This window comes from Callospermophilus lateralis, chromosome 3, assembly GCF_048772815.1.
Source record: "Callospermophilus lateralis isolate mCalLat2 chromosome 3, mCalLat2.hap1, whole genome shotgun sequence".
NCBI classification, from domain to species: Eukaryota; Metazoa; Chordata; class Mammalia; order Rodentia; family Sciuridae; genus Callospermophilus; species Callospermophilus lateralis.
The window spans coordinates 79861289-79933377 of NC_135307.1; the positions used below are offsets into that span (position 1 = coordinate 79861289).

Sequence of the window (72089 nt, forward strand, 5' to 3'; positions counted from 1 at the left end):
GAAGGGGAAAGAGATTGAGACTGAAGGGGCAAGACAGAGTAAGAGGGTGGGTGTGATCAAATTACATTATATGCCTATATGGAAATTTCACAAGGAAATCCATTATTTTGTATAATTGTTATATTCTAATTGTTATTATAAAAAAGAAAATATTTTAAAGAGCACATTTAATAGTAGTTACTTGGGGCAGGTATCTGAGATAAGGGTTATAAATTTTACTTGTATTTTGTATGTATTAAAATTATTTTATCATGAATAACTTCACCTTTGAACAGAACAAAACAAAGAAGAGCAAAGTTGGAGAAACCACATGTCACCATTTCCAAACTTACTATACATCTACAACAATATAAGCATTGTGGCACTGGCATAAAGTATATACATATACAACCCAGTTTGTAACTCCAAAAATAAACCCATTCATGGATGGTAGTTGATTCTTGACAAGAGTGTGGAGACTGTTCAAGGGAGAAAGGATAGCCTCTTCAGCTAACACTGCTTGGACTATTATATACCCATAAGCAAAATTAAAAAAATGAATCTCATACAAAAATATGTAAATATTAACTTAAGGAATCAAATATCTAAATGTAAGAGCTAAAACTACAAAGATATTAAATAAAATGGAGATAAATCTTTGTGAACATTTAGGAATGAATTACATTTGACTTCTAAAAGCACAACAAAAATAAAATATAAATTGGATTTCATCAAAATAAAAATTTTATCAAAGGATTCTATAAAGAAAGGTAAATGCCTACAGAATAGGAGAAAATACTGCAATCAAACATCTGATAAGGGTCTTGGAATCAGAAAATTTAAAGAATTCTTACAACTTAAGGTAAAACTACAAAAAATCAATTAAAAGTGGATAAAATACTTGAATAGAGATTTTTCAAAGATACATAAATGGTCAATAATCATATGAAAATATGCTCAACATTAGTCATTAGGAAAATGAAATAAAAATAATGAAATATAACTTCAAATCCATTAATAAGTCTGCTTTAAGAAAACAAAGAAACAAAATAAATTCTGACAAGGATGAGAAGAAAGTAGAACAGTTTTACATTGCTCTTGGGAATATAAAATAGTATAGCCATTGTAGAAATCTGATTGCAATTCCTATGTATGTTAAACAGGTATTCAAACCAAATTTTGTATGTATGTTCATAGTAGTAATAGTCATAATAGTCAAAGGTAGAAAGAATCCAGATGATCACCACTTAATGAATGGATAAATGAATATGGTACATCCATTCAATTGAATATTATTTAGTCACACAAAAAGAATGATGAGTTGATATGTGCTTAAATATACATGAACATTGTAAACATTATGCTGAATGACAGAAGCCAGACACTAAATAGCAATACTGTTTCGATTTTATTCATATAAAATGTTTAGGACAAAGAAATCCTTAGAGGCAGAAAACAGATTATTAGTTTGCATGTGTCTAGGGAAAGTGGACACTTAAGAGTGATTGCTCAATGGATATGAGATTTCTGTTTAAGATGACAAAAACATTTTTGAATTTTGTGGAGGTGATGATCATAAAAATAGTGAATGTGCTAAATACAACTTAATTTTGTTCTTAACGTAATTAATTTCATGTTATGTGAATTTTAGCTCAACAAAGAGAAATAAAATTAAAAGCTAAAAAAGGATAAACAAAGAAATACAATTTTAAATTCTGAGATAATATTTTTTTCAATTTGATTTAGCACAGTTCTTTCAAAATCATACTTAGGTTCAACTTTCCTTTTGCTTGATATTAAGTAAAAATACATTTGTGGTTTAAAATAATCTGTTATTATTAACACACTCAACCTCTCATTATAAAACCTCCAGATTAGGTATTGCATAAACCATAAACTAAAATATAGTAAAATGGTGATAAATAACAGTAATTTAATTAACAAAAATCAAGTTTGTTAAAACAATGTGTTGAAATGGAGTTCTGATCATCAACAATATCAAATGCTATGACTAAGGGCGTGTGGCATTTGGTGTTGTACCTGTGCATATCATTTTCTGGATCCGCATTTCAGGCATTCTTTCAGTAGGCCTGGCAACAGCCTGAGTAAAAACACCACATTACTGAATTCACAAATGGGAGCAAGAATTCTAGCTCCCTTTCTGCCTTGAACAGCAGAGATACAACCTCATTTGTTAAAGAGAAATATTGCCTTTTCATCTCACAGTCTTGTTAGAAAGAATAAATAAAAATATGTGTAAAAAAGGCTAAGAAAAGGAAAAGATAAATAGGTCTGTGAATTTCTACTTGTATGTAATAACAACAATTTTAAAAAGGAAACAATATGTTCTACTGGTTATAACCATTGACTTTGAAATCAGAAAGCAATTGGGTTTGTATATCAGATGACACCAGTGTGGTGATCTTTGCCAATATATTTAATCATCATTTTAGTTAATATTGGTATATATAAATAGGGATGTTACTTGCATAAATGGGATAAAAAGCTGATATACTTGTTTCAGAGAATACTGCATGAATATGCTTCCAAGAGAATTTTAAATGATGCTTATTTAATGAGTTTGTTAATAGCTATTCTTTTTTTACTATTATTGTCCTAAATGACATTTAATGTGTTAATAGACAATAAAATGTCAAATTTTAATTTTTCTTTTTTTTAGAGAGAGAGGTAGAGAGAGAGAGAGAATTTTTTTAATATTTATTTTTCAGTTATCGGTGGGCACAACATCTTTGTTTGTATGTGGTGCTGAGGATCTAACCCGCATACCAGGCGAGCGCGCTACCGCTTGAGCCACATCCCCAGCCCTTAATTTTTCTTTAAAGATATTTTGCTCTCATATTTTATTAGATAGAGTTTCCTTTGTTTTCTATCTGCATTCCTAATGGAATGGCTAATAATATTTTTTTTTCCTTTAAGGCCATAAACATTCAAAAGTAGAATTCCCATGATAAATGACTTGGGGACTCAGATCACCAGTCATCAGGTGGTCAACAAATGCTGTTGTTAGGTGGTTGTGACAGCTGGAGCACTTGTGAGAGGCACTAAACACACAGCACCAAACAGAGAAATATTTCTTGAAAGATCCAGTAATAGTGCAAACATTATTTTCCAGAATCATTTTTTTCTTTGTTTTGAGCAAGGTAAGTTGAAACAATACCATGAAAGTTAATAACCTATAAAAATTGTCAGTTATTTTCTTTGTATAGTTTGTACTTAGTGTGCCTATGCCAAAACATTGAAACTCTTTCTCATCTCCATTTCTGTTTTTCAATTTAAAAGCACCTATTGAACATCTACTTACACTGTCCTTCCAAAGAGAAATTAGAATTTTTATTGCTTCATGTGCCAGGATTATGTCTTGATTTGTGGGGAAATTTCTGAATCTAGATTGTATTTCCATAGGGACTATCGAAGACCTTAGAAATTTGTTTTACAGTGAATTCTCTCAGACCAGCTATATATGCATGATAAAAATCATTTTTAATAATTCCACTGTCATCACTTTTTATAAGAATCAAGATGCAGGGTGAACATTCTTTACCTAGAAAATATGATCAATTTACCCTAACATTTGTATACATATGTCTGCTTGTACCCACCTAACCATGCATCTCTCAAACTAACAGCGCTGTGGGACAGGATTTATGAATAAGATACAGTTCCTGCTCTCAGGAAGCTCATGGACCTAGTATGGGAGACAAGGAGACCACTCATGGCCAATTATACTGTGAAACAAATAATGTAGGAGGTTTGCCAATACAATGTGAAAACAAAGAGGAGGAATGTCTAATCCAGGCTGGGTAGAAAGGGATGAATTGACACATGGGATGGAGATCTGATCAGCTAAATAAAGAATGCTTTAAAAAATATGTGTGAACTTGAGAAATCATGAAAGAACAAAGACTGATCATGTCATGCATCAGGTTTGTGAGGGGGACAGGCTGGATGAGAAGCAGGGTAGATGGGCAGTAGACAGATTCCAGAACCTTTATCACCACACTAGGATGTTCCCAAGGCAGAGGTCAGTAGGGAATTTAAGCAGGGAGCAGGCAGGAAGGTGCAGAAAATGCTGCCTTGGCAAGCTGGTTCAACTGCCTCCCTTTCACCTTTGTGCTGTTCCTTCTTGCCTCTGTTCTCTGTTTCTTCTCTTTCCTTGTCCAGGTCCCTCTCTACTCTCTTCTCCCTTTGCCTTTCATCTCCTGCCTGGAATGACAGACACATTTACAAGATGCCAGCAATAGGAAGGTGAGGTTTAATGTTGGTGATGCATCCCTTGCTGAGAACAGGCTCTGTGAACAATTTGTAATTTTTTTAATTAAAAAAAACCAGTTGTTCTTATATTTGTTTTTAAAAAACTTTGTCATAATTTATATGTGCTTATTTGAATGATTCTAACACCCCTACATTAAATTTGCAGGGTTCTTTGCCTTTAACCTCTTAGTTTGTACTTAAACTATTAAAGCAAAAGCAACAACAGGTTGTTGTAAATAAACGTAGACATAGGAAGTAAAAGTCTCATGCACCTCTTTTTTTCAAGATTCATCATTGGAAATGTTTGGTTGTTTCTAGAGAAACTTGTTATTCAAAGTATCTAATTATTTTTCTTTTGGGCATTCTCTTGGTTTTTGGTTAAATGGAAATCTGTCTAGATTTATATAAGTGAAACTATTTGGGTGATTTTAATAGCATCGCATTACTCCATTGTAGAGATATTCTACAATGTGATTAATACCTTCACTGTGGATTCATGTTTCATTCACATTCTATTATGTATGTGTACATATATGTATTCACATATATATGACATTTGATTTTGTGTTGGTATGTCTGGAAATTGATGTGTATATTTTAAATTCTAACAAATAGTGTCAGTTTATAATACCTTAACTAATAAGACTGGCTTTTATATTGAAGCCTTGAAAATATTGTGAATTCTTTTTCTTTCTCTCAACTCTCTCTTCCCTCTATCTCTCTATTTCTTCTTTTCTTCTTTCCTATTGATTAGTAATACAAAACCAATGAAGCCCTTACTGTCTTCTGAGGCTGAGCACCAAGAAATATGTTTATTGGCTAATCATATTTGTTGCTCCTTTTGTGAGTTTCCTGTGCCTGCTTCCCTATTTCTCCAAATTAAACCTTCCCTTTACAGATTTCATATATTGACTTTTATAAATCATAATATTTTGATTAATCAATGACAACATTTTCCCTTCCTATGAAGATAGTTTTATTAATAAGGAATTTTAAACATTTGGAAAATAAAAAATAGAAAAAAGAAACAAATAAATCTGCCATCTTTTTTACCACTCAGAAAAAAAATCTATTAGTACTGCATTTTTTGAAACTGAATTTTTTATATTTCTTAAAATAATTTTACTCATCTTGCAGAATTGGAAATATACTGATTGTGTGTATATATATATATATATAGATATATATAGATAGATAGATATAGATATAGATAGAGATAGAGATATAGATAGATAGAATGTGTATATATACACACATATTTTCTATTTTAGAACATGCTATATATGTATATGTATGCATATATATGTATTCCAGAATATGCATATTTTAAATACATACATTGCATTGTTAAAAACTGTAGACACAGATTTGACTTCAGGTTGTGAGTCACACCTATTGCCATCACCTCAGTGATTGTCCCATTCCTATTGTTCAGTCCTGCCATATTTTATCCCAGCCATTTTCTACAAAATTTTCTACCTACCTCCCTTGGGGCAGAGCCTCCTGACATCACTCTTTTGTGATGCCAGCCAAAGTACCTGATTTGTGTCCATAAGCCTTAGGGTGTACATTCCTGTGTGGCCTGCCTGTGCTCAAGTCGTTCTTGACTCTAATGTGTACATGGACTCCCACCAGCTCATGATGCTAATTTAACACTAATTTAATTCTTATGCCTAAGTTGTAAGTCATAAGTTAAGGAAATTTTAATTCATACTTTGCGCCTTCTAGAGAAAATGTATCAGTGTGCAGTCTCATTATCACTGTAGGATAGTGTCTGTATCTTCATAGCTTCATGCATAAGACATCAATGTTTAAAAACTGATAATTTATTATGTATAACATACCACCTCATGATATACTATTTATCCTTCAAGTATGAATTGAACTTTTAATGATTGTTGGCTATCTGGATTTCACTTTTTAACAATAGTCTTTATGTCTACTTACATTAAAATGATTTATTTTATTCCTTTTCTTTATCAATATGGAAGAAATAATTTTATACTAAATACGTTAGTAATTGGTCTGATATTTTGTAACTGTTTTCTATAATTTGTTTTTACTTAAACCATGCACCTTTTTTTTTTATAAGTCTGGACTATCCTACTTAACTTACCCCCGTAGTAATGATCCTGTTCAGCAGAGTCATATCGAGCACCACTATGACGAATAATATTGTTCTCATAGTACTATTGTTTTCTTTATAATATATTTTCTGAATATATTACAGTGTGACTATTTGTTTAGCTTCACCTGAAATCAGGATCTATGTCCTACCTTGGAACTTGACATAGTTCCTGAGATATAGTAGATGATGAGAAGTATTAGTCCAGTGGATGAAAGATGGCACAAGTTTTCAAAACACACTGTAGATATGTGAAACGAATTTTTTTTAATTAAGACTTTTGAAGCAATTAAATCTGCTGTTTTCAATATTTATGAAAAATTGTTTTTAATAATTATTTTGTTTTGTGTCTTTTAGGTAATACCAGACAAATTCAATGTATGAAACAAATTATACTGCCGTATGTGAATTTGTGTTTCTAGGACTTTCTACATATGGACCGATTCAGCATTTCTTCCTCGCCTTCTCTACAGTGTTGTACCTCATCATTGTGCTGGGAAACATCCTCGTTGTGATTACAGTGACCTTAGATGCTCATTTACATTCCCCCATGTACCTCCTTTTAGGAAACCTCTCATTTATTGATTTATGTCTTTCTACCTTAACGGTTCCCAAGATGATTTCTGACCTCTACTCTGGACACAATACCATATCATTCCAGGGGTGTGTCATCCAGATTTTTGTCCTTCATGTCCTTGGTGGATCTGAGATGGTGCTCCTGGTAGCTATGGCCTTGGACAGATATGTGGCCATCTGCAAGCCCCTCCACTACCTGACCATCATGAGCCCACGGATGTGCCATTTGCTTCTGTCTGGTGCTTGGATTATTGGTATCATTCATTCATTGTCCCAGTTAGCCTTTGTTGTCCATTTGCCTTTCTGTGGTCCTAATGAGATAGATAGCTTTTACTGTGATTTTCCTCAATTTATCAAACTGGCCTGCTCAGACACCTACAGCATGGAGTTCATGGTGACTGCCAACAGTGGGTTCATTTCCATAGGCACCTTCTTCTTGCTGATTATCTCCTATATCCTCATCCTGTTCACTGTATGGAAACGCCCTTCAGGTGGTTTGTCCAAGGCTCTCTCCACCCTTTCAGCTCACATCTCTGTGGTGGTTTTGTTTTTTGGACCATGCATCTTTGTTTATATGTGGCCATTTCCCACAGTGTCAGTGGATAAATTTCTTGCCATTCTGGACTTTCTGATCACCCCCATCCTGAATCCTGCCATTTACACAATGAGGAACAAAGACATGAAGCTGGCAATGAGGAAACTGATTAGTCCGCTCCTGGGTCTGCCGAAAATCTCCAAATAACTTATAAGTGCTCAAGCGGAAACTTCTATAGGCTCTACTGTAAACATAAGTGTTCAAAGGCTGCTATCTTGAGACAATTTATTTTCCTTTACTCAGCAGTTAAAGTACTTTGAATAGTTTATTTCAAGTGAATAAGCAATAATAATATCATATTTAATGGTTGTCTATGAGCAATTTTACATAGCTTAAGAATTTAAAATACATTTTGGTGTGGATGATATTTTTATTATTCCATAGAAAATCAATTTTTTACATAAATTATAATTCACAGTTTATATTTGCAAAGCTACTAGTTTAAGTTAACATTTTCCTCTCTCATTTGGTTGAATAATAGTCTCATCTAAAAATAGTAGCTATTTCTCATCATATTATTTTTTAGCAAACAAGTTAGGTTCACATTCTATATTGACCATTTTATTATTCCTTATTTTCCTTCCCTTATTCTTTTACTTATACTAACAAATGCACTGTTACTTAAATAATTTTTGAAATTAATTTAAATTCCTTAATAAAACAGATATTGTTTAATATTTACATATGCAAAAAGAAAAAAACAATAAAGTCAGTAAAGTTGACAAAGAAACAGTCAGTAGGGCCTTGAGTGTCATTTTAGTGTCTGATCACTAAGAAGACAACGTTAATTGTCTTCTCCCATCCATGCCCTTTAAACGTGTGCTGGCATAAAAAGCTATGAATTTAGAAGTAACACTCAACCAATGAGCAAATGCTATTTGGGGATTGAAAAACCACTACAGTCAGGGGTCCCTGATATAATCTTGTTTAACAAGGATCCAGTACAGGAATGAATACCACTTCAGATGTTGTTACCATGAAGTCTGTGCTTTTAGACTCCTAGGCCTGGAAACTGACCAGTACACAGAATAACACAGTCCCTTTTGTTAAGCTTTTGTTGTTGACATTGTATTCTTATATTGAGATAGAATTTGCTCCCCTATAACTTCATATTATATACCTCATTTTATAATCTGAAATTGTACATGATAAAATATCTTCCATAGTGCCTCCTCTTTTCATATTTGAAAATGATCCTGCTAAGGTTAAATATTCATCTGAATCTTTTAGGCAAAATGCCCAATTTTGAAATGTTCTTCATAAGACTTTTTTATTATGAGACAACATGGAATAACAGCTTAATATCAAACATCCAATAAATTCTTCAGAAACTATTTCATAATATTATTATTTTTTTTCAGAAGTTACAAGAAGAGTACCTATAAATTAGAGCATTTTCTCACTCATGTATCCTTGAAATCAGACAGCCTACATTTAAATTGATTAAGTGGAAGCTTATAAGCAGGACAGTTTGAAAACATGCTAGACTATACTATAATTTGTTGAGATTATTCAATATATTCTCCAAGAGTGTCCCAGGAATTTCATCAGGATAGTTATAAATATCTTCAAGAAGCACTCCAGCTGGCATAGTGGCACATGCCTATAATCCCAGCGGCTCAAGAGGCTGAGACCAGAGGATTGTGAGTTCAAAGCCAGCCTCAGCAACTGCAAGGTGCTAAGCAATTCAGTGAGACCCTGTCTCTAAATAAAATACAAAACAGGGAAAGGGAGGTGGCTCAGTTGTTAAGTGACTCTGAGTTCAATATCCATTACCAAAAAAAAAAAAAAAAAAAGAAAGAAAGAGAGGAAAAAACAAGCAGCACACTAATGGCTGTCACAATCATCAGAAATTTAGCTATGGCACTTGGTTTTTTCTAGTGTTAAAGGATTAATAAAAATTCTGGAATAGCAAACAGATAAAAACACTTTACCATCAAATTCAAGGTGGTAATATTTGCTTTAATATTTAGTGTTATGGGTTAATTTTGTCCCTCAGAAATTCATATGTTGTAGACCCAACTCCAGTATCTCTGAAGGGAACTCCTCTGGGAGATAAGATCTTTTAATGGGTGGTTAAGTTAAAATGGCCTGAAAGAACATTACTGGTGTTCTTAAAAGAAGAGAAAGAAGTATCAGAGATGCTCATGCATGGAGAAAAGACCAGGTGAGGAAACAGCAGGAAGGCAGCCATCTGCAAGTCAGGGAGAGAGACCTCAGGAGAAAGGAACCTGCCAATGTCTTGATCTTGAAGTTCCAACCTCTAGAACAGCGATAAGGTAAGCATCTGTTGTTCTGTCACCACTCTATAGTACTGTGTCATATCAGACTTAGTAAATTAGCACTTGTAGCAACGTGGTCCATTTTGTGCTGATACAAAGACTGAGGGACTGTAATTTATCTCCCACAGTCTAGGGGCTGGGAAGTACAGGATCAGGGAGCCAGCTTCTTAAGTCGGGTAAGAGTGTGTGCACAGGGCTAGTCAAATATTGAAAGGAATAACTTTGATGAATGCCCTAATCACCTCTTAAAGGTGCTACTGATGGGAACGGAAAATGGTGCCAGCCACTGTGGAAAAGAGATTGACAGGAAGAACATGGTTGTATTTTTGTTGTTATTGTTTTAGACTTTTTTTTTTTTTTTTTTTTAGTGCCAGGGATTGAACCCAGCAGGGCTTAACCATAGAGCCACATCCTCATCCCATTTTATATTTTATTTAGAGACAGGGTTTTCCTAAATTGCTTTTAGGGTCTCACTAAGTTGCTGAGACTGGCTTTGAACTCGAGATTCACCTGCTTCAGCCTCACAATCTGCTGTGATTACAGGTTTACCTCAGTGTGCCTGGCTGTTTTATACTCTCTAGTGGAGAGATTTTCTACCTCATTGGTTAAATCTATTCCTAAATATCTTATTTTATTATTTGTATCTGGTATACATGGGCTAATTGTCTTGATTTCTTTTTCAAATAGTTGCTGATCATATATAGACATGCTACTGATTTTTCTATCTTGATTTGATATCCTGCAATTTTACTGAATTTGTTTATTAGTTCTAATCCTTTTGGTTGGAGTCTGTAGGGGTTTCTGCATATTCAACTGGCTCACCTACAGAAAAACAGAGTATTTTTACTTCTTTCTTTTCAACTTTGGTGTTTTTATTTCTTTCTCTTGTCTAATTTCACTGGTTAAGACTTCCAGTACTATGTAGAATACAAGTAGTGAAAGTGGGCAACCCTGTCTTATTCCAGTCTCACAAGAAAACTTTGCAGTTTCTCTGTTCAGTATGTTAGCTGTGTTTGCTTTTGTGGTATCCAATAGGTTTTGGATTATTATGTTTCCATTTTTATCCATCTTGAGAAAAAATTTTCATTGCTTTTTAAATTTTATCCTTGATGCACTCATTATTTAGGAGCATATTTTTAAATTTCCACTTTTTTTCTGTTGTAATCCTATTATAGATTTCTAGTTTCATGCCATTGTTATCAGGAAAATGCTTGATAAAATACTAGTCTTAAATTTGTTGAGAATTGTTTTGGAGCCCAATATATAGTCAGTTCTAGAATTCTGCCTGTGTTTGGGAAGAATTGTGTGTTCTGTTGCTCTTGGATGGAATGTTCTATGTCTGTTGGATACATACAATTTGTCTAAAGTATTAATTTTCTGTATGGATATACTATAGTAAGTGGAATATTAAAGCTATTTATTTCTTTTTTTCAATTCTGTTAGTATTTGCATTATACATTTAGGTGTTCCAATGTTGGGTACCTAAATATTTTATAGAATTGGCCACACTCATATTATATGATGACCTTTTTTTCTCCTGTAACCATTTATTGCCTGAAGTCTATTTGGTCTCCTACATCTTTTTACATCTCTATTTTTAGCTTACAGGTGTCCTTAATGATAAAGCTGATCACTTTCAAGTGTAAAATTATTGGATATTGTATTTTTATCCATTCATTCTCAGCATATTTTCTGATTAGAAAATTTAACCTACATGTTTACATTTATTTCTGATGATGAAGAACTTATTATTGCCATTTTTAAAATTGTTTTATAATTGATTTTGTGTGTGTGTGTTTCCTGGTTTAGTTTACATCTTATTGATTGTTTTTGTGGTAATACACTTTGATTCATTTATCTTAATCTTTTCTGTATTCAACTATATTTTAGTGTGATTAGCATCAGACTTCTCTCTCTTTGCTTGCAAGATTTCTGCAGAGAATCCTTTTACAGTATTTTTAAAGCCGCCTTGTATATGTTGCTTTTATCCTGCTACTTTCAAAATTCTTTATCTTTTCACAATGTAATTTTAACATTTCTTTTGGACATTTTTGGATTTTGCTTATTTGAATTCCTATATGCATGTGATCTGAATGTCCATATTTCTCCAAATTGGGGGAATTTTCAATCGTTATTTGTTTAAATAGACAATCCATCCTTTTATCTCTTTCCACCTGGATTTTCAATTATGTGCATGTCCTGTATGGTTATGGTATCTCCTAAGTTCAATAGTTTTTTTTTCACTCTTTTTATCCTTTTTTTTCCTCCAACTATATCTTCAAATTCACCTATCCTTTTTTTCAAATTCACCTATCCTTTCTTTGGCTTTATTGACTTTGCCATTAAAACTTGCTATTAAATTTTCAGTGAAGCTATTATTTCCTTCAACCGTAGAAATTCTAGTGTCTTTTTTTAATGGTTTCTTACTTTTTTGAATTTCATTTTGTGCAATTTTTTCCCAAATATTTAGTTATCAATATATGTCATCTTTTCATTCAATTAAACTCTGTTTTTGTTTTTGTTTTTTGATATCAGGGATTGAACCTTGAGGCACTTAACATGTAGCCACATCCCCAGCCCCACCCCAACTTTTTAATTTTTCTTTTATTTTTGAGAGAAGCTCTCGCTAAGTTGCTTAAGGCCTCGCCAAGTTGCTGAGGCTGGTGTTGAAATTGAGATCCTCCTGCCTCAGCCTCCCAAGTTGCTGGGATTATAAGCATGTGCCACTGAGCCCAACTTCGATTAAATTCTTAAGAGAATCATTCTAAGTTTTTAGTCAGACAGTTCACAAATTTCCTCTTCTTTGGAGTCTGTTATTAGAACTTTATTATTTTTCTTTGAAAGAGTGATGTTTTTCTGAGTCTTTGGGATCCTGTATCCTTGTGTTGATAAAGCACATACCTTCACTTTAGTATGTGAACAGTGTCACCAGTTGTTCCAGCCCAAGGGTTCTAGACAGGGCACTGCTAGTGTCCTTGAAGAATAAGGAGTTTGCTGTTTGGGGACTAGCCTACTGCGTGTGCTCTGAGCTTGGGTGGGACCACTGCTGGCATTACATTCAGGTGTAGCTGCTGGTTGGTTCTGTTGCCCTCTTGGGGTAGGTTTTTGGCTTGGCATCAAGGTCAGGGCAGGTCATGGGGTTGGTCTTTTGTTTTCTCTTGTCCTGGTGGTGCCCCAGGCAGCAGTAGTAGTGGGTACTACTACTAGCTAGAATCCATGTTCAGGCAGGGCCTGATTTTGTAGGCAAGATTTTGTAGGCATTAAACAACATGAGTAACTATTTTCAACTGACCTATGTTTAAAACAAAACTATACTTGGGCATTATCTCCAGAATGTATGTAGATTTGCAAGAATACCCAAAACATTTACCAAAATAGACACTATTGTAACCTTAGTGAAGGAGTGAACCCATACGGTGTACATTCCTAGAGCATATTGAATTACTTTGAAAGCCATAGCATAGTTATGCTAAATACATAGATTTGGGGATATATACTCCATCTAGAAAATAAAAACTCCAATGGTTAAGGAAGAAATCATAAAATAAATAATAAAATATTGCCCACTTGGAGTAAAAATTATGAAAAAAATCCTGGAACATAAGATATATAACAAGGGTTGCAGGAAACAAGGTTCATTTATGCAAAAGTCTATTGTTTAGATATCCAGATACATCTAATGTCTTATTGTATTCTCATTAAATTATACTAATTTTATACTATTTCTTTAATATCAAAACACATTAGAAAATATACTTCCATTATCTCTCCATCACTTAGAGAAATGCCAAAATGTGGTTTTCTGAACTCTACCAAAAGAAGAACTGAAAACAATGAGACTCAAATGCTCCTCTGGTCATAGAAGGTGAGCAAGTGGGCACCTGAGTCCTTTGCACAATGACAACATGATAATGCTGAGCTGACCACATTGCCACCTACATAACTTCAGCCAGGACTGTACCTCCCACCTTGGTTCAATTGCATGACACGATAGATACAGAACAAATGGAAGAGCTTTATATCCTCCTCTAAACAAACAAAAAATAAATAAATAAAAACATACTTTGAGCATCATGTTGTTATTTTTAATAACATCTTTTATTGTCATTTATTAGACTGACTTGAATATAGCTTTACTAAAGGTATCACTTAAGAATATCATTTCATCTGAAGATCATTCAGAGAAAGTAGGTGGCTGAGGGATCCCCCAGAGAATGAGAGGGAGAGACTTTCCAATCTTGGCTCTCATTAAAACACATACAGCTCTAGGTTTTCCACCTAGAGCCCCTTCACACAGAGTGCCACAAAGAGAAGGACACATTCTTACTGAAATTCTCAGGGCAGAAAACAAACTGGGCTTCATTTCAGACATAAGGAAGAATCTAAAGTAACATCATCAGTCAAGAAGGGCCTGTTTCCAGAGGTGATTTCTGTAGGTAAGTACATCACAAATTATCTGATTTGGGACCTTCTTCTTTTCATCCCATCCATTAATTTAAGAATATTTTTCTGTAGCATCCTTGTGTAACTACTAGAATTCTTAATGGTATATCTAGTTGGTGTTTTACCAAAAATAATATAGGTTTTCTCTTCTAATGAATCACTGAGACTTCTGGACTCCACAGAGCAGTTTTACACACTAACAAAAAGTAATGCCCTAGCCAGACATGGTGACGTGCGTCTGCAATCCCAGCAGCTCCTAAGACTGAGACAGGAGGAACAAGAATTCAAAGCCAGCCTCAGCAAAAGCAAGGCGCTAAGCAACTCAGTGAGACTCTGTCTCTAAATAAAATACGATATAGAGCTGGGTATGTGGCTTAGTGGTCAAGAGCCCCTGAGTTCAATTCCAAATATCAGGAAAAAAATGCAACATCCTATAAAGTTGCAAATTCACAGACCCTGCTTTGGAGAAAAATGGTTCTCATAGGTTATTTGACTTACCCTGACATTTTACAATTTTTTAAAGATTTTTCCTGATCTACCATCTGATCAAAATAACAAATACAGAAAAACTCAGTTATTGATATTAATAGAGTGAAGTGCACTCCAATCCAATGACAAAAAGGACATTGAAATCACTAATAATAGACTGAACTTCTATCCAAGCATTTTTGGTCATTTACATTTTTTTGTCTGGATTCTCTATGTAGGATAAAGTGTCTTGTTCTAGAAACCTTGTCTTTTTGTCTTTTTTTTCCTCAACAAAATTTCTTCCAGAAGCCATCTCTAGAATGGAGTTATACTGAAGAATTTGGAGTTGGACAGACCTCATTTTTTATTATAGGTCTTGCACTTTCTATTTGTATGACTAGGAAAATCAATTATTCACAGCTGCCAAATGAAAATAAGCATTGTGATTATTAAAATATGTCTGCAAAGTGTCTCCCTCAAACATAATATGTGCTAGCTAGTGAAACCATGTTGTAGTTTATTAACTAAAAAAAAAGTAAGGAAAAAATAGGGGCATGGGATAAAAAAAATACAATGGAAGAAAGAAAAGAAGAAATTGTAAAAAAAAAAAAAAGAAGGAGGGAAAGGAGAGAATGAGGAAAGGGATAAACAAAAAATTAAAGAATGAATAATTTGTAAACAGCCTGTACAGGTAAGTAAAATTCCCACACTTTTTCAAGATCTGCTTCCAAAATTATCCTTCCCCCTTATTTTTGCTCCCCAGAGCATATTTTCCCTCTGTCTCATTTTTTACTTTGTGACTGTTTTTCATGAGTTCTAGTCATGCCAACATCATCAAAGTTTTATTCTCATAGCTGAAATTACAGTATGATATGAACATAAAATTTTCTTCCTAATGATATTCTCTTTGTTAGAATACCATGTGAAGGACCTTGAATCTTCCAACCCCTTACTTTCTGAAGATGAGGATCATGAAGTCAAAGCTAATGTCCATGTCTTGATCCCACTATGCCTGATGACACATGAGAACATGCTATCTATACTGATGCTGGAGGACTTCATCAATGTTTATAGTCTGAAAAATTCTAGCTGTCTTTCCACATGATCATCAAAGCTATCATATTAGACAGGACTTCTTTACTAATTAGCAGAGGCCAGATCATTTTCTGCTGTTTGTCTTGTGTCAACTCCTTTTATACTTGAAACATATGAAGTAGTGACCCTTTAGTATCTGCCTTTGTAGAACAAACTGTGGCACCAGGCATTTCAGTAACTCACCCTAGAACACACAGCTAATAGAGGATCCAGGGAGGCAAGCAATTTGGCCTGTATAGTGCATATGTGAGCCATTTAATCAGTCTCCTGTTCTTGAATGGGGAGTATATTTCCAATTAGTTCATATTTGCAGAAAGACAAAGTACAGCAAAAGAATGCTACAAATACATTTTGTCTGTTGACTACTACTTTTCAAAAGAACTGAAAGAGAGCACTGGTGTTACAGCAGAAAGAACTTTCCTGTCTGACTCTCATCACCTCTGGAGTGAGTGCACACTTCGCATTCCCCTCAACTGGGACTCAGAACTCTGTCCCCAGTTCTTAGCAACCACAGGTGTGGTCATTCTGCTCAGGCAATAATTAAAAACTGAAATTAAGCTTCTCAATTTGGAGTGAATCTAGAAAAAACTTTTTAACTGTGAGTTTAAAAAATTAATTCTTATGTATTTTATTAAATTTTTATCATTCACCTTTACTTTTAAGACAAGTAATCAACCAGAACTACTTTGATATAGATGTATGGTAAGAGACAATTTTATGATTCCAATGTAGATCTACATGTTTAGCAATTTAATGCTATGATTTTTTAATTAATTTTTTAGTTTCCCCAGTAATTAGAATCTCTTCTTTATCATATTTGAAATTCCCTAATATATTTCTAATTCTTACTGTGTTTGTTTGATTTTTCTCATCAGTTTTAATCAAATTAATCATTCTTAAATTATTTTAAGTTAATTATATTTTTCAATACATTTAACAGAAAAAAAAATGGTTTCAACTCCCCTAATTCCCATTGGGTTTCCTTTTCAAAACTTTCCTGTGTTCTGAAAGAGACATTTGCATCTTCTGGTAGCAACTCAGCCATTGGACAGTTAATGAGCACTGCAGTTGTTGCATACACTATAAGGGAGAATTTTTATTTCATAAATTTGATTTTTTTTACCTATTAGCATGGCTGAATCACATAATCACATTTTATTTAAATTTTTGAATGCACCAGAAAAGTTTATATTTTTTCAGAAGAATATATATTGCACGTTTATTTCATTTATAAATGACATCTCCAACCATATTTTTAAATAATATTTGGAATATTGATTTAAATCTTTGTATTAGATTTAATATTTTGTATTTAATTGATTTTAGTTTTTGAGGCAGGTAATTTTGTGAGTTGTGAATGATTATTATTTGGCTATCTTCTCAGAGGGTATTGTTTTATTCAATCTTGTTTTCTAGTCATAACACACTATTGAGCCACAGTGCTGTAGGCTTCCTTGCTTCACTTAATGTCACATGTACAAGTAGATGCTGATACTGGTTTAAAACTTGTATAACAAGAATACTGTTACAATATTTCCTAATCTTGTCTAGTTTTTAAATTATATGTCAATAATCATTACTTAAATTTATTCAGGAACTATTTGATAAATTTTTGTGTTAAAATGTCTATGGGAGGGTTGGTATGTGTGCTAGCCTACCATGCCCAAGACCTTGAGTTTGATCCCCATCACAAAAAAAAAAAATTATTTAAGGATATATCCTTTGGGGCAGAGGTACACATTTTGTTTAAAGATATATCCTCTGAAATTAAATTGTGCCAATATCCTTTCAGTCTTCTGTGATGTGCTCTGGGAATATTCTTGTGATAGGCACACCAAGCTCTTAGTAAGAAAGCCCTGTGGTGGTATTTGAAGTTAGATAAAAAGATCTAAAAACAGTGTAGAATGGGCAGAACTTGTGGATGAATGAAAGGAGTGGCCTTTTCAATTTCAAGATGGGAAAATATGTAGACTGACATATTGACAATCTGAATGAAGAAAAGACAACTGTATTTAGAAATTTTTGAAAGCAAAACTTGTTCACCCAAAGAAGGAACATGAAGGACAGACAAGAGCACTGTAAGTGTCTATATTGGGTATCTTGGAGAATGATGAAAATGTTCATTACAGCATTGGGTTAGATTATAAGATTGTGTGTTCAAATTTGACAGGTTAACTTGAAGGCCAAGGTGGGGCTTGTCTATGTGTATACCATATAAAATTTTGGACATTTTACTCTGGATTTCAAGGATAAAGCTACACATATAGAATTTGATATGTAGGTATTATTTTAAATGAGATAACCTGATATCTAATAAAACAAATAGAAAATATCTGAGTCACATTCAAAATTAAGGGAGAGGAGAGGAAAAACATTACTATGTGTTAGTGAAAAGTATAGTGAATTCAGAAATGAAGTAGAAAATTTGAGGGGAGCTGTCATAGAAATAGATTATATTCAGCTACAATTAACAGAAAATCTGAATTACAGTGGATCAAGCTATAAACTAGTTTTTTCACATTACTAGAAGCAATCTAAAACAGGTTATTGCTCTTTGGTTAAGCAGTTCAACATGCCCTTTGAGTGCTAAGTTCTTTCGAAGTTTTCACTGTTGTTTATAGCATATGAACATCATAGTTGCTGCAACTTTAGAAATAACAATAACTTTAAATGAATGAAGTGATGGACCAAACTGATCTCTTCACCACATGAAAGCTTTTTCCTTCATTCAAGAAAGTCCTCCAGGAAAGGTCTTGGTTTATATCACATTGAGCATTTCTAATCTCCTGCACAGCTGAGGAAATGCAACCACAATCAAGACAGCATACAAAATCATATGTCCTGACCTACCTCTGCTCTCTTCAAAAATTGAGAACAAATGGAATTTAAGTTAATAAGAGGAGAGAGGGAAATATCTTCAGAAAACCAAGAAGTTAAAGGCTAAAGGAGCTAGAGAAACAAGGCATGCAGGACAGCATTGAATCCTGAAGGGAGATAAAGGAAATGGTGACTGAAAATTAATTATTGTATAAAATATCCAGAGTCACAGTTTCAGTTTACACACAATGAATCTGTGGAAACTGGGTGGTTTGACTAATTTAATACACAAAATTTAAGATTGCTTAAAAAAAAGGCTTTATAGAGCAAGAGGTAATTAGAAGGGACACATGATTAAGAGATTTTATTATTGAAAATGAAAGTTTTCCATGTTGCTAGTTAAAAGGACACAAAAAGTTGAAATTTAACTGGAAGATTTTGGGGAAAGTTGCAAAATGTATCCTTAATAGCACAGCATCCATGGCCAGGAGCATTAGTGTGGTGTCCTACACCTCTGGGCACTATTCTTGGCCCTGATGCATTGTACCTCCAAGACTCAGTTTCTATATTGATATTGTGAGTCCCATTCAACAGTGTCTATATGTGTAATTTTGTATGCTTTAAAGCAGATGGTGTGCTTAGTACTAAGCTCTGCATGGAGGGGACACATAATAAATATTATACATTAACATTATTATTATTTAAATAAAAGAGTTTTTTCCTACTTATTTACAGGTATTCAGTTTCCCAGGCATAAGTTACTGAATGCTGATGTCAAGGCATGGATTATGATGATAATGTGTCATGAAATAAATGCGAAAATCTCAGCTGAAACACCTGGGCTTCATAGTAAATTGCACCATCAAAAACAGAACATGCACACATGTAAGACACAAAGTACGAAACTAGCAGAAAAAAAACACAGAGGAAACTCTCAGGACATTGGAATAAGCAGTGAGTTTTGTGGGTATGACATCCAAAGCACAGGAATCAAAAGCAAATATAGACAAAAAGAATTACAACAAAGTAAAATATACCTGTACAGCAAAGGGGAAAAAAATGAAGAAACAACCTACTGAGTAGGAGAAAATATTTGCCAATTGTTCATTTGACAAAGAATAAATATTTATACTTTTAAGGAACTCAAAAACTTACCACTAACCCCCCCCCAAGTATTCCAATTTTAAAATAGGCAAATGATATGAATAGACATTTTCAAAGGAAGAAATACAAATGCCCAACAAACAATGAAGAAATGTTAAATGTCATTAGCCATCAGAAAAACACAAATCAAAACTACAATGAGACATTTCACTCCAATTAGAATAGTTATTACCACAAATATAAATAAAATAACAAATTCAGGACATGGAGGAGAGGCCAGTAGGTGAAGAAAAAGGAATCTCATAGGTTGTTGGTGGGGTGGGAATGTAAATTCACATAGCAATTCTGGAAAATGGTATGAAATTTCCTCAAAAAAACTAAAAATAGAACTACCATATGATCCAGCTATATTCTGGGTATATATCTAAAGGCAATGAAATAAACAAACCAACAAAATACTTTCATGTCCATGTTTATTGCTATACTATTTACAATAACTCAGAAATGTAATTAACCAACGTGCCCTTTGAGAGATGAAGGATAAAGAATATGTTGTGGATATACATAATGGAATATTATTTGGACATAAAAAAATAAAATCTTGTCATTTCCATCAAAATGGATAAAATTAGAGAACATTATATTAAATGAAATAAGCCAGAAACAGAAAGAAAAGTACATATTCTTCCTCATAAGTGGAAAAAATGTTTTAAGTTGATCTAAATGTTACTACTAGAGGTTAGGAAAGAGTTAAGAGTGAAGGTAGATAAAAGGAGAGTGGTTTACACAAATTACTCATATATTGAAATATCACAATGTGCACTAATAATTTGTACAATTAATATAGGTATATCAAAATTAATATGTTAAGTTATAAAGAAGCAGAACATGAGTGAAATGTGTTAAGCACATTTAGACTAAGAATCTCTGTTTCACTAGTGAAATGTGAAATTCAGCATAGGAAAATTTGCAAGTTAGTACAAAAGCATTAAAGTGTGAATATATTTTGTCACCTTACACTATTTAGGCTAGGACAACACCTAGAAAATAGTTCAAAGAAAATATCTAGATTTCATTGAGAGGCTTTTAAAAAAAAGTCTGCTCCGAGCATAAAATACAAAGAATCATTTTCATTAATCAATTAATAATTTTGTCTCATTTGAGTAATTACTCTGGTCATCACTTAATTGCTTCTATTTATTTATTTGGGGGGGCAATTATATGTTTTCTTACTCTAGGTTTTGCAACTCACGAAAAAAAAAAATAGCAGCATAAATGGGGAATACCTGTTAGAACCACTGATTCTGGCTCTTTATGTTCTATCCACAGGTGGTTTAAAATCAGCTCTTATGATCAAAGCAATGGATGGACTGAATGGCTCTGTGGTTTCTGAGTTTGTGCTGCTGGGACTCTCAGGTTCTTGGGAAACTAGAGTTATTCTTACATTGACATTCTCCTTGCTCTACTTAGGGATCATCCTGGGAAATTTCTTTATTGTCTTCTTGGTGGTTGCTGATTCTCACTTGCATTCTCCTATGTACTTCCTGCTGGCCAACCTGTCCTTCAATGATGTGTGGGTTTCCTCCACTACAGTTCCTAAGATGATCTTCGATCTTTTAAGTGAACACAAAATAATTTCCTTCCAAGGTTGTATGATACAGATCTGTTTCATTCACATGATGGGAGGAGTGGAGATGGTGCTGCTCATAGCCATGGCATTTGACAGGTATGCAGCCATCTGTAAGCCTCTCCACTACTTGAACATTATGAGCCCTAAAAGATGTATTTTACTTGTAGTCATTGGCTGGGTAACAGGAGTGGTCCATGCTATGTCTCAGTTTTCTTTTGTTATGAACTTGCCTTTTTGTGGTCCTAATACAATAGACAGCTTTTACTGTGACTTCCCCAGGGTCATACAGCTCGCGTGCTCCGATGCAGACAAGTTTGAGTTTGTCGTTGCTGCCAACAGTGGATTCATGAGCATGGGCACCTTCTTCCTGCTCCTCCTTTCCTATGTCTTCATTTTGGTCACTGTCTGGAAACGTTCCTCTGGGGACTTGTCCAAGGCTCTTGTCACATTATCAGCTCACATCACTGTGGTGGTTCTGTTTTTCACTCCATGTATGTTTCTCTATGTGTGGCCTTTCCCCACGTCATCAATTGACAAGTACCTGTTCATTGCTGACTTTGCTATCACGCCTGCCTTGAATCCTGTCATCTACACACTAAGAAACAAAGATATAAAGATATCAATTCAAAGACTAAACAAACAAGGTCATTACAACAGATTTTGCTGACCACGTCTATTTTTAGAGCTCTAAAACTGTGCATCCATATGCCTGTTGGATACTCCCACCTGAACATCTGACATTTAATTTGGCCAATTGAACATGGCATCTACCTCGCTGAATATATGTCTACTCCTCCACAGAAATTTTACTCATTGCTTTTACTACCATGGGAAATGTGAATCCACTGTGATATGGTGTTCTTTGGGACAGATGCAATGTATACAAGCCAGGTTGTATGGTTTATCTTGTGATTATTTGACCACAAGAAAGGATAAAATGATGTTCCTTTTATCTCCCTGAAAGTTCACAAGTAAAATTGCTATGTTGAATAAGGACTCATCAATCAAATGTTTATGTATTTAGAATTAGTAGCTTTACTTAATTATTTAGGTTAGATTCCCTCAGAAAAATACCAAAGATGAACTGGAACTAGTTTTTGTAAAAATCAGGGGGGAAATGATTCCAAGAAAGGGGCAACAATTATGCTCATAAACGTAACTGGAATGCAAGTTCCTTAGCCCTCTAGGGAACTATGCAAACTCTGTGATTTAAAATTGTCTCAATTAAAGGACACAGCATCTGAAATATTGTTTCACTATTAAAGGATGCCTTAATTTTTTCACATTTCCAATCTGTGTTACAGATAATATTCTGTGCATTTTAAGAAGCCAGTACAAGCTGTCAGGTAGACTTTCTGGTGCTTACATTAAAGAACCATCAACAATTTTAAAAAAACTTCATATTATTGATTTGTTACTTAAAGAAGTACCAGTTAAAGTTTTTCATTTTAACTTGGTAATACTAACTAATATGTAGCATAAAAAATTATGTCTCCTAAAAAAATACTTCTCTAATTCTCCACTTTGTACATGTATCACAAAACTAGCAACTGTGGGAGGCCGTTCACCCATGGGCAAGGTTTAGCCAGTCAATGGACTTCATATGATTTCAGCTACCATAAATGGTCATTATCTACCATCAAAATAAGTCATCTGACTTCTTCTGTGACAGGAATTGGCATCTTAGTTCCAGTTTTAAAATTATAACTATAGACCAAAATATAGTTTGATTCTTTTTTATTCACACATACAAATATAAGATAGCCAACAGATCATTTTTAAATTTTGAAAAACCTCCAATTCTAGACATCATAATGAATGCCCTTTGCATGTTTGCTTCTGAATGTGAGAAAAGACATATCAGATGATCTAGAAGCTTATAAAATTTGGGGAAACTCCATGCCAAGGGACCCAACATGAATAACTCATCTAGGCAACATGTTCACCCACAACAGAGAACTCTAGAATGTCCCACCCCAGAGGCTACTCTTTGCAGTACATATACTACACACTAGTGACAATGCTCTCAATGAACATGGCCAAGCAGGAACTGTTGTTTCCTTCACTGGGTCGCAAACATATTTTAGACCCTGGTTAGAAATTACAGTCAGCATCATCCATGGAGAATAATCTGATCACATATATTGATTTTACTGTACATTTTACATGTTATAATAATATCTTAATGTCTCCCTTAATTTTCTTTCTCTCTCACAATTAAACCAAATCTCAGATGAGTTTGATATCATATTTTCAAATGTACCTACTGGGAGACTCTGGAAGTTCTAAAAAGTTTCCAGAATCATTGAAGTTTTCTGCTAAAATAATTAATGGGCTTCTGGACCTCAAAAGTGAAAAAAAAAATATCCTGCACCAAATGAGAGGCTTGCTTCTACACAATCCCAGAGATATCTTGATTATAAAATTCTGCTCAGTCTGTTCTCAAATCTTGACCCACAGTTCCAGCCAAGGGATGAAGATGACCCTGGGAAGAGACACATAATAACTAAAAGATATTTCTAAAAAATGTATGGTTAATAACATCATATTTCCAAAGTGTTTTGTCAAGAATCTGAAAGAAACACAAGGAGGGGAGTCTCTCAAATGCATGAAAATCAGTTATTGGCCCTGAAAAGGAAAAAAGTCACTAGAACAGAGTCAGGATGGCACCTTAGCTGTAGGAGTCATAGCCCCTTAGATGGGCACCTCAGTCATGCTGCCTCTCAGCTCTGTTACTTCCAACAAGCTCCCCTTGCAGAGATGCAATTTATCCACAATGACATCCCATTCTATGGGGTCATTGTGTATATAAGGTCACACAATATGAGTGGAAGCTCCTGAAAATACATTCAGGTTACATGGTTTCACCTTTTAAGCTTTGCATATTTATACTTTGTCCTTAAGGAGAATTCTTCTTTGAAGAATTGGATAATAAAAAAATAATACTAACATAAAAATTTAACTTTTCTATCTTCAGCACCTCTTCTTAATAGAAGAATCGCTATAGAACTTTTCCCCTGGATACTAATATGAAATAAATTTTGTAGCACCATTAATACTCAGCCAATTGTAAATCAATAGAAAGTATGAGTGACACCTCTCAGAGGGGTGAGAGTGAGAAAGCAGGCCTGGGATGTGGGATTACCCACAGTGCCTAGGGTCTCTGTCACCTGATATGTCCAGTTGGGAATAGGCTGTGTTCCATGAACATGCTTATTAAATTCCTTTTTCTACTCTTAAAAAAATATTCTATAAAAAACCATTCTTCAATATGTAAAATTATCTAATTCTGCTCTCATGCTGTAAACTTTGCTGACCCCCCCCCCCAGTTGTTTCTGACAGAAGGATTCTAGTTTGGTGTTATGGTGAACCCAAATCAATTAAGAAAAAAGTCATTTAAAGAACTCGGTGCTCTTAAACAGATGAATGGATAAAGAAAAATGTGGTATATATATATATACACAACAGAGTACACACAATCATTAAGAAGAATGGCTTTATGACATTTGCAAGTAAATGCATGGATCTGGAGACTATCATGCTAAGTGAAATAAGCCAGTCCCCAAAAGCCAAGGTCAAATGTTTTCACTGATATGTGGAAGCTAAGCCACAGTAAGTGGGGAGAGGGGAAGAATAGAAGTTCAGAGGATTAAACAAAGTGGAATGAAAGGAAAAGCTGGGGGATAGTAAAGCAGACCAGAGACCCCACCCACCTACCCACAAGACCCTTGCCATAATTAAGCTTCTCCTCTCATCAAAAAGATTTTTACAAAGAGTATCAGCAGGCAGAATGACTGCAGAAGGAATTGTGATTTGAAGCTTCCTCTGTTTTATAAATGCCAGGTTTGCACACAAAAGGTGTGTTGAAGTTAAAAGTCTATAAGCTTGTTGTACAAAAGATACTATCGTTTTTTCTTGGTAAAGACTTATAAGACCCCTGTCTGGCCTTAATAGGCACTTTCTGAGAACTCAAAGAAAGAAAACAATTAGTTTTATGTAAACCTCCAAATTCCTCCTCCCACTAGGTATAGAGTTCAAAGAATTTCTAGACTCTTGGTCCAGAGGAGAATTTCAGGCACAAACCACACGCTGGACCTGGCTGCATCCTATAAACCTGCTTCATGTTAATTCCATAAGTGTCCAGCCTCTTCTGTCCTACATCAATAGGAAAAGGAAAGAATGGAATGAATCAAAAATAATTTTCTTATGTATTTAATATCCCATAGTGACTTCCACCATTGTGTACATCCATAAGAATGGGGTCCTAATTAGAACGAAATATATTTCATCCTTATATAATTATATAAAAATAAATTTATACTACCTTGTGTAACTAAAAAGAACCAATCAAGTTAAAAAAATTCATGTTCATTGTTCATTGAAGCAATATTCATAACAGCTATAATATAGAATGAACCTAAGTATCCATCAATGGGTGAATAGGTAAAGAAAATGTGCTATGCATATAATATGGAATACTTTGCATCTTTAGAAGAAGGCATTATGTTTTGAATCTAAGTCCCCCAAAGTGTTTTGTGTTAAGAGCTTGGTCCTCAATGCAACAAGGTTCAGAGGTGCGGCTAGAGGGAAATAATGAGATCATGAGAGCTTGGACCTCATCAGTGGATTACTCCATCAATAGCTGAATGGACTACTAGGATGTTGTGGAAACTGTAAGCAGGAGGTGTACGGTGGAAGGAAGTGGGTCTCTAGGAGCATGACCGTTGGGACTCTATCTTCTCCCCAGCCCCTTTTTCCTTCTCTCTTAGCTTACTGGTTCCCAAGAACTGAGCAGCTTTCCTCTGCCACACCCTTCTGCCTTGATGCTCTTCCTCACCTCATACCTAAAGCAATGGAGGCAACCAACCATGGACTGAAACTTGTGAAACAGGGAGTCAAAATAAGTTTTTCTCCTCTAAGATGTATATGTTAGACATTTTGGTCACAGTGACAAACAGCTGACTATAACACAGTAGGATATAATGGCTTTTATTACAATATGGATGAAAGTGAAGGGCATTAGGATAAATGAAATAATCTAAACTCAGATTTAAAAATATTGTATGATCTTACTCATGTGCTAAAACTAAAAAAAATGAATAAATAGAAACAATAATAGAGGAGAACTACAGTAAATGGTCAGAGTTACAGAAGAACTAGGGAAATGTAGGTCAAAGTTCTAAAGGAAACATTGGATAGCATGAGTAAATCAGGATGTGTACTAAAGTAAATAATGTTATTGCATGTAGGAAATTTGAAAAGATTGAGGTGCTCTGATCATAAAGACCCATAAACATACCAAGTGTCTATGTAAAGTGATAGATATGCTTATTTCCTTGACTATAAAACATTGTACTATGTATATGTGCATCAAAACATCAAGTTATGTATCTCAAGTATGTACATACCATAAAAATTAATTTTTTTAAAAAAAGGCACAATTTAGAGAACAAATATCAGATCCTTGATTGAGTCAAGACTGTGGTACTTGGTTCACTAAAGTTACCACAAGAGCGTTTGGACTGTAATAAGACTGTGGCAACATCTGGATGGTGTTATGGTTTCAAAATGTAAATGTGTAACTGCAGAGCTGCAGGTTTAAAAAGCTTTAATTTTATTAGACAAATTATTTCATAATTAAAATTTTAAAAGTGTAATAACAAATCACAAAGTATTCATAGAATGAAAGGACTTACTTTACTCAACACATCAGTAAGGTTTTATTGCTTTTTCAAGATTCACAGAAATCATATATGCCCTCCAGCTCCTCAAAACCAACAGCCCTCCCCAGATTCTACCTCTCATAGGTCTGCTACTTCATAGCTGTGTCGCATGGACCAGGCACATAGTCTCTTTTACATTGCTTTCTTATCTGTAAATGGATCTAAGTGATCATAATTAAAGTAGGTAGTGCCAGAAAAGTGTCTGAAGCTCCCCGAGTAAACAAGTCTTGGAACTTTAAGTTCTGTGACTGAGATGATTATGGACTCTCTACCTATGTCATAATAATGGACATTAGAGCAAACAAGTTATGTAACTTCTTGGAGACATAAAAATGAAAGAGGTAAAGAAAAACTATAATGGAGACTAAGAGACTTGTAGAGAGGTAGGTGGGGACAAAGGACAGAAGGGATATGAGGAAAAAAGCAAATAACGACACTATTATTATACTCACACCTTATTAATTAAAAATAAAACATCAGTTAGGCATAGTGGCACACGCCTGTAGTCCTAGCAGCTGGAGAGGCTAAGTCAGGGCACATGTTGAAAGACAGCCTAGGCAATTTGGTGAGGCTCTTAAGCAACTTAGGGAGACCAAGGGGGCTGGGGATAGCTCCATGGTTAAGCATTGAGTTCAAACCCCAGTATCCAAAAAAAAAAAAAAAATCAAACAAGAAAAATAAAAAGATATTTTAAAAAATCTCCTAAGATATATATCTGTATAGTAGTCCCACTTGAGCCACATTGAATAAGATCTCAGACCCACAGTGATGTCTGAAAGTACAGATTGAACCAAACCCCACACATACTGTTTTTCCTATACACACATACTACTGCTATAGTTGGAACCTGAGTATACCACAAAGATCCACAAAGTTCAATTACAAACTTTCTCCATCCCAGTGCTGTTATATGGTAGTGGAACATTTCAGAAGTGAGTCCTCAACATTGTGTTCATAACTCAAGGGCCCACTTGGACTTGTGCTTCCTGTGAGTCAGAGGAGGATTTGGGTCTTATCATTCTCAGTGCTTCCTTCAGTAGAAGTCTGAAGTTCACGGTTTGATTGTAAAATCATACTCCAAGCAGTTCTCTCAATGATGAAAAGAAAAATGGAAGGTTACCCTCTACTGTATTACAATATTAAAAACAACATATCAATCCAGTATAATTTAATAAGGTTCATACAATTCATTAGAGATATTTCTACCCAATATTAAAGGTGCCCTTCATTTCTCCTGTTCCACTTGTATCCATTCTTGGATGCATAATTACCAAGCTTGGATGGCACCCTTCTATTAGTATTTATATACACATAGTGAGGAGTGCACATACAGTAGTCCCCCTTATAATGATTCCCCCTCTGTGGTTTCAGTTACCCAATGTCATCTAGGTTCAATCATGTGATACCAGAGACACACAACAATAGAAGAGTGTCACATCCTCCTGCACACACTGGAGAAACAAATTCTAAACATCATTTTGCTGTTTGAACCAACTTTTAACTTTCTTTGACTACAGTAACTCAAATCTAGCACAGATAGTTTCATATTCCTTGAGGATTAAGTGGAGAGAAAGTAAGTGGCCAAGGATCCCCAAGAGAAAGAGACGGAGAGTCTTTACAATCATGTTGCTACTTAAAACACAGTTGAGAAGTTTCTCCCCTCAGAGTTCCCTCCAGAGTGCTGCAATGAGGAGGACACATTCTCACTGAAATTCTCACTGCAGACAACAAACTGGACTTCACATGAGACTTAAGGTAGAATCCAAAGAAAGTTCATTAGCAAGAAGGACCTGATTTCAGAGGTGATTCCTGTACATAAGAACATCACAAACTTCTGATGTTGGCTCTTTCAATTTTCAACCCATCCTTTAATTTAATAATCTTTTATGTTGCCTTTTTTCAAGATACTAATGGATTTTAGCACCCTTGGTGTGTTATTTACCTGGAGTTGTGGAAAGTGTTGCAGAATTTGTGTTCCAAGGAATCTCTGATCTGTGCAATCTACAGGACAGTTTCACACACCAAAGTAAGGACTGTCCTTCTACAATCTTACAGATTCCCATCCTCAGCTTGGAAACAATGGTTTTCACAGGTTGCTGAAATTACTCAGTTATTTTCCAAATCGTTTCAAATATTGCTTTCTGTACCATTTGATGAAAGTGGCAAATTTAGGCAATCTCACATTTCTAGGGTGAAGTTCACTCCAATCTGAAAATAAACTGTGCATTGAAATAATGTTAATGCACAATGATCTTTTTCTGTCATTATTGCTCGTATCAATTTGTTTATCTCAATTCTCTACCTAGAACAAAGCCTCTTATTTTAGAAATTTTATCTTTTGTCTTAGTCCCCTCAAAATCAGAAATACTAACAAGAATAATATCACAAACATTTTGTTATGTATTTATTTTCTTTCAAAATAATTCCATGAAAGGATTGCTGAGTCAGAGCTGATAGTGTTCATGTCTGATCCCCATCACCCTCTGGAGTGAGCACACACTTCACGTTCCCCCAGCAGGGACTCAAACTCTTCTTCCCCATCCACAGCAACCACAGGTGTGGTCATTCTGCTCAGAAAATGATTGAAAACTGGAATCCAGTTTCTGAATTTGGAGTGAATTTAGAAAATACTTCTTAAGCACAGGTTTAAAAAATTAATTTACATCTATTACATTCAAATTCTATCATTTTACCTTTACTGTTAAGACTTCTACTCAACTGGAACTATTTTGATACCAGATGTATGTAAGATACAATTTGATGATTCCAATGTTGACCTACATGTTTAAGAACAATTGAATGTTATGATTTTTTAAATTAATTCCTCTTGTTCCCATATAATTCTAGTGCCTTCCTTAATGTATTTTAAATTTCCTAATATATATCTAAATATAATTACTTTTTCCATTTTTCTCTTCTATTTTAACTCAAATTAATCATTGTTTAGTTATTAAAGGTTTATGATATTTTCTGTTATCTTCTATAGAAATCATTCCCTTGTTTTCCCCAACTCCCGTTAGGTTTTCTTTCAACCTTTCTGATTTTAGAAGTGGAATTTTCCTATCTTTGCTAAATCTGAAAAGATGAACTAGATATGAAATGAACACTACAGTTCTGCATACATATTTCTAAGAGAGTTCTTACTTTCATAATTTTGAGTTTTGTTTTTTTATTTATTTTTTTGTCTATAAGCATGATTGAACCTCCCATTTTGTCCCAGATTTCAAAAGTTTCAGAAAAATTTATATTTTTGACTGAATGTATACAGTGCACATCTACTTCCTTTATAAGTGCCATCTCTTTAATATATTTTAAAATAATATTTCATATATTTTGGAGATCATATTATATTTAATATTTTACATTCAAACAACTTGGTTTTGAGGAATATAATTATATGAATTTTGTATGATTATTGTTTTGTTAACTTCTTCTGAAAAAGTATTGTTTGATTTAATCTTCTCTACTTATACTAATTGTTAAACCTGACTGACAGTAGGCTTCTGCCCTTTTCCTCTTTTTAATATTTTGAGTATTATTATAAAATGACTATCAGTTAAAATTTGTATTAAAAGAATCTTATTGTAATATTTCTTAGTTATTCTTACTTTATTAAGATTTTTACAAAAAAAATCATTTTAAAATTTATTAATAACTGGTAAATTTACTCCCCCAAAATTCCTTCCAGTTTCAAATTGTGCTGATGTCCTCTTAAGGTTCTAGTTATATGCTCAGGTACTTGCAGAGTATCTGTGTGATAGACTCATCAAAAGCTTTCAGTAGGAAAATCTAGTGAGGAGATTTGACTTTACATAGATCTGAAAACAGAATAGAATGGGCAGAATGTCTGGATGAATGGAGGCTGTGAATTTTTCAAGTCTCAAAATAGGAAAATATGTAAACTTAAAGCCAAAAACACATGACAGTGGAAATGAAAGGGAGACAACAAATTGAGAAATATTAAAAAAACACATTAATTGTGTATTTATAAAAGAGTACCAAAAGGTATCCATATTGTACATCTGAAACAATGGTAAATAAATTTATGAAGTCCTGGGATTAAATTATAAGAGTGAATTCAGATTTTATTTTTGTTAACTTGAGGGTTGAGTGGAACTTGTGTGTAGGTATCCCACATACATCTTTATACATATAACTTTGTTTCCAAAGAAAAAGCTGATGATCTAAAATTTGACATATAGTTACTATTGAAAATTAGTAACCTGCTGAATAAAACAAATTGAACATACATGAGTTACACCCACAATTAAGGGTGAGCAGAGGAAAATAACTGAAAATTGATGTTTATATAAATTTTTCAGAATTCAGATTTCCTTTTTTTTTTTTTTTTTTTTTTTTTTGCTTTTTGAAGACTAACTTCTTGCTCCTCCACTGCAATTTGTTCATTCTCTATAACTGAGCTCCTCAGGACATTCTCTTGGCACTTGAACCTCTGATCCCGCATCTGTGTGCCATGGCACTAGGAAAGACAGCTGGGTGGTCAGGAATGGTGCTTCTAGAACTCACTGGTATGGATTCAAAACCCATCAATGCAACAGTCCCAGAGCTCCTCTCTTGAGATGGGACCTAAGCCAGCCTCACTGCTGGAAACCAGGGACTGAGATGAGGTTTCCCCACTCAAGAAGGAAGCTGAGAAAATTTCTGCAGAGTGCAGGGAAGGTGAGACCGTTATGCAAGCTGCCTGGTGACCAGGAAGTGAACCCAGCCTCCCCTTTGTGATTCCATCTATGATGTCCACTACATCCCCAGCACGGCAGTCTAGGCTGGACTGAAGGTCCAGGGACTGAGTAGAGACAAATATAAAATTACTAGGTGATAAGAGGGGAGCTTTGAGGAAGGAGAGAACTGTTTATTCATTCTGCTAGAATTAACTCACCAACTGAAATTGTAAAACAATGTGAAGAATTTAAGTAAGACAATCACCGACAATCAGAATATTAATTTATTGCAGAGGTAGTGACTTTTATGGAATAATCTAAATAATGCTATAAGATAAATATAGGTGTAGAATGTTCATTTAAATAGAACAAGAAGTATATGACAGAAACAGGCAGAAATACCACAACCACACTTAGACAAGTAAACAATGACAGAAAGGAAAAATACAAAGGAAAACATGACTCAGCCTATGGGATGGGCTGTAGACTGAGCACAGAGAACTGGGGTGTGCTAAAGATCCCACCCAGGTCGGGGTGTGGAGATGCAGAGCAAAGGGTGGGAAATTATGATGGTTTTCCTTAACTGAGGTAACAGCTGTCTCTTCATTGCTCCACCTTAACCTCTCACTTTATCCTTGCTGAACTCACTTGTGATCTTTGCAGAATGAGGAGCTAAAAGGAGAGGGGAAAAAAACGGTTAGCTGTTCATCAACTAAAAAGTTGTAGAAAGGTCAATGCCAACACCCAGGCTGAGCAAGGAGGCAGAAAGCAGACCCAGCTGCCCTGTCCAGCAGGGTCTGATGGAAGAGAGCCCTGAGCTCCCAGGGAGCAGGGGGCACATTTGGGTCATGTCCCTCTTCTAGCACTTTTATCTTTTCATGTGGGGTTTTGAAGTTATAGCAGACTGAGAGGAGGCTGCACCACAAGAGCCAAGAGGTGACACGGAAGCCAAAGGGAAGGTATTTCCCCATTCCCTCGATATGCTTCTGCTTCCGTGTCTTTAATGTGTGTGTGTGTTGTTGTTTTTTTATTGGTTGTTCAAAACATTACAAAGCTCTTGACATATCATATTTCATACATTAGATTCAAGTGGGTTATGAACCCCCATTTTTACCCCAAATACAGGTTGCAGAATCACATTGGTTACACATCCACATTTTTACATAATTACATAATGCCCTATTAGTAACTGTTGTATTCTGCTACCTTTCCTATCCTCTACTATTTCCTCTTATTGTGCAATCTGGATTGTTGTGATTTATGGGATTAACAAAAATTGAGGATTGCCAAAGAACAGTTAGGTATAAAAAATAGCAAATAGAGAGTACCCAAATTTCAGAGATTCCTTTTAATAAAGATTTACTATATTTAAAAGCAAAAGGATGCAAATTTAAAGGAATCTTAATTTAAGTGTATTTGGGCAGGTATACCTGAGGGGACTATCCTTAACAGCACAGAATTATGGTCCAAAGCATGGATTATGGTGTTCAACATCTGAGGATACAAGTCCCAGTTCTGACACCACAATGCTCTATGTCTAGGTTTATTCACTTATATAATGAGCCTAACTCAAAGTATGAAGCTCTGCATACAGAAACTTCATAACTATGTTATCTATAAATACCATTGTTTAAGAATTTTTTTACGTACAAACAGGAGTAAATATAAATTTATTTACAAATTCTTATATACAAATTAAAATGTGTAAGTTTTTATTTAAAAATAAGTTATTGAATATTGAGGACTATGCACAAACTATGATTAAAATGTTTCATGTGAATACTCTTAATATTGAACACCTCACCTCTAAGATAATGTACAAACAAAAAAACTGACACAAAAACTGGAATAAAATGACAGGAGATAACAGTCTCAGCCTGAATATCTTTTTTCACTGGACAAAAATAGAAATTCATCAAAATATTTGTAATTAGTCTACCAATTATAATGTATAAAGACATTAAGTCAACTGATATAATTAGGCTAGGTAAACACCTAGGAAAGATGTCACAGCAAATATCTAGAAATCCTTGGCAGAAAAAAAAGTAAAACAGACATAAAAATTCTGCTTGTGGAAAAATAAAAGGAAAATAAACCAAAGTGTGCATTTCTTATTAAATTTCTTTCTCTTTTTACAAAAAAACTCTCCTCTTCATTATCTAGCTCCTTGATTTATATTTTCTTTGAGTCAATTCAATGATTTTAAACTAAGGCTGTCTGACCCACAGAAAGGAGTAGAAGTATAAATGGGAAATGTACATTAGTACCATGAATACTGACTCTTCATGTTCTGTCCACAGGTGGTTGTAAACCAGTTCTTAGATCAAAGCAATGGATGGACTGAATGGCTCTGTGGTTTCTGAGTTTGTGCTGCTGGGACTCTCAGGTTCTTGGGAAACTAGAGTTATTCTTACATTGACGTTCTCCTTGCTCTACTTAGGGATCATCCTGGGAAATCTCTTCGTTGTCTTTTTGGTAATTGTTGATTCTCACTTACATTCTCCAATGTACTTCCTGCTGGCCAACCTGTCCTTCAATGATGTGGGACTTTCTTCCACCACAGTTCCCAGGATGATCACAGACCTGTTAAAGGAACAAAAAGTAATTTCCTTCCAAAGCTGTATGACACAGACATGCTTCATCCATGCCTTCGGAGGAACAGAAATGGTGCTGCTCATAGCCATGGCATTTGACAGGTATGCAGCCATCTGCAAACCTCTCCACTACTTGACCATCATGAGCCCCAAAACATGTGTTCTGTTGATAGTCATCAGCTGGGTAACAGGAGTGATCCATGCCATGTTTCAGTTTTCATTTGTTATCAACTTGCCTTTTTGTGGTCCTAATAAAATAGACAGCTTTTGTTGTGACTTTCCCAGGATCATACAGCTTGCATGCTCTGATGCAGCCAAGTTTGAGTTTGTTGTTACTGCCAACAGTGGTGTCATAACCATAGGTACCTTCTTCCTGCTCCTCCTTTCCTATGTCTTCATTTTGGTCACTGTCTGGAAACGTTCCTCTGGGGACTTGTCCAAGGCTCTTGGCACATTGTCAGCTCACATCACTGTGGTGGTTCTATTTTTCACTCCATGCATATTTATCTATATGTGGCCTTTTCCCACATCATCAGTTGACAAATACATGTTTATTGTTGATTTTGCTATCACGCCTGCCTTGAATCCTCTCATCTATACATTGAGAAACAAAGATATAAAGATAGCAATGCAAAGACTGAGCAAACGGTGTCATTGTGACAGATTCTGCTGTCTAGTCTGTCGTTGAGAGCTCAGGAACTACTTTTCACCTCTGTGATGGACACCTGTACTTAGGCATCTGCACTTTAATGTGCTCAATTGAAAGTGGCATCTACATTGATGGCCAGTTCCTTCTATTCACACTAGAATTACGTCTGTTCATCCTCTACAGAATTTACTTAATGCTTTCTGCTAACATTAGAAATGAGTGTACTGTGTTACAGGTTTTTTATTTTTGTTTTTTGTTTGTATTTTTTAGTACAGAGAAGCAATGTATCTAAACAAGGTCATATAATTTAACTTCTAATCACATGATCATGGGATATAATGATATCCCCTCTGTTTCCCATTGAGTTTGCAAGTAACTTCAAACTTAAATTTTGAATGTCAGGAAATATCATGATGATTGATTATATAGGTGGACTAGTAGATCTATCTAGTTACTTAGATCCATTCCCTGCAAACAAAACCTAAAACAAAATTCATTTTTTCAATATTACCTCTTTATTTTTGTTTCATTATTAATTAAACACTTTACACAATGTAATAAGTACCTATAAAACCATATCCAAAACAAAACTCACAATAGGACAATAAATACCTTATACCTACACCCTTCACCTGATCCTTGGCTATTTCCTTGCTGAGACAAAATTTAATTGGAAGTAGTATATTTGGAGGCTAATATTTGAACCCATCAGTGGGAAATGATATTGAGAAGGGAGGCATGAACCTGTGGTAAAGCATGCTGGGATACAAGCCTTGGTTGGCCCTCTCGTGGACTACATAGACCCTACAGTTTGATATTTCCCAACTGATGAACAGGTATTGGGAAAATTTATTCACTTTTAAAGGTTCATTGCCTCTTTGTCATGTCCTGTCTTTCTCACACAAATATTCTAGGCATTTTAAAAAGCCAGAACAAACTGTCAGGCACACTTTCTGTTGTATAAAATATAGAAGCATCACTGATAAAATAAACCACTCTCTTTTAGTATTGCTTTGCTTTTACAGAAGTGTAAATTAAATATTATTCTTTACATAAGACTAACAAAAGTGTTAGCCTAAAGACTTCCATCCTTTGAATAACTTCTGTGATTCTCTGCTTTGTACAAGTCCCACATAAACCAGCAGTGCAAAGTGTCCCTAGAGCCAGGGGTATGGTTCAGCAAGTCGGTGGCCAACTATGGTTTCAGCTAGCATGGTGATAGCTGACCTTTATCTCACATCAACACAAGTCATCTGACTTTGATATGACTGGAATCATCGTCTTAGTCACACTTAGAAATTATAGCTATGGAACAAATTAAGTAAGATATTCACCATCACCACCACCACCAAAAAAAAAAATCAAATGAACTCAAAGACTCTTTAAAATTACATTATACTTTCCTGTATAGATTCATTGTAATTGATCCTTTATTTGCCTTGTTTGTTCATTGGAGGGTTAAAAAAAAGCATCTTATGATGCTTTCAATTTAGGAAATTCATAAACCAAGAGGTCCCAAGCAACTGCCCATTGGTCCAGCGTACTCACAACACAGAATTCTAATGCTTAAAACTCTAAATGTTGCTATCTGCAGTTAACATGTCCCATACCGACAATAATACTCTATTCACACTGTCCAAGCAAAACTGTGTTGTTCGTTTTACTGTGTGACAAATATATTTCAGGCCCTAATGAGAATTTAGAATCAGTATAATCCATGGAGAAGAATGTGATCACATATAATGATTTTACTGACATAAATCTAATACTCTCTAATAATGTGATGGTCACACTTAAAGCAAATTTCAATGAATTATATTTTTTAAATTTTTTTATTAGTGCTTTATAATTATACATAATAATGACATTTATTGTGACAGATGCATACATGAATATAACATATTTTGGCCCATATCATTACCCACTACCTGTCTTCAACTCTCCTCCTCTCTCACCCTGGGCCCCTCCCTCTACTTTACTGACATCCTGCTATTTTTATGAGGTCCTCTCCTTTTCTCTGTCTTCTCTCTCTAGCTTCCACATAACAAGAGAAGACATGACTTAACTTTGTCCTTCTGGCTTATTTCATTTAATAATCTCAAATTTCATTCATTTTCATGCAAATAACTTAATTTCATTCTTCTTTATGACTAAGTAAAATTTCAAATAAGATGGCACATTTTCTTTGTCTATTCATTCAATGATGCAAACCTAGGCTGGTTCTATAGTTTGACTATTGTGAATTGTGCTGCTATAAACTGCATGCATGTTTGCATATATGTTGACTTTAATTCTTAAGGATAAATACTGATGGGTGGTACAACAGGAACTTGTAATGGTTCCATTTCTAGGCTTTTGAAGAACCTCAATACTGATTTCAAGAGTGGTTGTACACATTTACAATCATCAGTAGTGTGTAAGCGAGAAGCAGTGCTTTAAGGTGAGCAAACAGGCAAGAGACATGGGATAATCCACAGGGTCTGCTCAGGGTCTCCGTCATCTGATGTATATAGTTGGTACTAGTCTGTGCTCCATGAACACATCCATTAAATTCCATTTTATTCTCTAGTGAAAATTAGGTCCTCCAACATGTAACATTACCTCACTCCAGCTGCACACTATAAAATTTTCCATCACTCAGCTGTTTGTGACAGAAGGAAACTACTTTGGTATTATGGTGAGCCCATACAAATTTAGGAAATAAAATATTTTAAAGACAGTGCATTAGCACTCTAAAAAAATACAGCTATAGGTATAACGTTGTGTAGATATTAACCACACATTTTATCTTGAGTACAATTCCTTAGAAGATGTATCATTAAATCTAGTTTAAATCATTTGACACAGCAAACCTACTCTTAGCTATTTACTTGAGCAAATGATAATTATATGTGACATAAATATAACAGTGTTTACAGAATTCTACTTTTATCAGTATAAACTGAACAAACCCTAAAGTGGGGAGAAATGGAAGTTTGAAAAGTAGAGAGAAGTGGGGAGAACAGGCATACAGTGGAATAACACTTAGCAATAACACAAAACCACTGATGCTCAGCATAACACGGATGAATCTCAGTTGCAATGAGGAAACATAGATTCAGAAGGGAACACACTATATCATTTGAAAATAAGAAAAAAGATGGACTGGCATATTACTGCTCTCACAATGTCAGTATTCAAAAAGTAAAGAGATATCCAGTTGGTGTTGAGTATGTGGAGAAAGGACTTTTTAACAATGTTGGTATGAATGCAAACATGTAGCCATTGTGAATATCCCCCCAAATTAAAATGGAACTAATATGTTACTCAGCAATCTCTCTGTTGGATAAATTACCAAAAGAATTAAATAGATACTTCCTAGAGATATCTGCACTCCCATGTTCATTGCCATAATATGGAATCAATATGTTTCCATCAGTGAACCAGTAGGGAAAGAAAATGTATTATGCATTCTCTATGGAATATTATTTAGCTTTAAAAAATGTAAAATAACACATTTTTACAATGTGTAGTAAACTGGCTAAATTAAATAAGCCAGACTTAGAAAGATAAATAATGTATGAAGTTATTCTTATGTAGAAACTTAAAATAGTTGAATGAATAGAAATAAGTAGACCTGTTACCAGGAACAGAGTGGAGGATGAAATAGGGAGAACTAAAACTAATTTTTAAAAAGAACATTAGATAGTAGAAGTAACATAGAGATGTAGCATACTACATGAGCATTATAGTAAATAATGTTATTGCATACAGAGCATTTTGCTAAGAGAAGATTGTAGTTGCTCTAACCACAAAGAGACTCACACTACATACTCCTTCACACACAAACACACACACACACACACACACACACATACACCCACACACTCACATACCCAACATGTCTGTGTAAAGTGATGAACATGTTCATTATTTTTTACTATAAAAAGCATTTTACTAAGTGTATGCACATCAGAAGATCATGTTATACACTCAAGTCTATACCATAAAAATGGATTTTTAAAAGTTTTTAAAAGCACAACTGTGGCAACAAACAAAATAGATTGGTGGTTGCCTGAGGCAGGGTGTAGTGTGTGGTTGATGGTGAGATAACATAGGAGAATTTCTAAGTTTTAAATTTTATACATGTTACATCATAAAAAAATGTAAAAATTAAAAATTATAAAGCATTCATAAAATTATAGGATTTCTATTACTGTATCACCAATACCATCATTGCTTTTTGAAGATAAACAAAAAACATATACACTCTCCAACTCTCTCCTCAAAAACAACAACCTCCCCAAATGCTACCGGTCATACATTCCTCACTTTATAGCTCTGTTACATTGGACAAGTGACTTGGCTACTGTCATCCTCTTTCCTCAATTACAAATGAGTAGAACTGATCATGATTAAATGGTAGTACCAGAAAAGTGTCTGAAATACACCAGCAAGTGAAAAAATAGTGAACTTTTAAGTTCTCTGACTGCTTTTCCTGGTACACATATACTATAGCTATACTTTGGACCTTATGTGTCCCCCATGTCCCCCAAAGAACTCCTATTAAATAAAGGCCTGGTCCCTGGTTTGGGGTCATTGTGAGATGGTGAAACCTTTAAAAGATGAAATCAGTCAGAGATATTCTGCTCATTGGTGCCATGTCCTTAAACAAGGTACTAAGATCTCAACCCTTTCTTCTTTTTCTCTTTCACTTTCTGGAAGAAATGTGAGTGGATTTTTGTTGTTGTTGTTGTTGCTGTTGCTGTGTTTGGTTTTGTTTTGAAGTAATGGGGTTTCTGTTGTTGTTGCTATTGTTGTTTGCTTTTTCAATTTCTTCTACTTAGGTGTACATAACATCAGAATGAATTTCAATTCATCATACACAAATGGAGCACAACATTTCTACTCTCTGGTTGTACATGATGTAGATGCACCATTGGTGCAAACATACATGTACCTAGGGTAATGATGACCATCTCATTCCACCATCTTTTCTACCCTCTTAACCCTCCCCACCCTCCCCTTTGCCCAATCCAAAGTTCCTTCATTCTTCCCATGCTACCACCAATCATAGATCAGCATCCATTAATCAGATAAAATATTCAGCCTTTAGTTTTTTGGGGATTGGCTTATTTTGCTTAGCATAATATTGTTCAACTCCATCCATTTACCTGCAAATGCCATAATTTTATTCTCTTTCAATGCTGAGTAATATTCCATTGTGTATATATGCCACAGTTTCTTTATTCATCCATCTATTGATGGGCAACTAGGTTGGTTCCACAATTTAAATATTGTGAATTGTGCTGATATAAACATTGGTTTGCCTATGTCACAATAGTAGGCTGATTATAAGTCCTTTAGGTGTAGACCAAGGAGTAGGTTAACTGGATCAAATGTGGTTCTATTCCAAGATTTCTGAGGAATCTCCATACTGCTTTCCAAAGTGGTTGCACCAATTTTCAGTCCCACCAGCAATGTATGAGTATACTTTTTCCTCCACATCCTCACCAACACTTATTATTCCTTATATTCTTGAAAACTGCCACTTAGATCTAAGTGAGATGAAATCTCTGCATAGTTTTGATTTGCATTTCTCTAATTACTAAAGATGTTGAACACTTTTTCATATATTTGTTAATGGACTGTATATATTCTTCTAAGAAGTGTCTGTTCAGTTCCTTAGACCATTTATTGTTTGGGGTGTTTGATTTTTGATATTAAGTTTTTGGGTTCTTTATATATACTGGAGATTAGCACTTTAGCTGATGTGCATATGGTAAAGATGTGCTCCCATATTTTAGGCTCTCTCTTCACCTAAATGATTTGTTTCTTTTGCTGAGAAGAAGCTTTTTAGTTTGAATCCATCCCGTTTATTGATTCTTGATTTTATTTATTGTGCTGTAGGAGTCTTGTTAAGGAAGTCAGGCCATACTTTTTTTTTTATAAGAGATGTCAGTTGTTTTGCTGAGTCACATGCATAAGCTGTGATGTGCTCACTACCATAGACACTAAGAACAGGGCCCTGCAATCATGGATCAAAGCCTCTAAAATCATGAGTGATTTTTTTTCTCATTATAAGGTGATATCTCAGCCATTTGTGACTAAGAGTCAGCTTAGGATAAAACCTGACCTTAAAAGATGTCACAGCAAGATACACAAAACAATATACAATGATGTAGTGGAACCATTAAAACAATATATTACAATTAAAATTGTGTGAATATGGTCTATCTCTTTTTTTTCCAAATAGTCTTACTAGACTCTAATCACCCTTTTCTCACACTGAAATATTTAATGGGAACCTGAAATCACATAAAAGGAAATTGTGGATAGGAGAGATTACAGTATGTGCTCTGCTCACTCTATATGTAGAAACAGAAGCAGAAGATGTAGTCCAGGCATGGTGATTACTACATCCAAGAATGAGCAAAAGCATGACAGGAGAAATAAAGGACACCTTCAGAACAAATGTCTCCAGTGAATTGTAAAAACCTTATTAAATTAGACTGGATCTATACGTCATTTTAATATTGCAGTACAGTAGGGGGTTACCTTCCATTTTCATCATTGAGTGAAATACCCAGAGTATGTTTTCACAATCAAATTGTGAACTTCAGACGTCCACTGAAGGAAGCACTGAGAATGATGAGACCCAAATGCTCCTCTGACTCACAGGAAGCACAAGTCCAAGTGGGCCCTTAAGTCACCAGCCCAGTGAGTTGGACAGCACTGCCCTCAGAAGAACTCTAACCTTCAGAGATGCCCTGAGAACACACATCTAGGTTCAGTCTTGTGTCACCAGAGACACACAACAAATAAAAGAGTGTCACTTCCTCTACATACACCAGAGAAACAAATTCTAAACATCATTTTGCTGTTTGAACCAATTTTTAATTTTTTTTTTGACTAGAGTAACTCAGATCTAGCACAGGTAGTTTCATATCCCTTGAGGACTACATTGAAAGAAAGAGGTGGCTAAGGATCCTCAGGAGAAAGAGAAGGAGACTCTTTCCCCACATGGCTCTGTTAAAAACAAACATGAAAATTTACCAACCCACAGTCCTCTCCACAGGAAGGGAGGACACAGGAAGACAACGTATCATCACTGCCAAAAGCAAACTGGACTTCATTTCAGACTTTAGGTAGAATCCAAAGTTTGTTCCTCAGGAAGAGGGACCATTTTTCAGTAGTGGGGCTGTGGGTAAGTATATCAAAAACTGATTTTGTAGTTTTTAATTTTCATCAATCCATTAATTTAGGAATTATTTTAGCATATATATCTATATCTCTATATTTCTAATTATATTTATAATTTTTAATTAGTGAATTTTAATTAGGCAGAAAATTAGTTTCATTGTGACATATTCTTACATGTAAACAACGTATCAGCCACTGTTACCTTTCCTTCCCCTCCTATGCCATAATCATGCATATATGTTCACAAGTTTGGTCAGATTCATTCCACAGTTCTTCCCTTTTCCAGTACTTTCTTCCTCTTCCTCCTCAATCCCCTTCATCTGTTCTACTGATCTTTCCTCTTTTAAAAAATAAAAATAGACAGAAGGAAACAGGTTTAATTTATCCAGCGATTGGTTAATTAAACCCCATCCCAAAATGTTTAGGGAAACACCCTCTAAATTTCAATTGTACTAATGTCCTCTCAGAATCTTATGAGATATACCCTAGAAATTTAATATGTTTGTGATAAGCCCACCAAAGGCTTTCAGTAGGAGTACCAAGTGATTAATTTGACTGTAGATATGTACCAGATCTAGAAACAAATTATGGAATAGGAAGAATTTGGGGAACAAAGGAAACAATAGCTTCTTCTATTGTCAAGATGGAAAAATATATACATTGAAAGCAAAAAAATAAATACAAATGACAATAGAAATGAAGAGAAAGCAACTGAATAGAATGTTTGGATGGAAAAATTGTTCCCTGAGAAGGAATGCGGAGGACAGACAAGAGTGTTATCAGGTGACTATTGGGCATTTTACAAAATAATGGAGATTTATTAATAGACATTTATAAAAGTACTGTATTATATCACAAGATGTTGTGTTCAAGGTGAAACTTTTCTACACATATACCACATACAACTCTGAACATAGTACTCTAGATTCCAAGGATAGAGCAGATGACTAAAATTCAATATATAAATACCATTTAAAATGAGTACAATTGATAATGAATAAAACAAATAGGGAAAGCCTATGAGTCACAAAAAACTGAAAGATAAGAAGGGAAACGCCAATTGTATAATTGCAAGAAGTATAGAATAGTATGAAATTGACCAAATTATGTTATGTGCGTGTATGAATGTGCCACAATAAAACCCAGCCTTTTGAATAATCATTATATACGAGTGAAAAAGATTTTATAGGAAATGTAGGAGAAAAATTGGGAAAGAGCTGTAATAGAAACAGTTTGCATTGTATTGTAATTAACAGAAAAAGAGATTTATAGTGAATGGAACAAACTAGAATTTAACTTTTTCTTAATAGAAAGAAAATTTTTAAAGACTATTGATGTCTTTTTTCGGTAGCTTAACATGACCTTTGAGTTTTACTTTCTTTCAAAATTTTCCATGTGTTCTTTGTAGTATATAAGATTTAGAACTTCATACTTATTGCACTGTCAGGAATAACAATAGCATTAAATGAATGAAATGATGGACCAATAAAATATCTTCACCATATGAAACTGTTCATTTCTTTAAGAAGATATGGTCATTAGGGAATATCTTGTTTTATATCTAATTGAGCATTTCTGCATCAAATGCTCAATGTTCAATGAATCAAAAGCCAAGGCAATAGGATCACAACTTTAGTATTAGAAAAATCATACTCATCTTCCTAATGTGAGATCAGGCTGATCTCTTCAAAAATTAAGAAATTTCATCCAAGAGTTTGAACAAATGGAACTTCATTGGCAAGAACTGCTTCATAATGCCAAGAACCCAACAACAAAAGGAGTTACAAAAACAAAGCCATGAAAACAGAAACCAATCCCACAGAACATAAAGAAAAATGGTGACTCAAATGGATAATTGCAGGAAATATTCATAATTCAGATTTCTTCTCAATAAACAATGCATTTGTACAAACTGGATTATTTTGACTTATGGAATAAACAAAAACTAAGGATTGCCAACAAATGGTTGGGTAGAAAAAGGAGTAATTAGAAAGGGTCCAAGATTCAGATATTTCATTTTTTTAAAATAGAAAGTTTGCTGCATTTATAAGAGTCAAAAGAAGTTAACAGGAAATTAAAGGAAGTACTCTAGAATGATATCTGGGCAAGTTCCCGAGGACGCTTACAGGGGCTCTCCTTGTGGCATATTCAAGAGCATAGATTCCAGTATCCTGAACCTCTGGGTCCAAGTTCTGGCTCTGACAGCTTATCCATTTGAAACTCAGATTCTTTATTTACACAATGGATCACATTTGACAGTATCCTCATGTGAAATGTTGTGTTGTTTAAAAATGAAGATGTGGTTAGAAACTATGCATAAAAAATGTAAATAGAAAGTACTAATATTATTATTTTAATAATGTTTTACCTCACTACAAAGTGTTCATTTCAATGGTCATAATTTATTGAATGTTAATGTCCACACATCATGTGAATAACAATCTTGACTTGAAAATCTCTATTCACTGGTGACATATACACTAAGCAAAGAAAAATTTGTAGTTTATTCCAGAATAATAATGAGTGAATACTTTCGGTAACTTGAGATTTTTAGGCTGAAAAAATACCCAGAAATAAGTTAGAAAATGTTTCTATAAATCTTAAAGAGACAAATAAAGCACAACAAAAATTTCTGGTCATAGAAAAAAAAGAAAGAAATTCTTTTATTCCCATGTGATATATTGTGTTCTGTCCTTTTAAATGAATCACAATAATTTGACACTCCTATTACTTTATTTATTTACATGCTTCTTAGTTAACTCTATGATTTTTGAACTCTAGGCTTGGAGATCCACAGAAAGAAGTAGCAGCATAAATTGGAATGCACATTAGTACCACGAATTCTGACTTTTAGCATATTCTACCCACAAGTGGTTCAAAACCAGTTCTTATGATCAAAGCAATGGATGGACTGAATGGCTCTGTGGTTTCTGAGTTTGTGCTGCTGGGACTCTCAGGTTCTTGGGAAACTAGAGTTATTCTTACATTGACGTTCTCCTTGCTCTACTTAGGGATCATCCTGGGAAATCTCTTCGTTGTCTTTTTGGTGATTGTTGATTCTCACTTACATTCTCCAATGTACTTCCTGTTGGCCAACCTGTCATTCAATGATGTGGGACTTTCTTCCACCACAGTTCCCAGGATGATCACAGACTTGTTAACGAAACACAAAGTAATTTCCTTCCAAAGCTGTATGACACAGACATGCTTCATCCACACCATGGGAGGTGCAGAATTGGTGCTGCTGATAGCCATGGCATTTGACAGGTATGCAGCCATCTGCAAACCTCTTCACTACTTGACCATCATGAGCCCCAAAACATGTGTTCTGTTGATAGTCATCAGCTGGGTAACAGGAGTGATCCATGCTATGACTCAGTTTTCATTTGTTATCAACTTGCCTTTTTGTGGTCCTAATAAAATAGACAGCTTTTGTTGTGACTTTCCCAGGATCATACAGCTTGCATGCTCTGATGCAGCCAAGTTTGAGTTTGTTGTTACTGCAAATAGTGGCATCTTAACAACAGGCACCTTCTTGCTGCTCCTCCTTTCCTATGCCTTCATTTTGATCACTGTCTGGAAACGTTCCTCTGGGGACTTGTCCAAGGCTCTTGGCACATTGTCAGCTCACATCACTGTGGTGGTTCTATTTTTTATTCCATGCATATTTGTCTACATATGGCCTTTCCCCACATCATCAGTTGACAAATACATGTTTATTGTTGATTTTGCTATCACGCCTGCCTTGAATCCTCTCATCTATACATTGAGAAACAAAGATATAAAGATAGCAACACAAAGACTGAGAAAACGGTGTCATTGTGACAGATTCGGCTGACTGGTCTGTCGTTGAGAGCTCAGGAACTACTTTAACCTGTGTGATGGACACCTCCACTTAGGCATCTGTACTTCAATGTGCTCAGTTGCAGTGACATCTACATCACTGACCTGTTCCTATTCATACTAGGATTATGTCTATTCCTCCTATACAGTATTTACTTCAGAAATGATTCTACTGTGTTAAAAGTTTTCTTTTCTTTCTTTTTTCTTTTTTTTTTAGGATACAGAATCAATGTGTATAAACAAGGTCATATGATTTAACCTGTGATCACTTGATAACAAGGATGTAATGACATCCCCTTTCTCTCCTGTAGAGTTTGAAAATGAATTCACACTTCAATTGCTGAATGTCAGAAAATATTACAATGAATGCTTATATATGTGGGACTAGTAGATCTATTTAGTTTCTTAGATTCATTCCCTCCAAACAAAACCTGAAACAAATTTTTTTTCAAACTTACCTCTCTATTTTTGTTTCATTAATGAACACTTTTCATATTGTGATAAGTACCTACAAAACCAGATCCAAAACAAAAATCCAGAGTTTTGACAATAAATAACTTTCACCTATAAACTTTATATGACCATTTGGCTATTTCCTTACTGAGACATAACTTAATTGAAAATAGTTTATTTGGAGGCTAACCTTTGAACCCATCAGTGAGGAAATGATATTGAGAATGGAAGCATGCACATGTGGAAAAGCATGCTGAGATATGAGCCTCAATTGGCTCACTAGCAGACTACATAGACCCTGCAGTTAAATATTTCCCAACTGAAGAACAAGGTATTGGGAGTATTTATTCACTTTTCAGGGTACATTTCTTCTTGGTCATGTCCTATCTTTCTCACACAAAATATTCTAGGTTTTCAAAAGCCAGGACATACTGTTAGGAACACTTTCTGTTGTTTAAAAAACATTACTGATAAAAGTACACCACTTCATATTATTTCATTCTTACCAATGTGTAAATTAAATTTTATCTATTTACATAAAACTAACAAAGATGTTAGCCTGAAGACTTCTATCCTTTGAGGAACTTCTATGATTCTCTGCTTTGTATAAGTGCCACATAAACCAGCAACGGCAAGGTGTCCCTTCAGCATGTGCATAGTTCAGCAAGTCAGTGGCCAACTATGGTTTCAGCTAGCATGATATATGAAAACATATGTGATTGGGTGATAGGTGACCTTTTCTCACATCAACACAAGTCATCTGATTTGATATGACAGAAATCATCATTTTAGTTACACTTAAGGAACTATAGCTATAGACTAAAGTAAGAAAGATTTTTTATGACCGCCAAAAAAAAACAAAAATTAATCAAATGAACTCAAAGACTTTTTAAAATTACACTATACTTTCATCTTTCATGTATAAATTCAGTGTAATTGATTCTTTCTGTGCCTTGCTTTTGCAGTTGAGAAAAGGGCACACTATCTTATGATGCTCTAAATTTAGGAAATTCAGAAACCAAGGGGTACCAAGCAACTGCCTGTCAATCCAGTATACCCATAACACAGAACTCTCATGTTTACCACCACAGAGACTCCTATCTGCAGTTAACAAGTCCCATACTGACAATAATACTCTCCATTCACACTGTCCAAACAAAACTGTGCTGTTTGTTTCATTGTGTGACAAATATATTTCAAGCACTAATGAGAATTTAGAATCAGCATTATTCATGGAAAAGAATGAGATCACATACAATGATATTACTGACATACCTCTAAAACTATGTAATAATGTGATGGTCTGTTTGTTTCCCTTTCTTCCTTACGTTTAAAGAAAATCTCAATGAATTCTGTTTTTAAAATATTTGTACTGATGCTTTATAATTATTCATAATAGTAAGACTAGTTGTGAAGTGTTCAATTTTGGCCAATATTAATCTCCAGTACCTGCCTTGAACTCCCCTTCTCTCTCAAACTTGTGCACTTATTCTACTTTAATGGTCCCCATCATTTTATGAGAGCCTCTATTTTTTCTCTCTTCTTTCTCTAGCTTGCATATACCAACAGAAAACATGTGACTTAACTTTGTTAGTAAGGCTTATTTCAATTAATAATCTCAAATTCCATCTACTTACCTGAAAATGACCTAATTTCATTCGCATTTATGACTAAGTAAGCCTCCATATTTTATGTATATGTGTGTGTGTGTGTGCATGTGTGTGGATGTGTGTGGATATATATATATATATATATATATATATATATATATATATATATATGTATAAAACACATTTTCTTTGTCTATTCATCCAATGAGGCAAACCTAGGCTTGGCTATTGTGACTTGTACTGCTATAAACATGGGTATGCATAAATTGCATGCATGTTTGCATGCATGTTGAATTTAATTATTAAAAATAATTACTGAGGGGTGGTACAACACGATTATGTAATGGCTCCAATTCTAGGCTTTTGAAGAATCTCCACACTGAATTCAAGATTAGTTGTACTCATTTACAATCGTATCATTAGTATGTAAGTGAGAAACATTGCTTTAAGGTGAGCAAACAGGCAAGGAATGTGGGGTAATCCACGGTGCTCAGGGTCTCTGTCATCTGATGTATATAGTTGGGACTAGTCTGTGCTCTATGAACATGTCCATTAAGTTCCATTTTATTCTCTAGTGAAAATTGGGTCCTCCAACATGTAAAGTTACCTAACTCTAGCTGCATGCTATAAATTTTGCCATCTCCCAGCTGTTTATGACAGAAGGAATCTACTTTGTTTTTATGGTGAGACACAAAAACTTTTTAAAACAATGCATTAACAGTATAAAATATTCACTTACAGATATAACTTTTGTATGGATATTGACCACACATTTCATCTTTTTCAGTATAATTCTTTAAAAGATGTATCATTAGATCTTGTTTAAATCATTTGACACAGTAAACCTACTCTTAGCTATTTATCTGAGCAAATGAAAATTATATGTGATGAAAATATATCAGTGTTTACACAATTTTATTCTTATTCAGTATAAACTGGACAAACCCTAAAGTTCCAAAGTGGGGAGAAGTAGAAGTGGGAGAAGTGGAGAGAAGTGGGTAGAATAGGCATTCAGTGGAATAATACTTTGCAATAACACAAAACCACTAATGTTCAGCATAACACGGATGAATCTCAGTTGCAATGAGGAAACATAGGCTCAGAAGGGAACACACTATATCATTTGCAAATAATAAAAAAGATGGGATGGCATATTACTCCTCTCACAATGTCAATTACCAAAAAGTAAAGAGATATCAAGTTGGTATTGGTAATGTGGAGAAGGGACTCTTTAACAATATTGGTATGAATGCAAACATGTAACCTTTGTGGATAATTATATTCTTAAAAGTTAAAATGGAGCTAATATTTTACTCAGCAATCTCTCTGTTGGATAAATTCCAAAAGTAATTAAATAGACATGTCCTAGAGATATCTGCACTCCAATGTTCATTGCCATAATATGAAATCAACCTATGTTTCCATGAGTGGACCAATAGGTAAAGACAGTGTGCCATGCCTATGCTATGGAATATTACTGAACTTTAAAAGTTTGTAAAAGGATACTTTTTACAATGTGGAGTAAGCTGGCTAAATTAAATAAGCCAGACTTAGAAAGATAAATAATGTATAAACTTACTTTTATGTAGAAACTTAACATAGTTGAATGAATAGTAAGAAGCTGACCTGTTACCAGGAACACAGTGGAGGATGAAATAAGGAGAACTAGAATAAATAAATTTTAAAAAGAACACTAAACAGTATAAGTAATCTAAAGATAAAATATACTGCATGAGCATTATAGTAAATAATATATTATTGCATACAGAACATTTTGCTGAGAGAAGATTGTAGCAGCTCTAACCACAAACACAGACTCATACTACAGATTCCTACTATACACACACAGAGACAAACATACACCCACATGCTCACACACCCAACATGTCTATGTGAAGTGATGAACGTGCTCATTTTATTTTACTATTAAAAGCATTTTACTAAGTGTATGCACATCAAAATTTCATGTTAAACCCTCAAGTCTATACCATAAAAATGAATTTAAAAAAATAAATAAGGCACAACTGTGCCAACAAACAAAACAGATTGATGGTTGCCTGAGGCAGGGTGTAGTGTGTGGTTGGTGGTGAAATAACATAGGAGAATTTCTAAGTGTTAATTTTTATACATAAGTTACATCATAAATAAAATTTAAAAATTGAAAATTAAAAGGCATTCACAAAATGATAGGACTTCCGTTACTTTATCACCAACATCATCATTGCTTTTTGAAGATAAAACAAAATCATATACAACCTCCAACTCTCCTCAAAAACAACAACCTCCCCAAATGCTACGGGTCATACATTCCTCACTTTATAGCTCTGTTACATTGGACAAGTGACTTGGCTACTGTCATCCTCTTTCCTCAATTACAAATGAGTAGAACTGATCATGATTAAATGGTAGTACCAGAAAAGTGTCTGAAATACACCAGCAAGTGAACAAATAGTGAACGTTTAAGTTCTCTGACTGCTTTTCCTGGTACACAAATACTATAGCTATACTTTGGACCTTATGTGTCCCCCAAAGAACTACCTATTAAATAAAGGCCTGGTCCCTGGTTTGGGGTCATTGTGAGATGGTGAAACCTTTCAAAGATGGAGTCAGTCAGAGATACTCCACTCATTGGTGCCATGTCCTTAAACAAGGTACTGGGATCCCAACCCTTTCTCCTTTTTCTCTTTCACTTTTTTAAAGAGATGTCAGTTGTTTTGCTGAGTCATGTGTATATGCTGTGAAGTTCTCACAACCACAGACACTAAGAACAGGACCCTGTAATCATGGATCAAAACCTCTAAAATCATGGTCAAAAATCTTTTCTCATTAGAAGGTGATATCTCAGCCATTTGTGACTGAGTTGGCTTAGGATAAAAGCTGACCTTGAAAGGTGTCACAGCGAGATACTCAAAACAATATACAATGATGTAGTGGAACCATTAAAACAATATATTACAATTAAAATTGTGTGAATATGGTCTATCTCTTTTTTTCCATCCACGTAGTCTTACTGGATGCTAATCGCCCTTTTCTCACACTGAAATTTTTAATGGGAACCTGAAATCATATAAAGGGAAATTGTGGATAGGGGTGATTACAGTATGTGCTCTGCTCACCCTATACGTAGAAACAGAAGTAGAAGATGTAGTCCAAGCATGGTGATTATTACATCCAAGAGTGAGCAAAATCAAGAGAGGAGAAATGAAGGCCACCTTCAGAACAAATGTCTTCAGTGAATTGTTAAGAACCTTATTAAATTAGACTGGATCTTTTATGCTGTTTCAATATTGCAGTACAGTAAGGAGTTACCTTCCACTTTCATCATTGAGGGAAATACCAGAGTATGTTTTCACAATCAAATTGTGAACTTCAGACGTCCACTGAAGGAAGCACTGAGAATGATGAGACCCAAATGCTCCTCTGACTCACAGGAAGCACAAGTCCAAGTGGACCCTAAGTCATCAGCCCAGTGACAACATTGTGATGCTGAGCTGACCAGAACTGCCCTCCACAGAATTCTGAAGAACACACATCTAGGTTCAGTCATGTGACACCAGAGACCCACAACAAATAGAAGAGTGTTACTTCCTCTACACACACCAGAGAACAAATGCTAAACATCAATTTGCTGTTTGAACCAGCTTTTAATTTTATTTGACTAGAATAGCTCCAATCTAGCACAGACAGTTTCATGTTCCTTGAGGACTAAGTTAGAGAAAGTAGGTGGCTAAGAATCCCCAAGAGAAAGAGAGGGAGAGTCTTTCCAATCATTGCTCCACTTAAAACACACAGCTGAAAAGTTTCTCCACCAGAGTCCCTTTCACATGCAATGAGGAGGACACATTCTCACTGAAGTTCTCACAGCAGAAAACAAACTGGAGTTCATTTTAAAAGTAAGGTAAAATCCAAAGAAAGTTCATCAACAAAACCCTGTTTCCAGTAGTGGTAGTTCTGAGTAAGTATATCACTTTTCATCACACCCACTAATTTAGAAATTATTTAGCATATGTATATATACATATATATATATATAATTATATATATATATATATAAATTATTTAGCGCATATATATACATATATATAATTTTTAATTGGTGCATTTTGATTATGCAGAAAAATAGTTCCATTGTGACATATTCTTACATGTAAACAACATATCAACCACTGTTACCTTTCCATTCCCCACCATGCCATAATCATGCATGCACATTCACAAGTTTGATTGGATTCATTCCACAGTCCTTCCCTTTACCCATCTTTTCTTCTTTCTCCTCAATTCCCTTCATCTGTTCTACTGATTTTTCCTCTTTTTTAAAACAGTGACTAATTAATTCCCTTCCCAAAATATTTATGGAAATATCCTCTAAATTCCAATTGTACTGATGACCTCCTGGGATCATATGAGATATGCTCTAGAAATTAAATTTATTTGTGATAGACCCACAAAAGGCCTTCAATAGTACTAGCAAGTAATCATATTTGACTTTAGATATGCAACAGATCTGGAAACAGACTATTGAAGAGGCAGAGCTTGGGAAGAAAGGAGACAATGGCTTCTTCAATTGTTAAGATGGAAAAATGCATACATTGAAGGCAAAAGAAAGAAAATGACAATAGAAATGAAGAGGAAGCAACTAAATTGAATGTTTGGATATAAAAACTGAGCCTTGGAGAAGCAATTTGGAAAACAAGAGTGCTATCAGGTGACTATTGGGTATTTGAGAGAATAATTAAGACATTTATAAAAGCATTGTTTCTACTAAAAGACTGTGAGTTGGAGTTTGACAGGTTGATAGGAAGGTTGAGCTGGAACTTTCTATGTATATACCACATACAACTCTTGATACTATACTTTGGATTCCTGAGATAAAGGAACAGATTTAAAATTTCATCTGCATGTACTATTTAAAATCAGTAAAACTGATATTGAATAAAAATATAGGAATAGCCCATGAATCACCAAATAAATGAAGGATGAGCAGAAAGGAAGTGACCATTGCATAATAGCAAGAAGTACAGAACAGTATGAAATAGACTCAATTTTGTTACATGCATGTGTGAATGTGACACAATGAAATCCACTCTATTGCATTATTATACACTAATAAAAATTTTTTAAAGAAATGGAGAAAAATTCAGAATGAGCTGTAGTAGAAACAGTTTGCATTCTGCTGCAATAAACAGAAAAAGATGTTTATAGTGTATGGAAAAAACTAGAGATCAACTTTTTCTCATTAAAAAAAAGAATTTAAAAACTCTTGATATCTTTTGTTGATTAGTTTAACTTACCCTTTGAGTCCTACTTTCTCTCAAAAATTTTCAATGTGTCATTTGTAATATATAACATTTAGAACTGCATATCTGTTGCACCGTCAAGAATAACAATAGCATTAAATGAATGAAATGACGGGTGAATAGAGTGCCTGCACCCTATGAAACTTTGTTTCTGCATCAAATGCTCAATGTTCAATGAATCAGTGGCTGTAACATCAGGATTAGAAAAATCACATTTATGTTCCTAATCTGAGATAAGGAATTTCTTCAGAAATTGAGCGATTTCAGCCAAAAGTGTGAACAAAGGGAATTTCATTGACAAAAGGCAGGAAGGAGAACAGCATTATAAATCCAAGAAGCCAAAGATAAGATTTGTTTGTTACAGAAAAAATGTCATGATAAAGAGAATCAAATCCTACAGGAACATAAAAAGAAATGATGACCCAAAATGGACAATGGCATGAAATATTCATAATTCAGATTTCTGCACAAGAACGAATGCATCTGTATAAACTGGATTATTTTAATTTATGTTATAAATAAAAAGTAAAGATTGCCAGTAAAGGGTTGGGTGGAGTATGGTGTAATTAGAAAGGGTCCACCATACAGCTATTTCATATTTAAGTAGAAAGTTTGCTGCATTGATAGGAGTCAACAGAATTTAAAGGAAATACAATTCAATGATATCTGGGTAAGTTCCAGAGTGCCTTGAAGGGGCTATCCTTGTGCCACATTAAAGAGTATGGGTTACCGGTATCCTACACCTTTGGATAACAAATCATGACTCTAAGGGCTTATCCATTTAAGACTCAGATTCTTCATTAACACAATGGGTCTCATTTAACAATATCTATATATGAATTGTGTGGTTTTAAAAATAATGAAGTGGTTATACCAAAGCTCTGTATGAAGGATGAAAATAATAAGTATTACTATCATTAATATTTAAAGAAAATTTTTGTTCATTACCAGGTGTTCATATTAATTTAATGGTCATAAGTAGCCAGTGCTGATGCCCACACATCATGTGAATAACAATCTTGACATGTAAATTTCTACTTCACTGGTGAAATATAAGCAAAAAAAAAATGTGTCTTATTACAGCAGAATAGTATGAGAACACTTTGGTTAACCTGAAATCATTAGGCTTGGAAAACACCCAGAAAGAATTTAGAAAACATTTCCATAAATCCTAGAGAGGTAAAGCAAGCAAAACAAACATTTCTGGTCATATAAAAAAGGAAAGAAATTTTTTTATTCCCATATACTATACAGTGTAATTTCCTTTTAATTGAATCATAATAATTTGCTGTTTCTATTACTTTACTTATTTACATGTTTATCAGTGAATTCAATGATTTTTAACTAAGGCTTTCTGGTGCACAGAATGGGAAGCACAAGTTAATACCACAGATTCTGACTCTTCATCATGTTCTATCCACAGGTGGTTCAAAACCAGCTCTTGTGACCAGAGCAATGGATGGACTGAATGGCTCTGTGGTTTCTGAGTTTGTGCTGCTGGGACTCTCAGGTTCTTGGGAAACTAAAGTTATTCTCACGATAACATTCTTCTTGCTCTACTTAGGGATCATCCTGGGAAACTTCTTTGTTGTCTTTTTGATAATTGTTGATTCTCACTTACATTCTCCAATGTACTTCCTGTTGGCCAACCTGTCCTTGAATGATATTGGTGTTTCCTCCACCACAGTTCCCAGGATGATCACAGACCTGTTAACAGAACACAAAGTAATTTCCTTCCAAAGTTGTATGACACAGACATGCTTCATCCACACCATGGGAGGAGTAGAGATGGTGCTGCTTATAGCCATGGCATTTGACAGGTACGTAGCCATCTGCAAACCTCTCCACTACTTGACCATTATGAAACCAAGAACATGTGTTCTGTTGATAGTCATCAGCTGGGTAACAGGAGTGATCCATGCTATGACTCAGTTTACATTTGTTATCAACTTGCCTTTTTGTGGTCCTAATAAAATAGACAGCTTTTGTTGTGACTTTCCCAGGATCATACAGCTTGCATGCTCTGATGCAGCCAAGTTTGAGTTTGTTGTTGCTGCTAACAGTGGCGTCATAACCATAGGTACCTTCTTCCTGCTCCTCCTTTCCTATGTCTTCATTTTGGTCACTGTCTGGAAACGTTCCTCTGGGGACTTGTCCAAGGCTCTTGGCACATTGTCAGCTCACATCACTGTGGTGGTTCTATTTTTCACTCCATGCATATTTATCTATATGTGGCCATTTCCCACATCATCAGTTGACAAATACATGTTTATTGTTGATTTTGCTATCATGCCTGCCTTGAATCCTCTCATCTATACATTGAGAAACAAAGATATAAAGATAGCAACACAAAGACTGAACAAGAAGTTTCATTATGATAGATTTTGCTGATCTTGGACACTGAAACCGTACATCTACCTGCTTGCTGGACATCTTCACTTAGGCATTTGCCAGTTAACATGGCCAACTGAATATGACAGCTACCTTAATGAGTTGTGCCTACCCATAGTAAGACTATGTCTTCTCTTCCTCCAGAGGAAGCATTTGCTCATTTTTTTACTAACATCAAAAGTGAAAATCCACTATGAAATTTTTAGGGGGAGAAAGAATTTGAATAAATAAGGTTATATGAATTAACTTCTGATCATTTAGGCATAAATATAATTACATCCTTTCTGTTTCACATAGAGTGTTAAGTAACCTCAAACTTGCTTTGTTGAATATGAGGAATCATCTCAAAGAATGGTTATATAGATAGAGCTAACTCTAATTAGTTGATCAAATCCATTCCCTCCAAATAATATCTGAGACTAAATTTAATAGTGCATAGTTTATGTGGAAGCTAAATTTTTGAAAAATCAGTTATACCAAGAAAGGAGACATGCATATGTTCATAAGCTCCTGTGACCCTCTAGGAGGCTATATAGATTCTGTAATTTAGTATTATCTCAAATGAATAAATACTCTGATTCTCTGCTTTGCATAAGTCCCTTAAAATCAGAAGTTCAAGTGTCTCATCAGCTATGAACATGATTCAGCAAGACAGTGGCCACCTATCGTTTCAACTACCACAGATGTCACCATCTGAGTTCAACAAAACTTCTGATATACAAGAGTGAGCTCTTAGTTCCTGCTCCAGAACTATAGACCAAAATAAAGCAAGAAATTGACCACCTCAAGAAAAAATAAATAAAATTACCTCAAAGATATAAATTCTATTACACTCTCATGTATATAATTGTTGTAATTGAATTGCTCTGTTTTCCTTTTGTATTTAAGAATAGGCACACTAACAAATGATGCTCTCACTTTAGAAACTCAAAAACTAAGAAGTATCAAGCTGTCCATATGCCTATCTTATCTAAATCACAGAACTCTTAAATTTACCACCCCAGACGATACCATCTGTACTAAATATGTCCAACACTGACAATAACACTCTTAATTACACCATGCAAACAAAACAGTGTTGTTTGTTTCTCTGGTTTGAAAATATATTTCAAGCCCTAGTCACATTTAGAATCAGCATTATTCATGAAAAAGATCTGATCACAAACAATGATGTTAAGGACCTATACCACAAACTTGACCATATTATCTTAATGTAATCTGTGTTTTGCATTCTTCCTCATATTTAAAGCAAATTTCTGGTGAATTTTATATAAAATTCCTATATACACACAATGAGGGATCCAAGAAGTTTTATTAAAATAATTCAAGTTTTTTATCAAATTAGTTTTGGGCCTTGAGCACTTTTTCATCAAAGAACCATATGGAGAAAAGCCTCTGAATTTGCCATGGAAAGGAAAAAAAGCCACTAGGACTACAGAGTCTGGATGACACCTTAGCAATAGGAGCCAGAGCCCTTTAGATGTGCACCCCAGTCATGCTGCCTTCCGGCTCTGTGACTTCCAACAAGTTGCACTTCCACAGATGCAACCTCTCCACAATGAGGTCCACTTTATGGGGATATTGTGAAAATTAGGTCAGACAATATGTGTGGAGGCTCCTGGCATGTTAGGCATATTCAGATGGTCTGGTTTTTCTTGTAAAATTCCACATATTTATACTCTATCTTTAGGAAGAGTTCTGCCTTGAAGTATTTGATGAAAAAATTAACAATGGGAACATGAAAATATAACTTCTCTACCTTCAGCAGCTCTTCATAATAAATGAATCACACAGAATTCTTTCCCCAGTTATTAATATGAATTAAATTTTATAGCATTGTTAATAGTCAATTGCAAATCAATATAAAGTATGAGTGACATCTCTCAAGGAGACTTGAGAGGGTGAGAAAGCAGACCTGGGCTGTGGGATAATCCACAGTGCTCAGGGACTCTGTCATCTGATGTGTCCACCTGGAAGTAGGTTGTGTTCCATGAACATGTCCATTAAAGTCCTTTGACTTCACAAGGGGAAAATGGGTACTTTTACATTGAAACTATTTAATTCCAATTTCTTGTTGTCAAATTTGCCACCTACCAGTTCTATTAGTGATACAAAATGTCATTTTTTCCACAGCATTATGGAGAGCCATACTGCTTTAGAGAAAACCTCTGAATGAGTTGCACCAATACCTTGATACACATGCTTATGTATATAATTTCTTATGTATATTAGCCATACATTTCATCTTTATGATATAATTCTTAAAAGGACTTACAGGATTAAGTAAACCATTTGACTCAGCAAACCCACTCTTGGCTATTTATTTAAGGGGGAAAGAAAACCCATATGTATCACAAGCCCATGAGTGTTCACACAATTTTATAATTAATCACTATATGATGGACATAGCCCAAATGTCCTGAAGTGGGAAATTAATGAGAAAATATCCATGTAATGGAATGTGACTCAGAAATGAATAGAAATTACTAGTACACACAAGCAAGTAAATAAATCTCAAGTGAAGAAACCTAGACTCAGAAGGGAACACGCTGGATGGTTCTAGAAATGCAACTCAAAACCATAATGAGAAAAAAAACACCTTAAACTATTAGAATGTATTCTATCAAAGAATAAAAAGAGAGAAAAAAAGAAGGAAAGTAAAAGAGATCAGATGGGTCAGGATGCCTACAATCCTCACTACTGGGGATGCTGAAGCAGGAAGATCCCAAATTCCATAATCAGCCTGGGCAAGCTAGGGAGATGCTATATCTCAAAATATAAAGTTCTGTAGCTCAGTGGTATACCATTTGCCTAACATGCTTGGTGTCCTTGTTTTTATCACTAGTACCAAAAAAAAAAAATTGAGAGAGATCAAGTTCTGCTGAGGATGTGGAAAAAGGGAACTCATTTATATAGTAGGTATGCATCCCAGTATAAAGGATTGACAAAAGTTAGAAATAAACTTACTGTATGATGCAGTAATCACAGTTGGATAAGTATGCAAACAAATGAAATAGGAGCCTCAAAGAGATATCTGGGTTCTCACTTTCATTGCAGCATTATTCCCCAAAGCCATGACATTGTTAGCTTTAGTGTCCATCAGTTGATTAATTTATGGCACACATAAATACAACGGAACACTATTTATCATGTATAAAGGATATACTGTCCTGTGTCAACATGGATGAAACTAGAGGTCATTAAACTAAATGGAAAGAAGCCACAATCAGAAATAAAAATAACATATGACCTAATTTATATGTAGAAACTTTTTTACAAAGCTTAATAAATAGGAACAGAGGGGAAAAGTAATTAGAGGAAGGACAACTGGGAGGAAAATAGTAGTGAGTAAAAGTTTTAAAACATTTTTAGGATGAATAAATTTAGGGAAATATACTGCATGAAGACTGTGATTTATAATGTGATATTACATGCTAAAAATTTATAGGTGCTCTCACCACATGTATGCACAGATTCTATGTAGAATGATAAGATAATGTTAATTTGTTTGAGTATATAAAACACTTCACTCTGTATATGGGTATCAAAATATGCTGTTCACCTTGAATAGATACAATAAAAGCACATTGAATAGCTAAAAGAAAAGCAAAACTGTAGGAATAATAATCGGAGTCTGGGTTGTCTGAGTTGCAGTGTGGGGCATGGTTGATTATGAGGTACCATAGCACAGTCTGGGGTTTTATGAGATTGTTGAAAATCTGGACAGTGTGATGGTTTTCCAAATGATATGTGTAACTGTAGAACTGCAAACTTAAACTTTTCATGTTATTACTCATAAATTATATCATAACTAAAATAAAAAGTATTACAGCCTCAATTACAAAACATTTACACTCTGTAAGGAAATGCTTTATTGCATCACTAAGGTCCTACTACTTCTTCAAGGTTCACAGAAATCCTATACTCCCTGCAGCTTTCCTCTAAACCAATGAATGTCCTTGCCCAGATTCTGCCTCTCACAGCTCCTTCACTTCATAGCTACGGAACATGGACAGGTAAGTAGCCTCATTTATGCATTTTCACATCTGTGAAAGAGTCCAAGGATCTTGTGGTTGAATGAGGCAGTACTAGGAAGGTTCTGGAGTCCCAGCCTGAGAGAAAGCCTTGAGTTTTTTAGGTTCTTTTACTGAGATAACTTTGGGCCTAGGGCCTTAGGATACAATAATGTATGGTATAGCAAATAAGTTCATGTAAAGGTGTGAGAAAACAAATGAAAGTAGTAAGGAAACAATGAGAGAGTGAGGGAGAGAAGAGGGAAGTGAGTAGATGGGTCAGAAAAAAAAGTGCAAAAGGCAGATGATAATCACATATTTCACATCAAATTAGTTGAAAATAAAAATCAAAAACCAAGAAATACAAGGAAAAAAATCTCCTTTGATGAATGTATATTCAGTAGTCCCCCTTTCCAAGAAGCATACATTCCGTGATCCACAGAAGATGTCTGAAGCCAATGAACCCTCATAACTTTGCTTGTTCCTGTACATACTCACCTACAATAGAGTTAATTGACATGATAAGATTAGCAGCAATAACTATTTAAGCAGAACAATTGTCACAGTGCACTTCAGTAGTGAGTTGGAGCTCTCTGCTCTCCCCTCAAAGTGTCCACTGTCCTATACTGACCTTTCTTTTAGGCCATGGTTTATAATGGGGAACTAAAACTGTGGAAAGTGAAATTGTGGATAAGTGAGGACAACTGTATGTACACTTCTCATTATTTATAAAAATAGTAAAGGATGGATTTAATCCAATCTTGGAAGTTACAACTGCACTTGAATAAAACTGATACATAATGACCACATATAATTAATGTGCACAGTGTGATGAGATTGACTCATGCACCCACCTGAGAGGTAATGATCACAATCAAAATAATACACATATTCAGCACTTGCAGAGTTTTGTTGGGTCCCTTTGATTTTGTATGATTTTGTATAAGATATTTTGAGTTGAGGGGGTATTTTGGTGTTTTGCTATTTTGGGGGAGTTGTCTTATAAGCTACAAATGTGAGATCTATCGACTTGAAAGATATTTGAATGTACAATGCCATATTATTTAATCTGGACACAGTGTTGTATGGTGAATCTTCATCTGGAATAATTAATTCTTTATACCATTGAATGCCTCCTTCCTTCCCTCCCTGCCAGCACCTGGACACCATTATCATGTAGTCCACTTCTATGAATTCCACCATTTGAGATTCCTCACATAAATGGAATCATGCAGCATCTGACCTTCTGTGACTGGTTTTATTTCACTTTAGTATAATACCCTTAAGATTCATCCATGTTGTTCAGAAATGATAGCATTTCTTTCTTTTGAGAAAGGCAATAATATTCATTATATGTCTACACAAATAAATTCTTTACTGATTCATCTGTCTATAAATACTTACATAACTTCCAGTTCTTCGCTATTGTGAATAATATTTCAATTAACATGAGATGATCAAATCAGTAATCTTCAAGTTACTGATTCCATTTCCACTAAATATGTGCCCAGTGGTGAGATTGTTGGGTCTTAAGTTAATTCTATTTTCAATGTTTTGAGGAATTTCTGCACTGTTTTTCATAGCTGTTGTACCATTTAATGTGGCAACTAACAATGTACAATTTCCCCATGTCCTAACCAAAATATTTTATCTTTTATTTAAACTTTCTTTTCTTACATTGTAACTTGTATTTAACTAGTCTAACTTGCACCCAGCATTGAAAATGGTTTAATATCACATGATGTCTTCAAATCAGGGAAGGCTAGAAGCTAAGGATCCCCAAGGAGCATGAAAGCAAAAGTCTCTCCCCATACTCAGCCCTATTTAAAAGCAGAACTGGAAAATCTCTAGCTGTAGTCTACTCTTCACAGTGTGTATATACCACTCTGAGGTACAAACACTATCACCAACACGGGTCACTGCAGAAAGCTAACTGGACTTGGCTTGAGATGTAAGGTAGAATGCAGGGTAAGCCTTGTCATCCAGAGAGGATCTGGTGTCAGAGCTGACTCCTGTAAAGTAAGTAAATCACAAACTATCTGGTTTTAACTTCCGCTGCATTCCATCCCCTAATTTAAGAATATTTTTTTGGTTTTGGTGATCATTTTTCTACAGTTGTATCTGTTATTTAGTTGAAGTGCCATCTGAAAATATTAAACATTTTTTTTCTTCCAACTGATCCCTGAGACTTTTGGACTCTTTACCGCAGTTTCACAAAGTAACAAAAAGACAAAGTTCTTCTATACTCTTACAAACTCCCAGACCCCCAGGTTTGAGAAGTTGGATTACAGGTGATTTAATATTCCCTAATATTTTCTAATTCTTTTGGACTGTGACTTTTCTACCTTTTTTTCAAAGTATTAGAAGCTGCAGAAATACTCAGGCATTATAATTAATAAGATAAAGTATAGTCAAGCTGAAAACAAATGATGAAATCGAAATTATTTTAATATAAACATGTTTCTTTCCCTACTGTTATTGCCAATTTAAATTTATTTTTATTTTGAATATGTCTTCATAGAACAGAAAGTGAATTTCACAAATATTAAGTTTCTTAGTCTTCTCAAAATCCAGATTCCAATCAAAAGTCATGTCTAACATGGAAGTTATATTGGTGGCTTTGCCCCTCTCTAGCTAAACAATGGGAAAATCAAACTTTCACATCAGCAAAATGGCAATAAATGTTGTTATTATTAAAATAGGATTCTTTCAAAGTGCCTAACACAGAGCTGGCATATGATTGCTATTTGTTGACTTTTGAATCTTCCAATTTCTAGCCTAAAAATGATAAGGGGAAAAAATACTGAAATTGAGAAAAAACAAGACAAAGACAGAAAGGAAAAGAAGGAAGGGAGGGAGGAAGAAAGGGAGGGTGGAAGGGAGGGAGAGGAAAGAGAGAGAAAGAAAGAAGTAAAGAAAAAGACAGAGAAATGAACAAAGAAATAAAGAAGGGAAGGAGGAAGGGAGAGAGGGAAAGAAGAAAAAGGAGGAGACAGAAGCAGAAAGAGAAGAAAGAGGAAGGAATTAGAAAAAAATGTACTTCAGGCTTTGTGGCTTATAAATATAAATATTTCAATGAGGGCAACTGAAATAGCATGCTTGCATCATTCAAAAACAAATGAGCTTAGAATTTTATTATATCCCATGAAGGACTAGCTGTCACATAACTATCATTTAAACTAAGATGATATTTATCTTACCAATATGAGCCAAGGGCAGTCAATGTTTGACAACAGGTGTCATTGCTCAGGCCAAGGAATAAACAGTTTTGAAGAAATACACTTTCATGGAGAAATTCAAAGTAAGGAAATACAGTATATAATGATATAAATGTGCATTCAGCCTTTAGGTCACTTTTTGTACCTGAACATCCTGATTTGATGGTCAGTTTTTCCCATACTGTCCTATAGACTTTAGTTCAATTCATTCTCCTTCTACATACCATTTAGCAATATATTTATGTATTGAAACTTATCTAGATTGATTCATTTTAGTAAAATAAAGAGGCTTCAAATATATTTACACCTGTGCACTAAGGGCAAGTCTTTCTAATTCCCTGCAGTAGAAGCAGATTTACGACTTGGAAAAACTGTTTATGGGGAGTGTTGACTACAGACAATTTTAATCAAAAAATTCATTTTTGAAATGTGTTTTTATTTAATGTATTGACCTGCATTTCTACACTTTGGTAGCCTCTTGCTTAGCCACATGGCTGTGCACACATCTAAATTCAAGAAACATTTATTTTGAACTTCAAATTTAGTACAATGCTGAGATCCCCATTTTGTGCATGAGATGTAGTTTTCTGATCCCTGAAAGCTGAACATTAATTTCTTGTTTTTATTCTAGAAGTTCATCGTTGTTTCTTTGGATCTGATTAGAGAAGAAAATACTAAATGGAAGAAGCAAATCAGTCTGTGGTGCATGAGTTCGTTTTTCAGGGACTTGGTAACTCAAAGGAGCTTCAGATCTTCCTCTTCCTCTCATTCTCCATACTCTACTTGATGACTGTGGTGGGGAACCTATTTGTTGTGCTATTAATCATCACCGACTCCCATCTTCATTCCCCCATGTACTTCCTGTTAGCTAATCTCTCCTTTGTTGACTTCTGCCTTTCCTCAGTCACCACCCCTAAACTGACCACAGACCTCCTAAAGGACAAGAAGACCATTTCTTTTGGGGGCTGTATGAGCCAGATCCTCTGTGTGCATTTCTTTGGAGGAGGTGAAATGGTGCTTCTTGTGACAATGGCCTATGACCGTTATGTGGCCATTTGCAAACCACTCCATTACTCCAGCGTCATGGACAGACAAAAGTGCATCTGGCTAGTTTTGATATCATGGATCATTGGCTTTGTGCATGCCATGAGTCAACTGATTATGATTTTGGAGCTGCCCTTCTGTGGTCCCAGAGTAGTAGACAGCTTTTTCTGTGATATTCCTTTAGTGCTTAAATTAGCCTGCACGGACACTAATACTTTGGGAATGCTGATAAATGCAGACAGTGGTATTTTGGCAACAACTTGCTTCATTGTTCTGCTGGTCTCCTACACCTATATCCTATTAACTGTCCGCCTTCACTCTGAAAGTGGTGCCTCAAAGGCCCTGTCGACCTGCACTTCCCACATCATAGTGGTGGTGTTGTTCTTCGGACCCTGCATCTTCATCTATCTGTGGCCAGTCAGTATCACTTGGGTGGACAAGTTTCTAGCTGTGTTTTACACAGTAATCACACCTCTGCTGAACCCAGCCATTTACACACTGAGAAATAAAGATATTAAGAAAGCCACAAAGAAACTAGTGAATCAGCACGTGAAATCCATGTGATATAGTTAGTCACACATATAATCAGAAAATCTACTGTGGCAGTCCAGTTTGTCTGCACTTTGGCCTGTAAATTAAATTGTACTGCATATATGACTCATTCTTATCTATGAGCTGTGAGTGCTCACAGATGTATGGCTTGTGGTTTTCTTTTCTGTTATTGAAAATTTGTTCAAAATTTCAATACTTAAAATCTTGCTGCTTGCAGGGAATAATAAGTCTATGTTAATACCCCTTTGAACAAGTTCAAAGATTAGTAAATAATATAAAAATAACAATTTCCACAGTTTATTAAATACTACCTATGTTCTCAACACCATGTACATATTTTACCAAGATTATCTATAACTTACCTAATCACTTTGAATCAGTTATCATTATTCCTTTTTTAAAAATATTTCATGTGGAAGCAGGAAATACATCAATATAAAATTCATTACTTTCCTCTAATATAATTTAAAATTTTAGATCTCCATGGGAGCATCCTATTTCTCTTCCATGTGGTTCAGAGAACATTATGAAAATTTCTATTCAAGCACAAAGAAGGTAGTAAATGAACTTATTAGAAATCTCCCAATATGGTTATGAAATATCATCCACTATAAGTGTCTTTCTAAGAATATTGTCAGGCTTTCTTTTAAACATTATTTCCCTGCAATAATTTGTTATTCAAGGTCCAATATGTTATCTTTGTTTGTTGTAAATGGAAAAAGATGCAAAATGATATATCCCTCCTAATTCTAACTTGGCTAGGAATGATACTAAAGATACTTGAATGGTCTTCTTCCACCCAGAGAACAAAATGACAAATGAATGAAAACACAGTACCATTGCCCTACCCCTTAAATGACATAATCCCTTTAAGTTTTCAGATATTATTTGTTTATATAATTAAAGAATTTGTCTTGATTTTTTTTAATCCTTAAATACAGAGGAAGAGGTGTTTATAGCCCTTTGAAACATCATTTCTTTTCTTGGTTAATACAAAATTTTATACACAGTTTTATCTTACATAAATAAACAAAGCAGCCATAAGATTGGGGAAGAAGAATGTATTGTTTTAAAGCAAAAGCATTTCAACTAATAAGAACAAAGGCAAGTAGAAACATCAATCACAACAAATTGCAATTACACATTCATCCCCTACAAAATCTAGATATTTAGGGAGTTACAGGCTATGTACCTGATAAATATTTGCTTTTAGGTAAAACCTCATCTGATAACAACCCCCACAAAAATACTCCAAACACACACACACACAAAAAAAATCATTCTATATGTGTGTCTATTAAAATACACAGAGAAGGAAAATAAATAGCTTCTTTCATTGTCAGTAATATTAGAATGAAAAGACCAGTTATATCAACATTATACCGTCTTTTTAGTATAATAGTTTATATAATAATTCATAGTCTATACATTTTGATGATGATGTATGTCATTTTTCTGGTGAGAACTATATTTGCACATCTTTACAATATCTTAATTTCTAATTTATTCCCATGCATAGAAGAAATTCACAGTTTCTTGGATCTCATAGCTATAGCAATATCTTACAAGCTTAAAGTGACAATATCTATATTAGGAAATTAAAGGGCTAATGATAATATGACTGATTTAACTGAGGTATTAGATAGTTGTATTCCTGGCTTCCCCAAACCAGATGCTTACAGAAGCATCACTTATATATGTATGTGAACATATGGTGACTGCTTGGAATGGTTTTAGATGCAATTTCTCAAATTAGCTCATCAATGTGGCGCTTTATTGTTAGAAACCACTATAACTTCATAAGTGATTTGAAACCTGCATGTAACTTCCACTTCCACCTCCCTGTGTACACAAACATAACAGAAGGGGATCCTGACTGCATTCTTGCTAGAGTGTATTGTAGTTCTTGAAAATTGCAAACCAAGGTCTTACTTTCAAGACCTGGATCTGTGTAGTAAGCTGACTCTGAAGTTTTCTGTGCTTCCCAGCATATTCTCAGGATATTATAACCAGGAGCCATCTCAAGAAAATAGTACTGTCTGTGCTTACTGCTCTTAGAATACAAATCCTATGCATTTTCCTATTTCCAGAAACTTGAGGCAACATCACTGCACTGGCTCAGCAGGTTGTCACAAGGAGAGTCATTTTGGCCCTGGGGAGAGACTCTGATACAAATCTGCTGAGTCTATGTAGAGGGAAATCAGACTGCAATGGGAGGTGGAGGGCTTAGAAGGGGCTTCCATTAAAATCATCATATCAGGCCAGGCATGGTGGTACATGCCTGTGATCCCAGCAGCTCAGGAAGATCTCAAGTTCAAAGCCAGCCTCAGTAACAGCAAGGCACTAAGCAATTCAGTGAGACCCTGTCTCTAAATAAAATACAAAATAGGGTTGGGGATTTGGCTCAGGAGTTGAGAGTCCCTGAGTTCAATCCCCAGTACTCCCCTCCCAAAGGAAAAAAAAATCATCAGATCAGGAATCCAGCTATCAGAGGATGCAGAATGGTTTTAGATGAAGAACTGCATGTAATGTCCTACCTGGTAGCCAGAATCAAGGCAGCAAATAATAAAAAATGTTCAACATCTCCAGGGAAATGTAGCTCAAAACTCTACCTGAGATTTCATATTACACCAGTTAGAATGGCAAACATCAAGAATTCAAATAACAATAAATGCTGGCAAAGATGGCAGGGAAGAAAACTTATATGTTGTTGGAAGAAATGGAAATTAGTAGAGTCCCTATGGAAATTGGTGTGGAGGTTCCTCAAAAGACAAAAAGTGTAACCACCATAAAACATACTCCTCAGCTATAGTACTTCTCAGCATTTACCCAAAAGAACTACATACCCTTGATTATAGCAGTACAATTCACAATAGCCAAGTTACAGAGCCAGCCTTGCTGTCTATCAACAGATGAATAAAAATGTTGCATATCTACACAATGGAGTTTTAATCAGCCATAAAGAAGGACAAAAATTATGTTGTTTGCAGAAAATAGATTGAACTAGAGTGCATGATGTTAAAAGAAAAATAAGCCAGACACAGATAATCAAAGGTGATTTTTTTTCACTCGTATTTGTAAAACAAAGAGATGAAGAGGATAAAAAGGGATACCATGAAACTATAAAGGAGGCCAGTAAATAAAAGGAAGGAGGAAAGGAGTAGAGAAGAAGGAAGGGAAAGGGGAGATCCTAGAGAATGAAGTATGTGCATGTGCAAATATGCCACATTGAAACCCACTACTTTGTATAATCATTGTGCATCATTAAAAAATTTTTTAAAGAATCATGGGCAGAAGGTCACATGGCTCTCACTACCCTCCCCTCATAGTGCAATTCTTTACTAACTCCATTGCCTCTCTCAGCCATCAGGAGCTTCTCAGGATACAGTCCTGAGCTGACACTAGCCCTGCCTTCAGAGTATGCTGCCCAGAAAGCTCCAAAGAGAATCTGTACCTTTGGGGCTCCTCTTCTCACACTAGCTCATTCCATCATGCAAAGCAGCTAGTGGCAATCCAAATCACTTCAGCTGCAAATCAGTCCTGCTGGTCACCAAGAGAGTATCACAAAGGAAAGAAGATGTGGATGCCAACCCCCAGTCTTTGCTCTGTCCACTGGGTGCACAGCCCAAGAAAACTCAGAGACAAGATTTGATCAGCATGGATGGTAAGCATCCACTCTCCCCACTTCATTCAAGCACCTGGATGGGAAGGACATTTTTGTCTTCTAGTAGTGCTTTTTTTTTTTTTTTGCTGTAGTTGAGTTTTCTATTTCTTTCTTCCCATATGTGTCTTTTCTCCTCTGTTTTTATTTTTAATCTTTTTTTTCTTCCTTTTTACAATATCATATGATCCAGCTATACCACTCCTGGTTGTATACTAAAAGGAAATAAGGTCAGCATTAAAAAAAGTGATACCTGCCTATCCACATTTATTGCAATACTGTTCACAATCAATGGAATCAGACTATTGCCCATCAACAGATGAACAGATAAAGAAAATCATATACATATTATTTTCTTTATTTATTCATCTGTTGATGAATTTTATATATATATATATATATATATATATATATATATATATATATATATATATATATATATTATTCAGCCATTAGGAAGAATGAAATCGCATCCTTTAAGCAAAATGGATAGAATAGGAAGATGTCACATTAAATGAAAGAAGTCAGACACAGAAAGACAAGTATCACATGTTTTCTTTCATGTTCATAAATTTAAAAAAAATCTGAAAGGGGTCCATGGATGGGGAGGATAAAGGGATTGAAAGGTGGTAAAGAAAGGGTAGAAGGACATGACCAAGGTACCAGGTATGCATTTGCAGAAATGGCACAGTGAAGTGGTACAAATATTGTGTTATTAATAAAATAATTAAGTTTCCTAAAGAAAAGGTATTTTAATTCAAAATTAAACTATCTTTAAAATAAAAACTTTTTGCCTGAAAAAAAGAAAATTCGATGTTTTAACAAAACCAGTTCATTATTTCAAGACAATCAAAATTGATAAAACATTAACAAAACTGATCAAGAAAGCAAGGAACAAGGCACAAATACTCAAAGTCAGGAATGAAAAATAATACCATTCTACAGAAGCTTGAATCCTTACATATATTACAGGGTAATATATGTAGAACTTCATACAAAATATTTAAAAATTAATATGAAATGTGAAATTTACTATAAAAAACTACTACTAAACCCAGAACATCTTAATGTATCTGTTAAATGAATTTATGTTGTAATCAAAACATTTGCTATCCCAATTATTACTGACTCACCTCAAAAACTATATCTTCATATTTGGCTGCCTGAGGCTAGTCCTCTATGAATCCCATTTCTATTTTCTCTCTGGCTCCCTTTTATGCTTGGACAATAGGACAAGCTATACAGAGACTACAAGATTGATAAAGAGAAAAGGATCTAGTCCCTCCTGCTTCCTTCTAGTTTGGTTTTTCCTCTGCCTGCTGTGCCTGCTTGTCAAAAAAGCAATAGCTCACTCCTCTGGCAGGAACTGAGCTCCAATTTTCTCACAGCCTCATCCTGTTCCCTTGAAAAACAGCACTCATATACTGGCACCATGTCTTAGCTTTTTCACTGCAAGACCAAAAAATTATATGCTATTCATGCCCAGCAACATGCGTTGAAGTTTTTAGTTTAATCTCATTTGTCTATTTATGTTTTTGTTTCTTGTGCTTTTGAGATCTTGTCCAAAAAGTTGAGCATAATTTGACTCAAAAACTGCACAAAGAGTTAAGAAAGAAAAATCAACTCGCTATTCATGCTCATGAACATAAATTTTAAAAAAGCAAGAAGCTGAAACAATAAATTATAAGAATACTATATTTTAAAAAGATTAATTTTATACCTGAAGTTAAAGGTTAATTTAAAAACTGGAAATCAATCATATGCTAAAATTAATAAGAATCAAACATCTCAATAAATATAGAAAAACAATAAAATCTAATATGAGTTTATGATAAAATCTTAGAAATGAAAGCACAGAACAAAAATTCTCCAATCTGATAAAGGATATTTACAAAATATCTCTAACTCAAGTTACTTTAATGTTAATATATTGTAAAGCTTCTTCCCCTAAGATTTGGAGTGAGAAGACATTCTTCTTCCCCACATTGCATTTCCAATTTATTGCAAGGCCTAGACGTTTACAAAGGGCTAGAGAACTAAATAAGACAGAAATATACTACTATCCTTCACAGACAATATTTTTGTTCAAAAGTTAAATATTAATTCTATATGCTGCCCAAGTCTAAGATAGTGTTCTATTTATAATGACATTTAATACATAATATTTTATGTTTGTTTTTCTCAAAAGATGGCAACTGCAGTGACGTGCAGGAATCAGAGTGAAAACAGATAAAAAACTAGATCAAATTTTGTTTTAGTCAGCTTTTTTTGCTGCTGTGACTAAAAAACCTGACAAGAACAATTTTAGAGAACGAAAAGATTTTTTGAAGGCTCACAGTTTCAGAGGTCTCAGTCCATAGGCACCGGCTCCATTCCTTAGGGATCAAAGTGAGAGAGAACATCATGACAGAAGACTGTGGGTAGAGGAAAATGGCTCACTTGATGATCAGTAAGCAGACAGAGAGACTCTACTAGCCATATACAAAATATATACCCCCAAATGCATGCTCCCAGTGACCCACTTCTTCCAGCCACACACTACCCACCTTCAGTTACCACTCAGGTAGTCCCAATAGGGATTAATTCACTGACTAGTTTAAGGTTCTCATAACCCAGTCATTTCACTTTTATTCCTTCTTGCCTTGTCTCACACATGAGCTTTTGGGGGACACCTCACATCTAAACCATAACATTTCACCTCTCCCAAAAGCTCATGACTATCTTACAATGCAAAGTACATTTAGTCCATTGCCAAGAGTCCCCATGGTCTTGAAGTTCCAAGATTGCACAAAAGTTCAAGTTCGAAGTCTCCTCTGAGACTTAGGGCAAGCTCTGATCATGAACCCCTGTAAAATATCAAAAGCAATTTACAAGTATCAAATATATAAAGGTACAGAGATGACATTTCCATTCAGAAAAATACGGGCATAAAAAGAAGGATGGGACCAAAGTAAACCAAAATCCAGCTGGGCAAACAAGTCCTCTAATTCTATGTCTGGCATCTGGAGTTTATGGCATCATGATGTTCTCTCCAAAGGACTTGTGGCTTTGCCAGTTACTGCTCACACGGCATCTCTGTTGGCTTGTCTCTGCTCAATTTCTGCAGCTTTCCTAGGATGACATTCCATTGTAATGGCATTTCTTAATCTTGGAGGTCTCCACTGCAGCTGCAGCTTCTTCCTCACATCTCCACACATCACCTTCTCAGGGGCAACCTGCAGGAATTCCAACCCTGATACACTTCCTGGCCTCAGAGGCATTCTTTTGATATCTTGGTGGGAAGCCTCCATGACCCTCTAACTCCAGCATTCTGCACTCTACAGAACCACCATGACATGGATGACCCCAAGGTCTGCCACCATCTAGAGAAGCAGACAAGCTTCCATGGATCCTGGCTACAGAAGCAGTCTGTGAGAGCCTGAGTAGCTGAGCATGTTGAAAAAACTTCCTATGCCACCTTATGCAAGATGCAAGCAGTGTGTCCCACTCTTAATCCCTTGAGCCTGAGATGGGTGGGGTCCTGCTAACTCTGGAGTGCCCTCAAGCCATCTTTCTTATTGTCTCTGGGCAAAGTCTTCAGCATTTCTTTAGTGGCAGTGATGTCTTTAACCAAACTGTAACTTCTTTAGCCCCAGTTTTACTTCCACATTTCAAGTCCAAATTTTTCAAATCTTTCTGCTCACTTTGTGCTCCTGATTCTCAAAGTAAATTTGGCTAAGAGCCCCCAGCAATATCCATGCCACCACCTGAATGCTATGCTGCCTAGAAATTTCTTCTGCCAGATTAAGAAGCCC

The 72089-nt window shown here is 34.9% G+C and overlaps 6 protein-coding genes across 6 annotated transcripts; all 6 read left to right on the forward strand.

The window, feature by feature from the left end:
- The first annotated feature begins 6752 nt into the window (after positions 1-6752).
- On the forward strand, positions 6753-7694 carry LOC143394721 (olfactory receptor 4F15-like). Its single transcript, XM_076849373.2, has one exon. The coding sequence runs from the start codon at positions 6753-6755 to the stop codon at positions 7692-7694; it is 942 nt and encodes a 313-aa protein (XP_076705488.2).
- A 13423-nt stretch (positions 7695-21117) lies between these two features.
- LOC143393941 (olfactory receptor 4F21-like) lies at positions 21118-22053 on the forward strand. Its single transcript, XM_076848434.2, has one exon. The coding sequence runs from the start codon at positions 21118-21120 to the stop codon at positions 22051-22053; it is 936 nt and encodes a 311-aa protein (XP_076704549.2).
- Positions 22054-34119: 12066 nt separating this feature from the next.
- LOC143394723 (olfactory receptor 4F15-like) lies at positions 34120-35070 on the forward strand. The gene has a single exon (XM_076849374.1). The coding sequence runs from the start codon at positions 34120-34122 to the stop codon at positions 35068-35070; it is 951 nt and encodes a 316-aa protein (XP_076705489.1).
- Positions 35071-45115: 10045 nt separating this feature from the next.
- On the forward strand, positions 45116-46444 carry LOC143394724 (olfactory receptor 4F15-like). Its single transcript, XM_076849375.1, has 2 exons — positions 45116-46031; positions 46389-46444. Exons 1-2 carry the CDS (start codon positions 45116-45118, stop codon positions 46442-46444), a joined length of 972 nt encoding a protein of 323 aa, XP_076705490.1.
- An 8427-nt stretch (positions 46445-54871) lies between these two features.
- On the forward strand, positions 54872-55807 carry LOC143394725 (olfactory receptor 4F15-like). Its single transcript, XM_076849376.2, has one exon. The coding sequence runs from the start codon at positions 54872-54874 to the stop codon at positions 55805-55807; it is 936 nt and encodes a 311-aa protein (XP_076705491.2).
- Positions 55808-63716: 7909 nt separating this feature from the next.
- Positions 63717-65231, forward strand: LOC143393942 (olfactory receptor 4K15-like). The gene is made up of 2 exons (XM_077109027.1): positions 63717-64636; positions 65183-65231. Exons 1-2 carry the CDS (start codon positions 63717-63719, stop codon positions 65229-65231), a joined length of 969 nt encoding a protein of 322 aa, XP_076965142.1.
- The last annotated feature ends 6858 nt before the right edge of the window (positions 65232-72089 follow it).

Bases quoted from the DNA above. Each gene is read 5' to 3' on its own strand.
- LOC143394721 (XM_076849373.2), top strand. From the start codon at position 6,753: ATGTATGAAACAAATTATACTGCCGTATGTGAATTTGTGTTTCTAGGA.
- LOC143393941 (XM_076848434.2), top strand. From the start codon at position 21,118: ATGGATGGACTGAATGGCTCTGTGGTTTCTGAGTTTGTGCTGCTGGGA.
- LOC143394723 (XM_076849374.1), top strand. From the start codon at position 34,120: ATGGATGGACTGAATGGCTCTGTGGTTTCTGAGTTTGTGCTGCTGGGA.
- LOC143394724 (XM_076849375.1), top strand. From the start codon at position 45,116: ATGGATGGACTGAATGGCTCTGTGGTTTCTGAGTTTGTGCTGCTGGGA. The intron at 46,032-46,388 runs ATTGTGACAGAT...ATGAATTCACAC, and splicing joins AAGACTGAGAAAACGGTGTC to TTCAATTGCTGAATGTCAGA.
- LOC143394725 (XM_076849376.2), top strand. From the start codon at position 54,872: ATGGATGGACTGAATGGCTCTGTGGTTTCTGAGTTTGTGCTGCTGGGA.
- LOC143393942 (XM_077109027.1), top strand. From the start codon at position 63,717: ATGGAAGAAGCAAATCAGTCTGTGGTGCATGAGTTCGTTTTTCAGGGA. The intron at 64,637-65,182 runs ATCCATGTGATA...CTATTCAAGCAC, and splicing joins CTAGTGAATCAGCACGTGAA to AAAGAAGGTAGTAAATGAAC.